The sequence below is a fragment of the Mercenaria mercenaria genome, chromosome 3, assembly GCF_021730395.1.
Source record: "Mercenaria mercenaria strain notata chromosome 3, MADL_Memer_1, whole genome shotgun sequence".
Classification (NCBI taxonomy): Eukaryota; Metazoa; Mollusca; class Bivalvia; order Venerida; family Veneridae; genus Mercenaria; species Mercenaria mercenaria.
Genome location: NC_069363.1, coordinates 19602136 through 19663083, shown reverse-complemented (window position 1 = coordinate 19663083; position 60948 = coordinate 19602136). Strand labels below are relative to the sequence as shown.

Sequence of the window (60948 nt, the reverse complement as noted above, 5' to 3'; positions counted from 1 at the left end):
ATCTAATATTTTCTAAGACCAAAAGGGGCCACAATTCTTGCAAAAAGCAGGATGGAGTTATGTTTCTTGCTGTACAGAGTCAGCTTTTGATGGTGAACAAGTGTTGCAAGTTTCAAAGCAATAGCTTTAATAGTTGGAGAAAAGTTGACCTAAACATAAAACTTAACCAAGAAATCTGATATTTTCTAAGTCCAAAAGGGGCCATTATTCTTGCAAAAAGCAGGATGGCATTATGTTTCTTGCTGTACAGAGTCAGCTAATGATGGTGAACAAGTGTTGCAAGTTTCAAAGCAATAGCTTTAATAGTTTAGGAGAAAAGTTGACCTAAACATAAAACTTAACCAAGAAATCTTTTTCTAAGTCCAAAAGGGGCCATAATTCTTGCAAAAAGCAGGATGGAGTTACATTTCTTGCTGTACAGAGTTAGCTAATGATGGTGAACAAGTGTTGCAAGTTTTAAAGCAATAGCTTTGGTAGCTTAGTAGAAAAGCTGACCTAAACATAAAACATAACCAGGTGACGCCGACGTCAATCAAGTGATGACAATAACTCACTATTTTTTTTCCAAAAATCAGATGAGCTAAAAATGAGATGATAGTATTGTCTATATAAAGAAAATAACTGCACCACTAAAACAAATATTGCTTTAATGATTGCACATTTCATACCAGAATTACAACCATTACAGTCGCAAATATTTTCTAGAATTCCAACAACTGAAATCTAAAGTCTTCAAGTAAATACGTGAAACAAGTGCACCCACTACTTGTACAGTAGGTTCTCATCCATGTGCCATTTGCATGCAACAATCTATCATTTCCAGACATCAGAGGTAGAACATTATGTTTTGTATAGATCCAACTAGGATTAGACAATCAATTCAAGAAAAGAGAGGCATTTGAGTGGTTTGAGTGACAGCTAACAGGGTTAGAATGTAGTTAAATATTTAACATATAGAATACTGAAAAGTCTAAGTTCAGACATTGACTGTAAATTGAAATTGTTTATAATGAGACCTTTGATTGAAAAAGAGTATTAGCCTATTCGACAAAAAATAACTTTGAGACAATGATCTTCATATCAAACTGGTGGTATACTACATGAGGTCCAACCAAAGTGATCATTTGTACCCAGTTTTATATCTATTAATCACTTAGTTTAAGAAGGGGGGGAAGGTTAAATATCCTTTAATGTTAAAAGATTGTGAACATTTTGTGAGATAGAGCATGGACATGGAATAGGACTGGATGAATTCATGACGGATGGACATAGGAAAAATGTTGTTTCTATATCCGCTCCAGTACAGCAGTGGGGTACTGAAGATGGAAACAATTTTCAGTGATAAGTAAATTGCAGCTAGAAAGTGAAATGAAACTTGCAATACTGTTTTAATGTTGTCATGTCAACAGAATGGTCACACTTTGTTTACAGCTCATAAACTTAACAAGAGCTCGTAGAACACGAAATGCCCCCCTTGAGGCATTCAGTAATTGTACAAGGAACAGAAATTATTTGGTCACTGTACACAAAAGTTCTACTGTTCTGGGTCAATAAGACCTTGACCTTTGACCTATTGACCTCAAAATTAATAGGATCATCTGCTGGTCATGATCAACCTATCTATTAAGTTCAATGATCCTAGCATTCTCAAATTATCTTCAGGAAATGGTTTAACTGTTCCGGGTCATGACAAACTTCTCTATCAACTTTCATGATCCTAGACCCTAGAGATTCGGAAACCGTTTAACTGTTGGGTCACTGTGACCTTGATCTTTGACCTACTGACCTCAAAATCAATAGGGATCATTAGCTGATCATGATCAACCTCACTATCAAGTTTCGTGATCCTAGGCCCAAGCGTTCTCAAGTTATCAACTGGAAATGGTTTAACTGTTCCGGGTCACTGTGACCTTGACCTTCGACCTACTATCTCAAAATCAATAGGTGTCATCTGCTGGTTATGACCAACCTCCCTATCAACTTTCATGACCCTAGGTCCAAGCATTCTTGAGTTATCATCTGGAAACCGTTTAACTGTTCCGGGTCTTTGTGACCTTGACCTTTGACCTACTGACCTCAAAGTCAATAGGGGTCATCTACTGGTCATGACCAACCTCTCTATCAATTTTCATGATCCTAGGCCCAAGCGTTCTTGAGTTATAATCCGGAAACTGTTCAACTGTTCCTGGTGACTGTGACCTTGACCTTTGACATATGCTAATGTTACAGATTCCTTACACTAATGCAACAGCTTCCTTACACTAATGTAATAGCTTCCTTACACTAATGTAACAGCATCCTTATCCACACACTTATGTAAAAGTTTCCTTACTCTAATGTAACAGCTTTCTTACACTTTTGTAAAAGTTTCCTTATACTAATGTAACAGCTGCCTTATGCTTATGTTACAGCTTCCTTACATTTACATTACAGCTGCCTTATGCTTATGTTACAGCTTCCTTACACTTATGTTACAGCTTCCTTACACTTAATATGTTACAGCTGCCTTATGTTTATGTTACAGCTTCCTTACACTTATATCACAGCTGCCATACACTTAATATGTTACAACTACCTTATGTTATGTTACAGCTTCCTTACACTTATGTTATGGTTTTCCTTACAATAATATAACAGTTTCCTTACAATAATGAAACAGCTTCCTTACACTAATGTTACAGTTTCAAGGAAATCTTTTAACTTCTTTCAAAATTCATAAAAAAAATTTGTTTGTCTCCATTCTATATGTCCAGTCTAGTATCACATTTATTTAATATTCAGTACATTTGCACATAAAACACTTCATCATACAGTCATTGTTCATATATCATACAGAAGTCAATGTATATCACAGTTTACATTCGTATCACAGGATAGTCGGTAGGCTGCCTAGGAACATACGCTGATGTAATGTCTAAACATCGTCCAATCACCTGCAAGCATAATATAAACCTTCTTACAAGTTGGTCATTCCTGTATAAATGGCTCTCTATAATAGATAGGATTTCAAGGGACTGCAAGTTGTTACAGAATTCAAAAAAAAAACTTTTTTAAATAAAGAATTACAAAATTTGACTCTTTGTGTATCAAACGGCTGAAACATTAATTTCATGAAGGCATTTACTGCAGCAAGGGCAGTATAGAATATGTAAACAAGAGCACCCTCTATAGGTGCCATCGCTCGTCTGCAAGTGCTGGACAGTATGTAAGAAAATAGTTACAGTTCAGAATTTCTAAGTACAAGAATGGCCACAATTCTGACAAAATGCAGGTTAGAGTTATGGTTCTTGGCCAGCATAGTCACCTAATGATGATAAACAAGTGTGCAAAGTTTCAAAGCTGTAGCTCTTATAGCTTTTGAGAAAAGGTAGACCTAAACAAACATTTTAACCAAGAAACTCAAATTTTCTAAGTACAAAAAAGCCATAATTTTGACAAAATGCATAACAGAGCTATGATTTTTGGCCTAAGTAGTCACCTAATGATGATAAACAAGTATGCAATGTTTCAAAGTTGTAGCTCTTATAGTCTTTGAGAAAAGATGCGCATAAACAAAAAGTTTAACAAACGCCGACGATCAAGTGACAACAATACCTCGTAGATTTTTTGCAAAAATCAGACGAGCTAAAATCAGACAGTTTTGAAATTCTAACACTATATAAAAGAAATTTAATACTTCTGGTAATTCTGTTTAAAGGACAGATAATTATTGTTACAAGGTATAGACCTGTCTGGTATGCTGCGGGAGAATAATTCCATCATCTAGCACTCTGGAACTGATGTAGAAGGCAGATGTTTCTAGAGAATACTTCTGTGACAGTTTCTTCTCCATTTCTGCCTTCTCTGCTGCATCCACATCATTACCCTGAAACTTTTCCTGAAAGGTCAATAAAAACTGAAATCACTAAATTCAGTGGAGTTAATGAATACATTGTGGTTTTGTAGTTACCATACCCAGATTGAAACTACATGACCACAATTTATTCCTAATATTACATTTTAGCTTAATATTTCTTTCACAGTGATTTATTTGATGAAGTAGTCCACAATGTTTGATAAACTGGAAGAAATGGTAAAGCATCATTTATCAGGATAATGTTGAATAAAGCGGACTCATACAGAAATGAAAATCGTTTTGTGAATTAATGGCAGCCAGTGAGTAAATTTATTGAAACTGAAACTGAATAATTTGATTAAACACCTATAGTTCATTTCAAAGTCAAACATAGTTAGTTGGAACAGAAACGTTACTATTTTTCTAAAAATTAAGTTTGATATTAAAATTTGACATGTTAAATACTTCCAAGTAATGTCTTTAAATCAGAGAGTAATGTGCAATTTCTTTAACCATGGACAAATATCTCAAAAACAAGTACACAGATCTGTACATTTTACATTAGGCCATATGTTTACTTAAGATAATGAGAAGTATAAAGTATCATTTTTCCAACTAAGAGTTTTGTTTGACACCTGATGGCAACAGTACTGACACCACTGCCCTGACAAGTAGAAAACCTCTCACTATTCTTTAAATAAAATGAAAGACTTACCTGAATTATAGTCTGTACAAGCTGTGTATTTTCCATCATTCCTATTACAGCATTAGGCCAGGTAAACATGAAGTTGGGACTACAAGAACGACCACACTGAAAATTTTTTTTAATAAATCTGGTAATCTTTCTTCAGGCAATTTCAACTTATGGTGACCCTTTGATTGCTTACATTTTCTACAGACATTTCAAATTCATAACTGAGTTACTTAAATGTTTCCCTAATTTCAAACACTTTCTAATTTAAGTTTTTTTTAGTTATAGTGGTATTTTTTCTGCTATACTGACAGGTAATAAGTGTTCGTATGTACACTATCTTATAGAAATGCTCCTAGTAAAATTCTTCAAATATTTGGCATTTAGACTGTGACAGGTGACTGCCACTCCTCACTTTTAGCTCATCACCTTCTGACAGCTAGAGCTTCACTCAGCAATGACAGTGAATATATACACTAGGACATGTAAGACTCTTTTTCCACCAATACAGTTTTTAACTGTACATGTAGAGTTTTCTTTATAAGCATATGGCGTTAATACTGTGAAAACATTTAATTTCATGGGCATGAAATTCCATGGTTTTGACAAAGCTGTTACAATGTATTTCATGGGGATATAAATTCATGGATTTAAATTTCTGAAGAGAAAGTGAATGGGAATTTGCTTTTTTTTCATTTTTTCATTTGGATATAATTTCATGGACTGGTGCAACCATGAAAATGAATGATTTCCCAGTATGTAATGTATACTTACCATAAGGAAATTGGTTGGGCCTATACTGTTTCCGATCACAATGGAGATCTTTGGAACCTTGGCACAGCTTACAGCTGCCATCATCTTAGCATGATCCCTTACAAAATTACCACCTGTTAAACCTAGAAACAGAATGTAAAACAATATATTCATGATACAATATATGACACAGCTGGTTTGTTGGGTGATAAACAAACTGTGACTCATTCTGAAATTTTCTGTTTTACATACCACACAGCTGAATACAGTGGTTTATGCCTTAATGCTCCATATTCATATATAATTTGAGAAGCATCTATTTAGCATACATGCCATATCTCCCACCGGGAGACTTTTTCTCCCGTATTTTCAGTATATCTCCCAGTCTCCCGCCAGGACATGAAAACCTCCCGTAAAAAAAATAAATTCAGAAAAAAGTCTTCTGTTGAAAAATCGATCTCGGACCCAATGTAGACCTTTAGAAAAGACTTGAAATTCAATATCGAGTAGCCTGGAAATACTCTTCAAACAGAATTTTGATAGTTGTCTATAATCTCTAGCTTGTTTATCGAGAGATGCACGCCTGAGGCATTAATTATCTTTCCACACTGTCACCATCTGCAAACAATTAACCATTTAATCTTACCCATAGGCAATTGTAAACATGTGCATTCGAGATTTTAAACTGATTCAATAACATCAAAGTCGCTGATCCATAGTTTTCAAAACAATATGTAAACCAGTCTTAAAATTCGTAATTTTATCATTTTACCGCCACCTGCCAAAGTGTACTTTCGTTTTCGCTGACCTCAATATTTATCGAGCTATCAGAAAATGAGACAGGTTAGTGCTAACACCGAGTTCATGCTCCTCAATTTAAATACTTTCACGACATGCAAAAAATCAACCACGATTTAACAAAATTGGTGAGTTAACGTCAGACTACACAAAGTTTCGGTAAACATAAATTCGGATAAGTGAATTTTATGAAATAAATTGCAATTCATACTGCCTAAAGAATTGACTGCCATTCCTTTGTGATATTGTCATGTTGCAATAATTATCGTGAGAAGAATTCCCAGTTTAAATACATGTAGTTTTAATCAAAATATGGACAATCCAGCAATAGAACGACTTTCATTTTTGTTTTAACAACTTCATTTCTGAAAAGAAATGACTGCCCTTAAAAGACTGTTTTGACATGATATCTCCGCAATCTTTTGAGTATTGTATGCTTAAACATGTCAAAAAGATCGCTCTCTCCAGATGCAGAAGCATATTTTTTTACACATAAAGCAAAAACAAAGTTCCTGGTTCAATCTTCATGAAATTCTGAATTTCCTTGGATTAATTAAAGTGCTGTAAGTATAATAATGCATTCTTTACACAACTGTTGGCTCCACTCATCAATTCAATATAGAAAACTCGATGATTTTTTCATAAAAACGGCTATTTATCGCGTAAAAATGAGCGAATAAAAGTCTCCCTTATTTTTATCCAAATCTCCCTTAAAAAAAGCCCTGTTGAGGCAAATCTCCCTTATTGACCGACTGAAAATATGGCATGTATGATTTAGATTATACAAGAAGTCTGAGTGTGCCTTAATCGCTCACTTGAAACAGAAAATTATTAATTTTCTATTCTTTACCATATCCTAATATCACAGTGAATATTCTTAAGCTGAAGTTAAAAAAAAGAAAATGCAAGGTTCTCTTTCATGTAATTCAAAAGAAGGACATGGGCTTAACAATATCAAGGATGGCCCTTTCCAGGTGATTGCACACATCATTTACAAAAAACATGGACAAAATGGAATAATTGAAAAAAAAAAACTTTTAAAATATGACACCCAATTTTCAAAAAGAACAGGAATTTCTAGAACTATTTTTTCTGATGATAAAGATCAAAATTCACTGGATGTAACAATCTGGGACTGTATTTTTATTGGAAGACAAATTTCAATTGAACATGGTCAGGTCTTTTTGGCTGTTCTATTTGGATGTTGAAAAGATCAGTATCCTGACATACATTTTGATTCTTTGGTACTCGAGTGGAGCAAATCACTCAATTTTTTTAGCAAGCTACTTCATAAAATGTAAATATGAGAAGTGAATGTTATTTTTTGAGCATTTATAAGAGTATAAACCACACTGGGACTTCTTGTAATTCATCCAGCCAGCACGATTCATGTATTTGCAAGAAGTTCCAATGGGGTTTATACCCACATAAATGCATGAAAAATTGGATTTAATTTTCAAATATATGTCACAGAACATTGTAGCAAGTTAGACAATATTAAGCATTTCAAATTTCATAGTTACTTCGGTGGCCCCTAAAAGGAGCCATGCAATATCACTGAACAATCATGACAGTTCTTGCCAGGATACTACATGCCAAATGTGGTGTCATTCTGGCCAATAGTTTCAGAGATGTTTTTGTAAAAATGCTGACGAAGATGGAAGGGCCATTGATACATACAACTCGTCTTGAACAAAAGTTAAGTGAGCTAAAAAAAATCTTACTGAAAATACTGCTTCTATCAAGATGGATTATTCCTTTTTCTGACTCATAATGATCAAACTTTTCATGTAAATCAAATAAGCTTTGCAACAAAAATAATTAAATGGCACTTACACTAGTAGCTACACTAAAACATGACATACCATATGTATTAGATGAAGACTGTGAGACAGTATTATGTAAGAACACGAGTGGAATGTGACGTTCTGAACACATCTGTACAAAGTGAGCTCCCTTTGCTGCTGCCGTGTCGGTCATCTCTCCGTTGTTTCCAACGACACCAACCAGATTCCTGCAAAACATATCATCACTAACTGTATATTCTAACATAGCTTAACTTTTATTGTCAGTTCAACAAAGATTAGGATAAAAAGATAACTAGTTAGAACATCAAGAAAATCTGTAATATATCAATGAAACTGATCTTGATGCACAAGAATTAACAAGAGCTGTCACTATTGGTGAGAAATGTCCCCAAAAGCGCGTCCAAGAATGCTAGTTGTCTGTGCAAAAAAATCACACATCATTTCATGAAATTGACCTTGACCCAAGAGACCCGGGTCATATGCATGACACACCTTCTCAATATGGTTAACATTTGTGTCAAACTATTTTCAAATCCCTTAATAAATGGCAGATATATTGACCAGACAAGAAACACCTTTGACTTCTAAGTATGACCTTGACCTTGGAGCTAGGGGTCTGGGTCTTGCGCATGACACATCACCTTAATATAGAGAACATTTATGCCATGTAATTTCATTATTCCTTCATCAATGGCAGAGCTATGGACCAGATAAGAAAAAGACCATGTCAACCTTTAACCTCTAAGTGTGGCCTTGACCTTACAGTTAGGGGTCTGGATCTTGCACATGACACGTTATGGGGAACATTTATGCCAAGTAATTTTAAAATCCCTTCATCAATGGCAGAGTAAGAGACCAGACATGAAACAAACCCTGTTATCCTTTGACTTCTAAGTTTGACGTTGACCTTGGATCTAGGGGTATGGATCTTGCACATGACATGTTGTCTCTTGAAAACTCCAACAGTGGCTGCATGGTTGATAAACTAAGCACTTCCATAAAGTTTCACTGTAACTGCTTGCATTGTCTGAAATACAGCATGTGTTTCCTTAAACTGACCACTTACTTCATCCTATCTGTTGACTTAGAAATGTAATTAAATCAAACAAGATGCTTACCCTTGAATGTGTGCAAAGCCTGCCACAATCGTTGTACCAAATTGCACCTTGAATTCATTGAATCTACTTCCATCTACAATTCTTGACAAAACCTAGAATAAAGTAAGAGTTGTTTGTAAACACATATGCCCTCCAAGATGGCATGTCTGATGTAACCTGGTAGGTAATTTTGTGAGCTGTCACCTTGACCTATATAACATTAAAGGTCATTTACTGACAACAGACAATCATCCTATGAAGTTTAACAAATGGAGTCTAAAGCGTTCTTCAGTTACTGATTAAAACCACTTTCAGTCTCAATGTCACTCTGACCTTGACCTTTAACTTACTGATTCCAAACAGACTGAAACTGAAAGAAAGAGACCACAGTTTAGTATATATCAATGCAATCTGATCCTGTTGCAATTTCAACTGAAAAATGTACAAACTTTACTGAATTCTGAAAAGAATGCCCAAAAGCAATTTGTAAGCTCTGTTACTAGTTTGAAAAGAAATCATTTACCACTTTATTCTGTAACAAGAGTGCAACAACCATAAATTGAATGAAGACATAAAAATAAACATTGAGAAATACAACCACTGCTATGTAACCTTTAAAACAGCATCATGTCCCTTTTACATAGCTCCCTGCCATTTTGAACCCTAGAAATAAAACTATAAAGATTTATGAAAATCTTCAAAACAATTAACACATTATGGAGCAGACAAAAACTTAAGCTGTTTGACCTCTGACCTCCTAGTCTGACCTTGTGACATAGATTGTGCACTCTGCACATTGTCGTCTTGAACAGGTAACCATAAACAACTGATGCTAGTTTTATGAAAATCTTCCAAGGGTTTTAAGACATGATGTTAAACTATTTGACCTTTGACTTCCATGAATGACCTTGACCTTGGACCTACTGACTAGGGTTATGCACTCTGCACATTGTCTTGATGAAATCCCCACATACCATACTTTATATTTGGGGGTATAATGGCAAAACAATATACCTGCTCTTCATCAAGGAGAGAAATAACAAGTATAAAACAAGAGCACCGCCTTGCGGTCGCTGACGCTCATCTGATTTTTTTTGTATAATAGAAATATTGTCCTACCCATGATTTTCTAAGTCTAAAAAGGGCCATCATTCTTGCAAAAAGCAGGATAGAGTTATGTTTCTTGATGTACAGTGTCCACTTATGATGGTGAAAAACTGTTGCAAGTTTTAAAGCAATAGCTTTGATAGTTTATGAGAAAAGTTGAGTTAAACATAATATTCAACCAAGAAAATGATTTTTCTAAGTCCAAAAGGGGCAATAATTATTGCAAAAAGCAGGATGGAGTTATGTTTCTTGATGTACAGGGTCAGCTTAGGATGGTGAACAAGTGTTGCAAGTTTCAAAGCAATAGCTTTGATAGTTTAAGAGAAAAAGTTTACCTAAACATAAAACTTAACCAAGAAATCTGATATTTTCTAAGTCTAAAAGGGGCCATAAATCTTGCAAAAAGCAGGATGGAGTTATGTTTCTTGCTGTACAGGGTCAGCCTATGATGGTGAACAAGTGTTGCAAGTTTTAAAGCAATAGCTTTCATAGTTTAGGATAAAAGCTGACCTAAACATAAAACTTAACCAAGAAAACTGATTTTCTAAGTCCAAAAGGGGCAATAATTCTTGCAAAAAGCAAGATGGAGTTATGTTTCTTGATGTACAGGGTCTGCTTATGATGGTGAACAAGTATTCCAAGTTTCAAAGCAATAGCTTTGATAGTTTAGGAGAAAAGTTGACCTAAACATAAAACTTAACCAAGAAATCTGATATTTTCTAAGTACAAAAGGGGCCATAAATCTTGCAAAAAGCAAAATGGAGTTATGTTTCTTGCTATACAGGGTCAGCTTATGATGGTGAACAAGTATTCCAAGTTTCAAAGCAATAGCTTTGATAGTTTAGGAGAAAAGCTGACCTAAACATAAAACTTAACCAGGCAACGCCGACGCCGACAACCGCTCAAGTGATGACAATAACTCAATAACTTTTTTTTCAAAAAATCAGATGAGCTAACTAGAGATGCTTTTGAGAAAAGCGCATGTCTCCCACAACTGCCCCTATGAAAAATGTAAGTTTCTCTAGATGTTTTAGACGAGTCGATTCAATTAGATGGTCTGGATGAGTGGATCCAATAAGTAATTCAAGGGCCATAAATCAAGTGCCTAGGCGGATTTGGCTAGTTATCGAACTTGGGTAAGGCCTTATGGCCAAACACATTTTGTTCACGTTTGGTGAAGATTGGATGAGAAGTGTTCGACTTAGAGAGCGGACAAGAGTAAACAGACGGATTTTTTCGGTAATTCAAGGGCCGTAACTCTAAAATGTCTGGACCGATTTGGCTAGTTATCGAACTTGGCCGAGGTCTCATGGTCAAACACAATTTGGTCAAGTTTGGTGAAGATCGGATGAGGATTGTGTGACTAACAGTGCGGACATGAGTAAAAAGGCCAATTTTTTGATAATTCAAGGGCCGTAACTCCAAAATGCCTGGATCGACTTGGCTAATTATCAAACTTGGCCTAGGTCTCATGTCACACACATTTTGTTTAAGTTTGGTGAAGATTGGATGAGAAATATTCGAATTAGAGTGCGGACAAGAGTAAAAAGACCGATTTTTGGTAATTCAAGGGCCATAACTCCAAGACGCCTGGACCGATTTGGCTAGTTATTGAACTTGGCTGAGGTCTTATGGTCAAACACATTTTGTTTAAGTTTGGTGAAAATCGGATGAGAATTGTTCGACTTAGAGTGCGGACAAGCTTTGTGACACACACACACACACACACACACACACACACACACACACACACACACACACACACACACACACACACACACACACACACAGACTGGAGTAAATCAATATGTCTCCCACACCACTGTGTGGTGGGAGACATAATTAATGTTTCCAGTATAAATTTAATACAAGACATAGCAAGTCCAGTATACAAGTTAAATGTTATTTGTTTTTAATAAAGTTATCTAAAACATAGATAAACTTGGGAATTTTCTTGATCTGACATTTATAAAACAAGAGGACCATGATGGTCCTGAATCACTCACCTCTTCCCACATGACCCAGTTTTGAGTATGATGTCGTTTTTTTCTATTATTTGTGACCTAGTTTTTGAGCTCATGTGACCCAGTTTTGAACTTGACCTAGATATTATCAAGATAAAAATTCTGACCAATTTTCATGAAGATCCATTGAAAAATATGGTCTCTAGAGAGGTCACAAGGTTTTTCTATTATTTGACCTATTGACCAAGTTTTCGAAGGTACGTGACCCTGTTTTGAACTTTACCTAGATATCATCAAGGTGAACATTCTCACTAATTTTCATGAAGATCTCATGAAAAATATGGCCTCTAGAGAGGTCACAAGGTTTTTCTATTTTTATACCTACTGGCCTAGTTTTTGACCGCACATAATCCAGTTTCGAACTTCGCCTAGATATCATCAAGATGAACATTCAGACCAATTTTCATACAGATCCCATGAAAAATATGGCCTCTAGAGAGGTCAAAAGATTTTAATAATTTTAGACCTACTGACCTAGTTTTTGATCTCAGTTGACCCAGTTTCAAACTTGACCTAGATATCATCAACATGAACAATCAGACCAATTTTCATACAGATCCCATGAAAAATATGGACTCTAGAGAGGTCAAAAGTTTTTTTTATCATTTGACCTACTGACCTAGTTTTTTAAGGCACATGACCGAGTTTCAAACTTGACCTAGATATCATCAAGGTGAACATTCTGACCAATTTTTATAGAGATCCACTCACAAGTATGGCCTCTGGAGAGGTCAAAAGGTTTTTCTATTTTTAGACCTACTGACCTAGTTTTTGACCGCACATGACCCTGTTTCGAACTTGACCTAGATATCATCAAGATGAACATTCAGACCAATTTTCATACAGATCCCATGAAAAATATGGCCTTTAGAGAGGTCACAAGGTTTTTCTATTATTTGACCTACTCACCTGGTTTTTGAAGGAACGTGAACCACTTTCGAACTTGACCTAGATATCATCAAGATGAACATTCAGACCAACTTTCATACAGATCCCATGAAAAATATGGCCTCTAGAGAGGTCACAAGGTTTTTCTATTATTTGACCTACTGACCTACTTTTTGATGGCATGTGACCCACTTTCGAACTTGACCTAGATATCATCAAGGTGAACATTCTGAACAATTTTCATGAAGATCTCATGAAATATATGGCCTCTAGAGAGGTCACAAGGTTTTTCTATTTTTAGACCTACTGACCTAGTTTTTGACCACACGTGACCCAGTTTCGAACTTGACCTAGATATCATCAAGATGAACATTCAGACCAATTTTCATACAGATCCCATGAAAAATATGGCCTTTAGAGAGGTCACAAGGTTTTTCTATTATTTGACCTACTGACCTAGTTTTTGAAGGCACATGACCTTGTTTCGAACTTGACCTAGATATCATCAATGTGAACATTCTGACCAATTTTCATGAGGATCTTGTGAAATATATGGCCTCTAGAGAGGTCACAAGGTTTTTCTATTTTTAGACCTACTGACCTAGTTTTTGATGGCACGTGACCCAGTTTCGAACTTGACCTAGATATCATCAAGCTGAACATTCTGACCAATTTTCATGAAGATCTTGTGAAATATATGGCCTCTAGAGAGGTCACAAGGTTTTTCTATTTTTAGACCTACTGACCTAGTTTTTGATGGCACGTGACCCAGTTTCGAACTTGACCTAGATATCATCAAGATGAACATTCTGACCAACTTTCATAAAGATCCCATGAAAAATGTGACCTCTAGAGTGGTCACAAGCAAAAGTTTACGGACGGACGGACGCACGCACGAACGGACGACGGACGACGCGCGATCACAAAAGCTCACCTTGTCACTTTGTGACAGGTGAGCTAAAAAAATAGACAAAAACATTTGTAGATAAAATGAGGGCTAGCAAACCTTTCTGACATCCATTGTTTCTTGCTGTTTAGCAGGTATAAGGCCCTGGATGTGTTCAGGGTCAAATAAGGGTTCCTCTGGACTCCTAGTAGGCCCAGGATGGTCTGGAAGGTTCAAGGTCTCGATTAAATCACGACCAGTTTGAAACCCTTCATATTCATCTGCAGCATAATAGTCGGTGCATCCACTCACACTGTAAAGATAAGTTGTATAAATACTAATGCAGTAGTCAGTGAATCAACTCACACCGTAAAGATAAGTTGTACAAATACTAATGCAGTAGTCAGTGGATCCACTCACACTGTAAAGATAAGTTGTACAAATACTAATGCAGTAGTCAGTGGATCACTCACACTGTAAAGATAAGTTGTACAAATACTTACACAGTAGTCAGTGGATCCACTCATAAGCTGTAAAGATAAGTTGTACAAATACTAATGCAGTAGTCAGTGGATCTACTCACAATGTAAACAGGGTTTTCCCTGATGCACAAAATCCTGCGTTTTGACACATTTTTGCCTGAAATTACCCCCAAAAATCATTACTTTGCGCCATCAATGGCGCAGTTGTAATCAATTTTTTTTTCGTATCTAAAAATAGAGTCTTATTTTAGCAAACCAATCAAAAGTAGCTAATTGGTCAGCTGACCGGCATTAGTCAATAACATTTGGATTTTATCACTGCTAATACTTGTGCGAAATATTGCAAACACACAAATATGTCGCAGAATTCTTCAGCGGTGAATCGGATTCGAACGTTTAATCCTTTTGTGAAAGAATGCACCGATTTTATGTGTGAAAGTTACTTGAAAATGAAACATTTACTTTTATCAAAATAATCATTATTTGTATATACAAAAAACATCAATTTATGAATTCGAAACTGTTTTTTCAAACTGTTTGGTTCTATAATTCTCGCCTTTATGTTTACGTTGTGAAATCGTACTTCCTACGATGATCAGTCTAAATCGTTCTAAAGAATTAACTTTTTGGCAGCTGCAAGACAATTCAAACTCTTAAAGAGAAAAAAAGTAAAATAACAATCTAAGTGTGTCAACCTTACAGTACCTGCTCTAAGACAAGACTAAAATTTTACATGTGAAATGTCAGATCAAATCAGACTAGACTAGTATAATAATAATCACAGGATCTTCCTAACAAACCAGTTATATAGATAAAGTATACAACATTACATATGCACTACTTTAAGTACTATGTCACCCTGAAATTTTAAACGACCCCTAAATTCTAACCTTAGGGGGACATATGTCCCTCATTTTGAAAAGTCTAGGGAAAACCATGTGTAAAGATAAGTTGAACAAATACTAATGCAGTAGTCAGTGGATCCACTCACACTGTAAAGATAAGTTATACAAATACTAATGCAGTAGCCAGTGGATATATTCACAATGTAAAGATAAGTTGTACAAATATTAATGCAGTAGTCAGTTGAAATATTCACAATGTAAAGACAAGTTGTACAAATACTAATGCAGTAGTCCGTTGATCTTCACAATGTAAAGATAAGTTGTACAAATACTAATGCAGTAGTCAGTGGATCCACTCATAAGTTGTAAAGATAAGTTGTACAAATATTAATGCAGTAGTCAGTGGATCCACTCATAAGTTGTAAAGATAAGTTGTACAAATACTAATGCAGTAGCCAGTGGATCTATTTACAATGTAAAGATAAGTTGTACAAATACTAATGCAGTAGTCAGTTGATCTACTCACACTGTAAAGATAAGTTGTACAAATACTAATGCAGTAGTCAGTGGATCTACTCGCACTGTAAAGATAAGTTATACAAATACTAATGCAGTAGTCAGTGGATCACTCACACTGTAAAAATAAGTTATACAAATACTAATGCAGTAGTCAGTGGATCACTCACACTGTAAAAGTAAGTTATACAAATACTAATGCAGTAGTCAGTGGATCCACTCACACTGTAAAAATAAGTTATACAAATACTAATGCAGTAGTCAGTGGATCACTCACACTGTAAAAATAAGTTATACAAATACTAATGCAGTAGTCAGTGGATCCACTCACACTGTAAAAATAAGTTATACAAATACTAATGCAGTAGTCAGTGGATCACTCACACTGTAAAAATAAGTTATACAAATACTAATGCAGTAGTCAGTGGATCCACTCACACTGTAAAAATAAGTTATACAAATACTAATGCAGTAGTCAGTGGATCCACTCACAATGTAAAGATAAGATGTACAAATAGTCAGTGATCAACTCACAATGTAAAGATAAGTTGTACAAATACTAATGCAGTAGTCAGTGGATCTACTCACACTGTAAAGATAACTTGTACAAATACTAATGCAGTAGTCAGTGGATCCACTCACAATGTAAAGATAAGTTGTACAAATAGTCAGTGAATCAACTCACAATGTTAAGATAAGTTGTACAAATACTAATGCAGTAGTCAGTGAATCAACTCACAATGTAAATATAACTTGCACAAATACTAATGCAGTAGTCAGTGGATCACTCACATTGTAAAGATAAGTTGTACAAATATTAATGCAGTAGTCAGTGGATCACTCACAATGTAAAGATAAGTTGTACAAAGAGTGAATCAACTCACAATGTTAAGATAAGTTGTACAAATACTAATGCAGCAGTCAGTGAATCAACTCACAATGTAAATATAACTTGTACAAATTCTAATGCAGTAGGCAGTGGAGCACTCACATTGTAAAGATAACTTGTACAAATACTAATGCAGTAGTCAGTGGATCTACTCACAATGTAAATATAAGTTGTACAAATACTAATGCAGTAGTCAGTGGATCAACTCCCAATGTAAAGATAAGTTTTGCAAATACTAATGCAGTAGTCAGCGGATCCACTCACACTGTAAAGATAACTAATACAAGTTGTTAGTGAATCAACTAACACTCTAAAGTTAAGTAGAACTAGATGTGTGTCCTTGGGACTCAGGTACCCACTTTCTGTCACTGTACACGGTTTCATGACTCAAGGTCAAATACTTTTTTAAGTTAACAGCAACAAAAACTTTCAAGTACATAATGATTGTGTATTTATAACTAAGTCAAGGACCGCAACTCTGGTCTAGCTGAGTGAAATTCCAAACCGAACACCAGATGCACAAAACATTGCTATATAACAATCCTCTGATGTTTTATGACTCCAGGTCAAATACTTTTTGAGATATATGTGACACAAACTTGAATGCCTTTTATTCATATTTTTGACTTAATCAAGTGTCATAAATCTGGTCTAACTGATAGAAATCCCAAACAAACCCAAGGTGCACAACTTCACATGCTTAATAATAATCCTAATACATTTCATGAACCTAGGTCAAATACCTTTTAGATACGTGTGACACAACATACCATTTTTTCGGCGATTGCTGTATTAAGAACGAATTCATGACCATGCCACGTGATTTCAGTTTGCAAATCAGACTACTCGATAACGCATTAAGGATAATTTATCAAAATGAACGATTTATGCAACACTCTGCCTGATTGGATGAGAATGTCTATTTGTTTCACTCTGCTGATTGTGCTATGCTGGGTGAAATGTAGACAAAGTATTTATGCTAAATGACGCTGTTCACTGTGAGTTTTAAAGCTAAGTTTCGCTCAGTATATTTAGCAAGAATATTGATATATCTAAACAAGAGTGCAAGAATGTCACAATATACGCCCGTCACAGCAAATTTCTTTACTCTAGCACCTGTATTTGCAAATGGAATTTTAATTTTGTGGTTGTTTAGTAATAACTAAGTGTTTTGTTTTCTAAGTCCACAAAAAAACTCCTTACCAGGTAGAGATACCTTAAAATACACCTAAAATTGGAAAGTAACATCTATGTTGTACCACAGAAAAGTGGTCTTGGTTTTTCCCTACAGTCAATTATAAAAAAGTTACAATATAAGTTATTTATAGTAACAACTAAGGGAAGTTAATCTTAAAAAAAAAATCCAAAAAAAAAAAAAAAAAAAAAAAAAAATTGTAAGTCCTCACAAAAATCTTTACCAGGTAGAGACTGGTCAAAATACACCTCAAAATTGGATGTAGCATGCATGTTGTACTACAGAAAAGTGGTCTCGATTTTTCCCTACGACTAGTAATGAAAAAGTTACAATTAAGCTATTTATAGTAACAACAAAGGGAAGTAATTCTAAAGAAGGGAACTGCGCATGACACTTCGTCTCATGATGGTGTATAATTGTGTCAAGTAACATCAAAATCCCTCCATGCATGAAGAAGAAATGCTTCGGACAAAGTCATTCTTGTATCTGACCTTTGGCCTCTAAGTGTGACCTTGACCTTAGACCTAGGGACTGGTTCTTGCGCATGACACTACGTCTCGTGGTGGTATACATTTGTGCCAAGTTATATCAAAATCCCTCTAAGCATGAAGAAGAAATGCTCCGACAAGGTTTTCATTCTTGTATCCTTTGACCTCTAAGTGTGACCTTGACCTTAGACCTAGAGACCTGGTTCTTGCGCATGACACTCCGCCTCATGGTGGTGAACATTTGTGCCAAGTTATATCAAAATCCCTCTATGCATGAAGAAGAAATGCTCCGGACAAAGTTTTCATTCTTGTATCCTTTGACCTCCAAGTGTGACCTTGACCTTAGACCTAGGGACCTGGTTCTTGCGCATGACACTCCTTCTCATGATGATGAACAATTGTGCCAACTTTCATCAAAATCCCTCTATGGATGAAGAAGATATGCTCCGGACAAAGTCATTCTTGAATTTGACCTTTGACCTCTAAGTGTGACCTTGACCTTAGACCTAGGAACCTGGTTCTTGCGCATGACACTCCGTCTCATGATGGTGAACAACAGTGCCAAGTTTCATCAAAATCCCTTCATGCATGTAGAAGATATGCTCCGGACAAGGTCTGTGGACGCCGCCCGCCCGCCCGCCCGCCAACCCGCCCGCCCGCCAGGGGCGTTCCCATAATACGTCCCGTTTTTCAAACGGGCGTATAAAAATGATAAGTAAGTTTAATAAATATGATAAAATCTGTTCAAATACCAACATATATCAATTTACAGAAAGAGCTGAATACGGTCTGCGTATCACATGAATAAAGGTGTGATTAGAGTCTTCTATGTATAGAGAAGTGCCTTCCAGACCACTGCTGTAATTATCTGTCGTAGAATAAACGAAACAAAATTTAAAGAAAACCATTTGAATTGTTGTTAAGTGTGGTGTTTGGTTTTGCTATTTGCAAAATGTTAGATAGATGATAGAATGACACGATTTGTAAACCTCATATACTTCTTGTCTTACTACAATTAGCCGACAATCTTTTTTTAAAGACTGTTCTTGTTTTTCACTCTCCTGATTGTGCAACGCTAAGTGAAATGTCAGACAAGGAGTGTTTAATGACGCTGTTTACAGTTTTAAAGCTACGCTTCGCTCAGTATATTTAGCAAGAATATTGATATATCTAAAATGATAAGTAAGTTTAATAAATGTAATAGAAACCTGTTCAAATACCAATATGTATCAATTTACAGGGAGAGCTGAATACGGTCTGCGTATCACATGAATGAGGGTGTGATTAGCCGATCGATTAATGTCTTCTAGGTATAGAAGTGACTTCAAGACCACTGCTGTAATTATTTGACATAGAAAAAAAAACCGAAACAATATTGCACCGTTACGAGACCTTTGTGAAAAATTAAAAGAGAACCGTTTAAATTGTTTAAGAGTTGTGTTTAGTTTTGCTATTTTCAAAATGTTAGATAGATGATAGAATAATACAAATGATATGAAAACCTCATAAACTTCTTGTCTTAATACAATTCGCCGACCATCTTTTTTAAAGATATTTCTTGTTGCACATGTTTTTGACTAAGTTAAGGGCCATAACTCTGGTTTGGCTGAGTGAAATCTCTAAAAATAAAAAAAAAACAGGTGCACAGGTTTACATGTGAATAACATGCTTGTAATGTTTCATAATCCTAGGTCAAATATTTCTTGAGATATATGCGACACAAACCTTTAGGTCTTTTTTATGCATGTTTTTGACAAAGTCAAGGGTTATAATTCTAGTCTGACTAGGTGAAATCTCAAACAAAACCCCAGGTTCATAACTTTACATACTGAATGATAATCACTTGAGGTTTGATAACTTTGGGTCAAATACTTTTTGAGATATACACGACACAAATTCTGACAGCAGTTGGGTGGACAGACAGATGGACAAAGACAACTCTTAAGGACCTGCTTAAATTAGGATGTGGCTTATATTAGAATTTAAATAATCCAAAACAAAACTAACACTAACATTTCTATTTATATCTATTTGTTAGACATGTTTCAGTTCAATGCCTTCATCAGTAACAACACAAATCAGAAGCTTATATCAGAAGAAACTCTTTTACTGACAACAAATACTGAAACTTGCAAATTTCATCATTTGTTCATTTTTTTTTTTCCAAAGAAGTTCATACTCTGGCATATGTACCAACCATGTGAATAGACAGTACTTGACTGTTTTTTGATAATTTGATTTAACAGAATAATGTTTGAATATCTCATCTAAGTAACATTTTATCACATTCACAATGATGCATGCAAATAAAAATTACTCAATACTCTTTTGTGCAAAAAATATCCAATGAACGTTTTTTTGCTTGTGCTATCATAATCTAATGGATATATTGTTTCAGTTAATACATAATGGCAGCATCAAATAGCTTAGCAAAAATATGTTATAACTGGCTATTTGCAATGCTATTGACAAATGTTCTGCTAATGAAACCCTTTTGTTAATCCCATTAAGGTTTTTTTTCTGTACAATATGTGCTACTGTTTCATCAAACAATAGTTGTCACCAGTTACATTTCAATTACATAGCCACATCTAGGTGTCTCTTCTATTACAAATATAACTCGATTCAGTGCACTACATTCCAGTTCAGGTACTGTAAAAAAAATTACACCATCTGACAAAATCTTAAATGAAAGATGTTTGCTAAATGCAGAGGATATCTGATGGTGCTTTTCACTGTTGGTTTTCTATGTTTAGAGTACACTGAAGCAGGTACATATAGTGACCTGCAGAGACTGCATGACCACCTCTCTCCATACATGGATACAAATATAAGACCAGTGCTAAACCAATCCCACACTGTACTAGTGGACTTACAGCCATATCTCATAGCTGTACATGGATTAGAGGAGAAAGCCCAGGTTCTTAGTTCAACTTTAGGCATAAGACTGGCATGGAAATATGAGACATTAACCTGGAACTCTTCTCAGTTTGGAGGTACCAAAAGCATTGAACTATCGTCAAATAGCATATGGACACCTGATATCACGTATAATAATGCATTCAGAGAAAAAATTGAGTTAACTAAAAGAGCAAGTGTGAAAGTGACAATTGCAGAAAGTGGTCAGGCAGACTGGCACACAGGAGCCAACCTGGAAACAAGCTGCAGTGTTGACATCAGAAAGTATCCATTCGATACACAGACTTGCAAAATTGTTCTCGGTAAAATGATATATCATGACTATCAGCAGACAGTAACATCTGTGGGAAACAAAATTTATACAAGCACAACAGAAGAAAATAATGAATGGATTATTGTTGACACAAACATCATATACATGGTACAGGAACGTACTCACAACAGTGTGACTTTCATAGAACTGGTCATTGTTTTAGAAAGGAGGAACTTATTTTATGTTTTAAACTTCATAATACCAGTCATCATGCTATCTATGATGACCATTTTCAGTTTCAAATTGCCGTCAACCAGTGGTGAAAGAATAGGTTACGGTATTTCCTTACTCCTGACTTACATGGTTTTGTTGAATACGATCAGCGATTCAGTACCAAAGGTGTCGAAGTCAGTATCATACCTTCAGCTTTATATCATCATACAATTTGCACTGGCTTTCATAATCTCCATTCTGTCAATACTTTCTGTCAGAATGACGGATAGCAACTATGAATTCAAGATTCCAAAATTTGTGTACTCTATGTATAATTTGTTTCAAAATTATGAAGAATGTAAGAGGAAAACTAAGCAAGCTAAAACTCGTAATAAAATAAACACACATGAGAACGTTGAAGACAAGAGCAAAGAGAGACGTGCAACAGATCAAATCTTGCATCAAGGTACTGGTGAAGAACTTGATATTGCACGTATTCCTACAGAAATGTTGGGGAAAACAGCAAATATGGATGATATGAAAGTAGTTCAGTTCCTGGACAGTTTGGGTTTCTGGGTCTTTATGAGCATGTTTGTTATTTCAACAATTACATGTTTATTATCAATGGTACTGTAATGTTGAAAACATGAAGGGAGAAACTAAAGACAGGAGAACAGATGATGTAACAACGGCTAGGAATTCTGAACAAGAGGACCATGATGGTCCTGAATCGCTCACCTCTTCCCACGTTGTTTTTTCTATTATTTGACATAGTGACCTAGTTTTTGAGCTCATGTGACCCAGTTTTGAAACTGACCTAGATATTATCAAGATAAAAATTCTGACCAATTTTCATGAAGATCCATTGAAAAATATGGTCTCTAGAGAGGTCACAAGGTTTTTCTATTATTTGACCTGTTGACCTAGTTTTCGAAGGTACGTGACCCTGTTTTGAACTTTACCTAGATATCATCAAGGTGAACATTCTCACTAATTTTCATGAAGATCTCATGAAAAATATGGCCTCTAGAGAGGTCACAAGGTTTTTCTATTTTTATACCTACTGGTCTAGTTTTTGACCGCAGGTGACCCAGTTTCGAAACTGACCTAGATATCATCAAGATGAACATTCAGATCAATTTTCATGAAGATCCATTGAAAAATATGGCCTCTAGAGGGGTCAAAAGATTTTAATAATTTTAGACCTACTGACCTAGTTTTTGACCGCAGTTGACCCAGTTTCAAACTTGACCTAGATATCATCAAGATGAACATTCAGACCAACTTTCATACAGATCCCATGAAAAGTATGGCCTCTAGAGAGGTCGCAAGGTTTTTTTTATTATTTGACCTACTGACCTAGTTTTTTAGGGCAAGTGACCCAGTTTCAAACTTGACCTAGATATCATCAAGGTGAACATTTTGACCAATTTTTATGGAGATCCATTCATAAGTATGGCCTCTAGAAAGGTAACAAGGTTTTTCTATTTTTAGACCTACTGACCTAGTTTTTGACCGCACATGACCCTGTTTCGAACTTGATCTAGATATCATCAAGATGAACATTCAGACCAATTTTCATACAGATCCCATGAAAAATATGGCCTTTAGAGAGGTCACAAGGTTTTTCTATTATTTGACCTACTGACCTAGTTTTTGATGGCACGTGACCCGCTTTCGAACTTGACCTAGATATCATCAAGATGAACATTCTGACCAATTTTCATGAAGATCTCATGAAATATATGGCCTCTAGAGAGGTCACAAGGTTTTTCTATTTTTAGACCTACTGACCTAGTTTTTGATTGCACGTGACCCAGTTTCGAACCTGACTTAGACATCATCAAGATCAACATTCTGACCAACTTTCATACAGATCCCATGAAAAATACGGCCTTTAGAGAGGTCACAAGGTTTTTCTATTATTTGACCTACTGACCTAGTTTTAGAAGGCACGTGACCCAGTTTCGAACTTGACCTAGATATCATCAAGGTGAACATTCTGACCAATTCTCATGAAGATCTTTTGAAATAAATGGCCTTTAGAGAGGTCACAAGGTTTTTCTATTTTTAGACCTACTGACCTAGTTTTTTACTGCACATGACCCAGTTTCGAATTTGACCTAGATATCATCAAGGTGAACATTCTGACCAATTTTCATGAAGATCTTGTGAAATATATGGCCTCTAGAGAGGTCACAAGGTTTTTCTATTTTTATACCTACTGACCTAGTTTTTGATGGCACATGACCCAGTTTCGAACTTGACCTAGATATCATCAAGATGAACATTCTGACCAATTTTCATGAAGATCTTGTGAAATATATGGCCTCTAGAGAGGTCACAAGGTTTTTCTATTTTTAGACCTACTGACCTGGTTTTTGAAGGCACGTGACCCAGTTTCAAACTTGACCTAGATATCATCAAGGTGAACATTCTTACCAATTTTCATGAAGATCTTTTGAAATATATGGCCTCTAGAGAGGTCACAAGGTTTTTCTATTTTTAGATCTACTGACCTAGTTTTTGATGGCACGTGACCCAGTTTCGAACTTGACCTAGATATCATCAAGATGAACATTCTGACCAAATTTCATAAAGATCCCATGAAAAATGTGACCTCTAGAGTGGTCACAAGCAAAAGTTTACGGACGCATGCACGCACAGACTGATGGACGGACGACGGACGACGGACACCGCGCGATCACAAAAGCTCACCTTGTCACTTTGTGACAGGTGAGCTAAAAAGTGTACAATTGTTATAGCTGACAACCTTGACATCATCAGCCAGCTTGAGGAAAGAATCAAAGACAAATAATAAGTTCTAAGGGCCATTTTAAAACAAACATATTCATCAAACATGTATGCAGATTTATCATTCTTAATTAGACTTGTTGAACATTTACAGGTTGTTGAATTCATGGTTTGTCTTGATAAAAATACCATAAGGAGTAGTTCCCAACTTCAAATCTTCTAAAAGCCTGCTACTGTTTCTGGTATGGTAGGCATCAGGATAATTACGGTCGATAAAAAATACTAAGGTGGACACAAATAGTCCAGACAAACTTCCAGTTTCAGTCATATTATGAGAGAACAGTCAGTATGACTAGAATACTACTTTGTCAGAAACATTTGAGCTCACTCACATTCACATATAACCTCAGAACTGAAGTCTCTCAGTGACATCTGGATGTATCAGTTTTTTATTTTCTATGATAATTCTTAAAAGCTTGTAGCGTTTTTAACATTTTATGTATGATAGGAAATATTATTACATGACTCATTATAAAATTGGCAGTTCTCAGTTGAAATAAAGTGTAAACTTTAAAAAATTATGAAAAATCATTTTTAATGTAAAGTAATAAACACTTAATGAATGGCTTGCTGGTAAATAAGTAAGTCATTTTTTTTTTTTTTTTTTTTTTTTTTTTTATTATTATGATAACTTGTACACATATTGGTACATCGTTATATACAAACAAAATTGTAAATGAAATTCGTATAAGTCAGTGAACTAAACACATAAGTAAGAAAATATATACAGATATGGTATTATTATTTTGTAAATATTATGGAATCGCCAAGTTAAGACAGATAAATTGAATGAAATGTGTGTGTATACATTTCTATGAATTTTATCCACTCGATAGAAAACATTATTAACTTTAAGTGGAGAATGAAGCGGTTTTTAATTGGAAATACCTAAATACTATGGATTAAATATTAACTTTAAGTAAGGAATGAAACATTTAAATCATTAATAATAAAAGTATGGATTACTACATTAAGGTAGTCGTTACTAGGGGAGGCAACCCATGCATGAATCTTATACTATTTCCTTTATTAAAGTAATGAAAAAGTATTTAACCGTTTCAACATGGTTTCAAAGGGAAGGCCTTTAAACTTTTAAAGCGTCCTGTAAACGCAACGCACGTCGTATGAATAGTTGGTTGATCAATACGAGAAAATGATTACCGCATTAAATAAGTAAGTTCGTTTCTTGCAATATTTGCCTTAACTAAGAATTGACAAAGATTCTTTAAAGTTTTTTTATTCTTGGATTGAAGTAGTTGCGTAAATTTAAACATACTCGGGCGGATATAACAGTAACGCTTGTTGAATTGTACTCGCAAATATTCTAACGCTTTGCACACAATCACAAAGTGATACCTGTCTTCTATCTCGTTTGAATCACAGAGCAAATTAAGTAAGTACATTTTTATTATTTTGACGTGTGCATGATCAGTAACACCATAATACACAATTATACATTGTATATACAACATGATAGCACCCGACCCAATGAGCCTATAAGTCACCAAATCAAATATTTATTATGTACAAAAAGCCATAAATAAATGTATTCCGAGTTTTTATTTACAAAATAATACAGCTTTTTTATGTATGATGTATGATAAAAAATGGTATATATTTATGATAATTAGTGATGTTCCGGTTGTCGCCGATGTTCGATTAATCATCGCCAAAGTTTCAAAGTCGGCGACATCGATTCTGACCAAAACGAATCGATTCTAGTCGCTAATTTTGTTAAAAAAATTAAAATCCCGCTTTCAGGACTTTTTCAGTTACTTCTCGCTGTTTAGCTTAAATACTTTTGCTCTTTTATAATCTTTGGGCTAGTATTTCAAAATATCTGTTCTTTAAAATGGAGAATGCTGTCAGGCCAGCTGTCATGATCGTAACAATAATAAAACTTGTGTTGCCCTGGCAGTAAAATATCAGACGCCTTGAAATATTTTGGGTTCTGCATGAAGCCTGAATGCCGGGTGTTGGCTCCTTTTAAGGAAAACTTTGATATTACTAGCTTAAGAGCTGTTTGCAAAATATGCTTTAAAGCATACATTAACGAAGGTACCCCACCCACAGTTTTTCTAATTGGAAATAATTTTCAGATTTTATTTGACAAGTTTTTACTATTCCTTCAATACAAAATAGTGGATTTACTTAAAAAAAGATGATAAACTAATTCCAGACCTGCCAGCAATGTCCCCAGCATATATTCTATGTCAAATTTGGCAGTGCATCTAGCATGACTTGAATCCCAGGCCTTGAGTCATAGAGAAAAGATGAATTCTAGTTATTTTTGCATTTGGTCCAATAGTTCCTCCCATATCGCAGTTTGGACTTATTTGTTCGAACCTTTGAACAGCCGGTTAAGCTATCGGTTGGTAAACTTTTAAGGCTCTATGTCGACATTTTAGAAGAATTTGAAAAACAAATCTTTGAGTTAAGGACTGCCTTTATAGTGAAATAAAAAAATGCCATCAAGACAAATATTTTGAATCAAGATCTAACCAACAGATAGGTTAACAGCCGGTTAAAGATTCGAACATCTGGGCCATAATTGCCCAACAGTTGCTAAAGGCTGTACAGTACAGCAGCTGTGTCATAGAATTCTTCATATTAAAAAGTAATAAAAGTAGTCATACAATAATCTGAAAGTCTTGAGAAAGGTTTTCTGTTACTACCATATTGCCACATTACAAGTCTGTATTGATCTTTCGGTTCCGATTCTTTTGATTAATCGAATCAGAGAGAGATCAGAATCGGACCAATTAATCGATTCTGCTTCAGCTGTCCAATTCTCATCACTAACGATAATACTGTGACTTATGTATAAGATGAAATATAGTGTTCTTTAGTGGTACTACACATATATATTGTGTTTATCTATAAGTGTGTACAATTTTAAACCTAATATATAGAACTATTAAAACACATAAACCTATTAATTCTATGTTTACAATAACTATATGAAGTAACTGTTCATGTTTTAAAATACAAATCTTCTATTTTATATACCTTTAATATGTATATATTGAAATTTTAGATTTCTGTTGTCAAAAGCCTGGGTACCAATCAGTTGAAAATAACACAGCTTTTACACTGCTCTCACCCTTATTTGAAACTTACAGTAATATTTTATATCTGTTAACTAACATTTCTCTTAAACCCAAGTTTTAGAACTCAGTCAACCTCCAGCTGTCATATGGTGCATTTTTACTAACAACCAAAAAATACTGTATGATCAAACCTTGACCGAAAAGTGGCTAACACATTTCATTTTGAACCCACATAGTAGATTACTATTTCCATATTCAGAGAAACTGACAAGAGGCAGTAAATTTCTATCTTAATACCATGTGCCCCTAAACCCCAGGTAACCAGGTTCTTTGCCACCTGCAACGAACAGCAGTTGCACCTAGATTCTCTGCCAAGATGACACCCTTTGGCTGCATGTATAATGGAGGTTCACCCAGGTAGTCTAGATGGTCCCTATTCTCTGTATACAGTTTACCTACATAAAGTGTACATACCTGCAGTGTAAAGTGGCTCCACCTAGATCCTCTGCCGAGATGATCTCCCCTGTGGCTGCCTGTACTAGTGGAGGACCACCCAGGTAGATGGTCCCTATTCTGTGTATAATGACAGCCTCGTCAGCCATAGTTGGAACATAAGCTCCACCAGCGGTGCAGTTACCACATACAACAGCTATCTATAAACATAGCAGTATAAAAATGTTATCTCACCTTTCTGGTGTCTATGATTCATATATATGTTAAGTTAGGAAGATACGAAAGAGCTTCAGATTAAATTCTCTTATTAAGCTTTTGCATAATGTGCCATTTTAATACCTAATAAATATATCATTTTCTTTTATAAATATGGTTTTCTTTTTTATATTTTCTGCTGAGGAACTCAAAAACCACTAGAGCTGCTTTTGAGAAAAGCGCATGTCTCCCACAACTGCCTAATCATCTAAATAGTAAGTCAGTTTTTATATACTGTTTACTCACTACAAATATACCTTTGAAGAGTAAAAAGGCTGATTCTGGGTAATTCAAGGGCCATAATTCTGAAGTGCCTTGGGCGATTTGGCTAGTTAATGAACTTAGCCGAGGAGTTATGGCCAAAAACATTTGGTTCAAGTCTGGCGAAGATCAGATGAGAAATGTTCAAGTTAGAGCGCGGACAAGAGTAAAAAGGCTGATTTTCGGTAATTCAAGCGCCATAATTCCGAAGTGCCTGGGCCGATTTGGCTAGTTATCGAACTTAGCTGAGGACTTATGGTCAAACACATTTTGTTCAAGTTTGGTGAAGATCGGATAAGTAAATCAATCTGTCTCCCATACCACTGTGTGGTGGGAGACATAATAAGGAGAAGACATTAAAATATTACACAAGAGAGCTATAGTAACCTTAAGTTGCTAACCTGACCTTAACTTTATGACCTAGAACAGCTGTATTAAGTATAACAAGAGGGTTATGATGACCCTGGATTGCTCACCTTAGTAATATGAGCTACAGGTTTCAAATGTCAAACTGCTGCTAAAATATTAAGAAAGTAGGTCAGTAGGTCACATTCATGGTCACTGAAAGTCAGTTTTAAGATCGGTGTGCAAAACTGTACAAGTCATTCAATTTTAAGACTGTATCTTAAACAAGAGGGTCATGATGACCCTGGATTGCTCACCAGAGTAATATGAGCTACATGTTTCAAATGTCAAACTGATGATTTTTAGAAATGTTTTGGAAGATTTTCCGATGTACAATCAAGTAACCCCTAGGGCGGGGCCAATTTTATCCTGGGGGTCATGATTTGAACAAATTTTGTAGAAGTCTACTAGGCAATGCTACATGTCAAATATCTAAGATCTAGGCCTTCTGGTTTATTTTAGAAATTTTTTGAAGATTTTCCTATGTAAAATCATGTGACCCCTGGGGCGGGGTCAATTTTGACCCCAGGGGGTCATGATTTGAACAAAGTTTGTAGAGGTCCACTAGGCAATGCTATATGTGAAATATCTAAGCTCTAGCCCTTCTGGTTTATTTTTAGAAAATTTTTGAAGATTTTCCTATGTAAAATCAAGTGACCCCTGGGGCGGGGTCAATTTTGACCCCGGGGGCCATGATTCGAACAAATTTTGTAGAGGTCCATTAGGCAATGCTGCATGTGAAATATCTAAGCTCTATGCCTTCTGGTTTATTTTTAGAAAATTTGAAGATTTTTCTATGTACAATCAAGTAACCCCATGGGGCGGGGTCAATTTGACCCCAGGGGTCATGATTTGAACAAATTTTGTAGAAGTCTACTAGGCAATGCTACATGTGAAATATCTAAGATATAGGCCTTCTGGTTTATTTTCAGAAAATTTTTGAAGGTTTTCCTATGTAAAATCAAGTGACCCCTGGGGCGGGGGTCATGATTTGAATAAATTTTGTAGAGGTCCATTAGGCAATGCTACATGTGAAATATCTAAGCTGTAGGCCTTCTGGTTGATTTTTTAGAAAATTTTTGACGATTTTCATATGTAAAATCAAGTGACCCCTGGGGCGGGGGTCAATTTTGACCCCAGGGGTCATGATTTGAACAAATTTTGTAGAGGTCCACTAGGCAATGCTACATGTGAAATATCGAAGCTCTAGGCCTTCTGGTTTATTTTAAGAAAATTTTTGAAGATTTTCCTATGTAAAATCAAGTGACCCCTGGGGCGGGGTCAATTTTTGACCCCAGGGTCATCATTTGAACAACTTTAGTAGAGGTCCACTAGGCAATGCTACATGTGAAATATCTAAGCTCTAGGGCTTCTGGTTTTTGAGAAGAAGATTTTTTAAGATTTTCCTATGTAAAATCAAGTGACCCCTGGGGTGGGGTCAATTTTGACCCCGGGGTCATGATTTGAACAAATTTGGTAGAGGTCCACTAGGCAATGCTTCACACCAAATATCTAAGCTCTAGGGCTTCTGGTTTTTGAGAAGAAGATTTTTTAAGTTTTTCCTTTCGGTTGCCATGGCAACCAGAGTTCTGCATGGAATTCAATTCTTTGAACAATTTTTGTAGAGCTACACCCAAGGAACATTCCTGTGAAGTTTGGATGAAATTGGCTTAGTGGTTTATGAGGAGATGTTGTTTAAAGGAAAGTGTGGACGGACGATGGACGGACGGACGCCGGACGGATGCGTGGCGGTGAGCAATCACAATAGCTCACCCCGAACACTGTGTGCTCAGGTGAGCTAAAAAACAACAAGAAAGTAGGTCAGTAGGTCACATTCATGATCACTGAAAGTTAGTTTTAAGATGTGTGCAAAACTGTACATGTCATCCAAATTTCAAGGACGTATCTTAAAAAACAAGAAAGTAGGTAAGTAGGTCACACATTCATGGTAACTGAAAGTCAGTTTTAAGATCGTTGTGCAAAACTGTACATGTCATCCAAATTTCAAGGCTGTATCTTAAAAAACAAGAAAGTAGGTAAGTAGGTCACATTCATGGTCACTGAAAGTCGGTTTTAAGATACCTGTGCAAAACTGTACATGTCATCCAAATTTCAAGGCTGTATCTTAAAAAAACAAGAAAGTAGGTCAAGGTCACAGTCGGGTGACCCTTAATCACTTTGGGTCATCAGGTAATTACAATTGAACAGTCTAGGCAATGATACATACAAAATATCAGAGGCCTAGGCCTTGAACTTTCAGACATGCTGATTTTTAAAGTTTTTTCCTATAAGTCTACGTAAAACTTTGGGCCCTAAGGGCAGAGTCTCTTTTCACTCCAGGGCCATAATTTGAGTAATTTTGATAGTAGGCAATGCAACATACCAAATATCAAAAGCCTACGCCTTGCAGTTTCAGGCAAGAAGATTTTCAAAGCTTTTTCCAGGCAAGAAGATTTTTAACGTTGTTTCCTCTTTAAGTCTATGTAAAAGTTGGGACCCCTTGGGCATTGTGTGTGTGTGTTCGGGTTTAACGTCTTTTTCAACAATTTTTCAGTCATATAAGCGATGGTGTCTACTTGTAGCATTGAGCATAATGCCAAACTTTATAGTGCTGCCTCACTGGAATATCACGCTGTAGACACGTGACATGATACCCCACCCAGTCACTTTATACTGACACCGGGCTGACCAATCCTAGCACTTCCCTCTTAATGCTGAGCACCAAGCGAGGAAGCTATTAGTACCATTTTTTACGTTTTTGGTATGACGCGGCCGGGGATCGAACCCACGACCTCCCGCATTCGAAACGGACGCTCTACCACTAGGCTACCGAGGCGGTTGACCCCCTGGGCAGGGCCTCTTTTCAACTCAGGGGCATAATTTGAATAATCTTGGTAGAGGACCACTAGGCAATGCAACATACCAAATATCAAAAGCCTAGGCCTTGCAGTTTCAGACAAGATCTTTAAAGTTTCTTCCTATATAAGTCTATGTAAAACTAGGGACCCCCACGGCAGGGCCTCTTTTCACCCCAGGGTAATAATTTGAACAATCTTGGTAGAGGACCACTAGATGATGCTACGTACCAAATATCAAAGGCCTTAGGCCCTGTGGTTTAAGACAAGAAGTTTTTCAAAGTTTTTCCTTTCGGTTGCCATGGAAACCAGTTCTGCATGGATTTCAACTCTTTGGGCAATTTTGAAAGGGGGCCACCCAAGGATCATTCCTGTGAAGTTTGGTGTAAATCTGCACAGTGGTTTTGAAGATTTTTTTAGAAATTGTTGACACACGGCACACAACAGACGAAGGGCGATCACAAAAGCTCACCTTGTCACAACGTTGAAAAGGGGCCATAATTCAGTCAAAATGCTTGATAGAGTTGCCTCCTCCTTTTTACAGACTGGGGTCATGATGGTAAACAAGTATGCAAAATATGAAAGCAATATCTCAATGGACTTTGAAAATATTTGGGGTAGTGCGCAAACTTTAACATTTATTCTAAGTCAAAAAGGGGCCATAATTCAGTCAAAATGCTCGATAGAGTTGTCTCCTCCTTTTTACAGACTGGGGTCATGATGGTAAACAAGTATGCAAAATATGAAAGCAATATCTCAATGGACTCTGAAAATATTTGGGGTGGTATGCAAACTTTAACATTTATTTTAAGTCGAAAAGGGGCCATAATTCAGTCAAAATGCTTGATAGAGTTGCCTCCTCCTTTTTACAGACTGGGGTCATGATGGTTAACAAGTATGCAAAATATGAAAGCAATATCTCAATGGACTTTGAAAATATTTGGGGTGGTACGCAAACTTTAACATCTATTCTAAGTCGAAAAGGGGCCATAATTCAGTCAAAATGCTTGACAGAGTTGCCTCCTCCTTTTTACAGACTGGGGTCATGATGGTTAACAAGTATGCAAAATATGAAAGCAATATCTCAATGGACTTTGAAAATATTTGGGGTGGTACGCAAACTTTAACATTTGTGACACTAATGCTCACGCCGACGCCAGGGCGAGTAGGATAGCTCCCCTATTCTTCGAATAGTTGAGCTAAAAATAGATCAAGTGGCCCCATCTGAACAAATTTTGAGAGAGGACATTTCAAAGATGCTACAGACCAAGTTTAATGTAGATCCCCAAAGCAGTTCAGTAATTATCATTAAAAGGTATTTCTACTTTTAGCTCTAGCGGCCCAAGTGCCCACATAGGAAGAAATTTAACAGAGGACTTTATAAGCATTTTACAGACCAAGTTTGATGTGTTAACTAGCTTTTCCTTTGATTTGACCTGGTGACCTAGTTTTTGACCCTACATGACCCAGATTCGAACTTGACCTAAAGATTATCAAGGTTAACATTCTGGCCAAGTTTCATGAACATACAGTCATAAATATGGCCTCTAGAGTGTTAACAAGCTTTTCCTTTGATTTGACCTGGTGACCTAGATCTAAAGATCATCAACATTAACATTCTGACCAAGTTTCATTAAGATGAGGTCATAAATGTGGCTTACACAGTGATAGCTAGCTTTTCTTTTGATTTGACCTGGTGACCTAGTTTTTGACCCCATCTGACCCAGATTTAAAGTTGGCCTAAAGATCATCAAGATTAACATTCCAACCAAGTTTCATAAAGATATGGTCATAAATGTGGCCTCTAAAGTGCTAACTAACTTTTCCTTTGATTTGACCCGGTGGCCTAGTTTTTGACCCCACATGACCCAGATTTGAACTTGACCTAAAGATCATCAAGATTATCATTCTGACTAAATTTCATGAAAATAAAGTCATAAATGTGGCCTCTAGAGTGTTAACAAGCTTTTTCTTTGATTTGACAAAGTGACCTAGTTTTTGACCCCACCTGACCCAGATTTGATCTTGATTTAAAGATCATCAAGATTAACATTCTGACCAAGTTTTATTAAAATATGGTCATAAATGTGACCTCAAGAGTGTTAACTAGCTTTTCCTTTGATTTGACCTGGTGACCTAGTTTTTGAATCTACATGACCCAGATTCAAACTGGACCTAAAGATTATCAAGATTAACATTCTGGCCAAGTTTCAAGAAGATATAGTCATAAATGTGGCCTCTACAGTGTTAACAAGCTTTTCCTTTGATTTGACCTGGTGACCTAGTTTTTGACCCCAGATAACCCAATATCGAACTCGTCCAAAATTTGATTGAGGGTAACATTCTGACCAAGCTTCATTAAGATTGGGCCAAAATTGTTACCTCTAGAGTGTTAACAAGCTTTTCCTTTGGTTTGACCTGGTGACCTAGTTTTTTTAACCCAGATGACCCAATATCGAACTTGTCCAAGATTTGATTGAGGGTAACATTCTGACCAAGTTTCATTAAGATTGGGCCAAAATTGTGACCTCTAGAATGTTAACAAGCTTTTCCTTTGATTTGACCTGGTGACCTAGTTTTTGACCCCAGATGACCCAATATCGAACTCGTCCAAGATTTTATTGAGGGTAACATTCTGACCAAGTTTCATTAAGATTGGGCCAAAATTGTGACCTCTAGAGTGTTAACAGTCAAATTGTTGACGACGACGGACACAGGGCAATCACAAAAGCTCACCTGAGCACGAAGCTAAAAAAGTGACCACGCCCTCTGGCAGTCTTGTTTTTTGATAAATCAGAATAATTTTAATGAACTTGGTAGAAGATTATACCAGGGATCATCCTACAGGGTGATTCGGGTGATATCGTTGCTGTAAAGTCGGCCACTTCTCCTAATTATTGCCTCCAGGAAAAATCAAAATCGCCGAGTTTTCAGATTACTAAAGTTGTAAAACTTGATGCGCACACAGCATTATACACTAGTCTGTAAATTATCTTAAAGGTTTTTCCATTTTAAGCTTTAGTGGCCCCTTAAAAGGATCAAGATGAACCATTTGAACAAACTTGGGAGAGGACCTTGCCAGGGTGCTACAGACCAATTTTGTTGTAGTTATGACTAGCAGTTTCTTAAAAGAGATGTATATGTAAATTGAAGATGATGGATGCTGGACCATTCACCTATACTAATACCTAACCCTAAACCTTTGGTTCAGGTGAGCTAAAACATAATGTACAGTATTCTTCTGTGGTTTTAACAAGGATTACCGGCCTTTCATATGATGCCTATCATTTTATGGGACTGTTATATAAATTATTTATATTGACAAATACTTAATATTAGACAGTCTCAATACAAAATGTTACCTGTGGTATACCCATTGATCCCATGACAGCTTCATTGTAGAATGTCCTGCCCCCTGGTAGGAATATTTCTGACTAAAAACAAAAAATGAATAACTTTCAAATATAGCAATATAGAGAGAAAAGTTCAGAACTGAAGCGTTATCTTTTTAAGATATAAGATTTTATTTTGATATCAGTTTTCATTGATATTAACAAGTATGATAGTTAAAATTCAGGAAAGCTGTGATAATAAACCTACATCTCTATTGTGATAGATCTATCTTCAGTTTTATACTGTCCACCTCTCTACTGACTATATGTACTGTAAAAGCAGTATTTTTGCAAGGGTTTAATTTTCGCTATATTCATGATGTCCCTCACCTTGCAAAAATTAATCCTTGCATAAATATGAACCATTAGTGTAATGCAAATCAAGCAATTCCCATCGTTACACAAACCTTCACCAACGTATTAAATGGAAAAGACCATATTTACAAAAGTTTAGTGTTTCCGTTATAACTAAAGGATAATATAATTATATGCCGAACAGAATGTTTAATTTAGAATGATATGAAACTTTAGTGTTTGAAGAGTGTTTAATTACAAACATTGACATCTCTGCCCCTGGATATAGATTCCATGTATAGCTGTGTTTGTTACAGGTACAAGGTCGTCAACGTTTATAGGTAATGAGACGTGTAAACACACCCATACACTTAATAGTGATCAATCTTTGCGGTAGACAGTCTTAAGGTAATGCTTTATGATGAGTAACTTTTATGTACACCTGACTTACTAAAAGCCGAAACAAGCAGATTAACTTTTTTACAATTTCACGAATATAAGACCTCGCCAACATACTAAATTTGTAATTCATAAAATTCTGACCCTGCGAAAATATGTGCTTTTACAGTAACTCTCTACTGTTAGAGATCTATCTAAAGTTGTATACTGACTACCTCTCTATTGTAATAGATCTATTTTGTCTTATACTGTCTGTACCTTTCTATTGTGATAGATGTATCTCAAGTTCTTTACTGTCTATATCTCTACTGTGATTGATGTTTGCATGTAAGCTTATTTATAGTCACCATTGATAACCCATATGAGAGACTCCTCCAGAAGGCTGTTAGTACCATTAGTGGGAGATAGTGCAAGACGCTCCAATTCCAGAAGCTTTCCTGGTTATTTAGTGTGCCAGGTGTAAACACCCATAAATGGGACTTTTATCCCAGTGTTAGTAATTTTTAGTTGGAAGAGCAGGGGCTGGAACTCACTCTCTACTGTAAGAGATCTTTCTACATCTCTGTGGTGACAAATCTGTCTTAAGTTTTATACTGTGTACCTCTCTATTTTGACAGATCTATCTGAAGTTTTATTCTGACTACCTGAAGTTTTATACTGTCTACCTCTCTTTTGTGGTAGATCTGTCAGAAGTTTAGAACTATCTACATCTCCACTGTAACAGATCTATCTGAAGTTTTATACTGTCCACCTCTCTACTGTAACAGATCTATCTGAAGTTTTATACTGTCTACCTCTCTACTGTGACAGATCTATCTGAAGTTTTATACTGTCCACCTCTCTACTGTAACAGATCTATCTGAAGTTTTATACTGTCCACCTCTCTACTGTAACATATCTATCTGAAGTTTTATACTGTCCACCTCTCTACTGTGACAGATCTAAGTTTTATACTGTCCACCTCTCTAATGTGACAGATCTATCTGAAGTTTTATACTGTCCACCTCTCTACTGTGACATATCTATCTGAAGTTTTATACTGTCCACCTCTCTACTGTGACACATCTAAGTTTTATACTGTCCACCTCTCTACTGTGACAGATCTATCTGAAGTTTTATACTGTTCACCGTCTACTGTGACAGATCTATCTGAAGTTTTATACTGTCTACCTCTCTACTGTAACAGATCTATCTGAAGTTTTATACTGTCCACCTCTCTACTGTAACAGATCTATCTGAAGTTTTATACTGTCCACCTCTCTACCGTGACAGATCTATCTGAAGTTTTATACTGTCCACCTCTCTACTGTAACAAATCTATCTGAAGTTTTATACTGTCCACCTCTCTACTGTGACAGATCTATCTGAAGTTTTATACTGTCCACCTCTCTATTGTGACAGATCTATCTGAAGTTTTATACTGTCCACCTCTTTACTGTAACATATCCATCTGAAGTTTTATACTGTCCACCTCTCTACTGTGACATATCTAAGTTTTATACTGTCCACCTCTCTAATGTGACAGATCTATCTGAAGTTTTATACTGTTCACCGTCTACTGTGACAGACCTATCTGAAGTTTTATACTGTCCACCTCTCTACTGTAACAGATCTATCTGAAGTTTTATACTGTCTACCTTGTTACTGTAACACGTCTATCTGAAGTTTTATACTGTCCACCTCTCTACTGTGACAGATCTATCTGAAGTTTTATACTGTCCACCTCTCTACTGTGACAGATCTATCTGAAGTTTTATACTGTCCACCTCTCTACTGTGACAGATCTATCTGAAGTTTTATACTGTCCACCTCTCTACTGTGACAGATCTATCTGAAGTTTTATACTGTCCACCTCTCTACTGTGACAGATCTAAGTTTTATACTGTCCACCTCTCTAATGTGACAGATCTATCTGAAGTTTTATACTGTCCACCTCTCTACTGTAACAGATATATCTGAAGTGTTATACTGTCTACCTCTCTACTGTGACAGATCTATCTGAAGTTTAATACTATCTACTGTAACAGATCTATCTGAAGTTTTATACTGTCTACCTCTCTTTTGTAGTAGATCTGTCTGAAGTTTAGTACTATCCACCTCTCTACTGTGACAGATCTATCTGAAGTTTTATACTGTCCACCTCTCTTTTGTGGTAGATCTGTCTGACGTTTAGTACTATCTACCTCTCTACTGTAACAGATCTCTCTGAAGTTTTATACTGTCCACCTCTCTACTGTGACAGACCTATCTGAAGTTTTATACTGTCCACCTCTCTAATGTGACAGATCTATCTGAAGTTTTATACTGTCCACCTCTCTACTGTAACAGATCTATCTGAAGTGTTATACTGTCTACCTCTCTACTGTGACAGATCTATCTGAAGTTTTATACTATCTACTGTAACAGATCTATCTGAAGTTTTATACTGTCTACCTCTCTTTTGTAGTAGATCTGTCTGAAGTTTAGTACTATCCACCTCTCTACTGTGACAGATCTATCTGAAGTTTTATACTGTCCACCTCTCTACTGTGACAGATCTATCTGAAGTTTTATACTGTCCATCTCTCTACTGTGACAGATCTAAGTTTTACACTGTCCACTTCTCTAATGTGACATATCTATCTGAAGTTTTATACTGTTCACCGTCTACTGTGACAGATCTACCTCTCTACTGTGACAGATCTATCTGAAGTTTTATACTGTCCACCTCTCTACTGTAACACATCTATCTGAAGTTTTATACTGTCCACCTCTCTACTGTGACAGATCTATCTGAAATTTTATACTGTTCACCTCTCTACTGTGACAGATCTATCTGAAGTTTTATACTGTCCACCTCTCTACTGTGACAGATCTATCTGAAGTTTTATACTGTCCACCTCTCTACTGTGACAGATCTATCTGAAGTTTTATACTGTTCACCGCCTACTGTGACAGATCTACCTCCCTATTGTAACATATCTATCTGAAGTTTTATACTGTCCACCTCTCTACTGTAACAGATCTATCTGAAGTTTTATACTGTCCAGCTCTCTAATGTGACAGATCTATCTGAAGTTTTATTCTGTCCACCTCTCTACTGTGACAGATCTATCTGAAGTTTTATACTGTCCACCTCTCTACTGTGACAGATCTATCTGAAATTTTATACCGTCCATCTCTCTACTGTGACAAGTTTTATACTGTCCACCTCTCTACTATGACAGATCTATCTGAAGTTTTATACTGTCTACCTCTTTACTGTGAGAGACCTATCTAAAGTTTTGTACTGTCTACATTTCTACTGTAACAAATCTATCTGAAGTTTTATACTGTAGAGAACTCTATCTGAAGCATTATCTACATCTCTGCTGTAACAGATCTATCTGAAGTTTTATACTGACTACCTCTCCCTTTTGAGAACTCTATCTGAAGCATTATCTACATCTCTATTGTGATACATCTATGTTGTTGCATAGTCTCTACCTCTCTATTGTAACACATCTATCTTTAGTTTTATACTGTCTACATCTCTACTGTAACAGATCTATCTGAAGTTTTATACTGACTACCTCTCCCTTTTTAGAACTCTATCTTTAGTTTTATACTGTCTACCTCTCTAGTGTGATATAATCTTACTTGGAGTGGCAGAAAGGCTCCTCCTGAATCTACAGCATAAATACATGGTATTCTGTTCTGCTGGGCTATCTCCTGAAGTCGCAACTGTTTCTTCAGTGTCACGGGATATACAGTACCACCTTTAACTGTGCCATCATTGGCTATAATCATACAGTACTTCCCATGTACCTTACCTATCCCTGAAATACATAAACAACTCTGACAACAAACAGTATTTCCCATATACTCCGCCTATCCCTGAAATACATACATCATTGATGAAACTTTGTTTGTACAGCCTTACACAATTACATGCTAGTTAATCTCATTTACAGTGTCTCATTCACATGTTTTAGGCAAAACATTTTTTGAAGTCTTGAACATCAATTAAACGCAGCCCTGAAATAGTCCAAGAAATCCGTTCCTAAAAAAGGGTCGAATTGTGCACTTTTTGTGAAAAGCATGAAACTTGGAATGGTAGTAGAAAAATATATTACTCTTAATTTAAGAGTGGGAAGCAGCGTCTTAAATCCAAAATGGCCACCAAAATCCAAGATGGCCGCCATAATTCAAAATTTTATGAAAAAATTAAGGAAATCATTAAACAGCTATGTAAAACATGCAATAAGCATGCACATGGGAATTAGTAGAATATCATAATATAATACCTGGAATAAGTCTATCATTTTGTATTGACAAAATCCAAAATGGCTGCAAAAATAAAAGATGGCTGCCAAAAAATACAAAGCATTGTTTACTTTAGGTGGAAGTAATGCATTGTTAACAGTAATACTTAATTGAAATGCTCTCTAGTATACAGACAAATAAACAAAACATGTTTTCTACCATATTTCAAGAACAAAGTAAATAAAAATGCCATTTTATTGAATAAATACTAACAGAACTTTTTATTGAAGTATACTACTAACAGAAATTTGTTACTGAAGTATACAAGAAATACTGTTTATGCTGTATGGATTCAAAATAAAATTTAAATTGTTATATATCAACTATTTGATTTGATATTTAAAACAGATTTTTAAAAAGTTTCTTCCTTTTGTTTAAATGCACCAATTATTAACAAAAGTTGTTCCCCTTTGTTTAAATTTAGCCATTTATAATATATGTCAACAACATTAATACTGACACATGTTCCCGCAATTCAAAATAACAAATATAATTTCTGTTCCAAGTAAATCTATCAAAGATATATCAACTGTTTATCTATACGTTTTAATACCCCGACTGTATAATTTTCACATCAGTCTAACATGCAGTGCACATAGTTCCATGCATTTCAGTATATGTTAACCTACTATAGCTCATGTATTTATCTGTATATATTCAATCCTTCATGTATGCTACTAACATATAGCACTCTACCCATTTTCGTTGGATAACTACAAACTGTAGCCTTAACTAGTGTTCATTTTTCACTTTCAGCATGAAACAATAGTAGTAGTAGACCTAGTTTTTAGCTCCACTATTCATAGAATAGTAGAGCTATTGGACTCGCCAATGCGTCGGCGTCTGCCTCCCGATTTGGTTAAGGTTTTGTATGTAAGCTGGTATCTCAGTAACCACATGTGGGAATGGATTGAAACTTCACACACTTATTCACTGTGATAAACTGACTTGTATTGCACAGGTTCCATAACTCTATTTTGCTTTTTTTACAAAATTATGCCCCTTTTTCGACTTAGAAATTTTTTGGTTAGGTTTTGTATGTAAGCTGGTAACTCAGTAACCACTTGTGGGAATGGATTGAAACTTCACACACTTATTCACTGTGATAAACTGACCTAAATTGCACAGGTTCCATAACTCTATTTTGCTTTTTTACAAAATTATGCCCCTTTTTCAACTTAGAAATTTTGGTTAAGGTTTTGTATGTAAGCTGGTATCTCGTACTTACTAATGGGAATGGATTGAAACTTCACATACTTGTTCACTGTCATGATCTGACATGCACTAAGCAAGTCCCATAACTCTACTCTTTTTTTCAAAATTATGCCCCTTTTTCGACAACAGTTTTTGGTTAAATTTTTGTATGTAATCTGATATCTCAGTATCCGCTAATTCGAATGGATTGAAACTTCGCACTCTTGTTCACTGTCATGATCTAACATGCACTGTGAAGGTCCCATAACTCTACTTTGCATTTTTTTCAAAATTATGCCCCTTTTTCGACTTAGCAGTTTTTGGTTAAGTTTTTGTGTGTAAGCTGGTATCTCAGTATCTACAAATTGGAAAGGATTGAAACTTCACACACTTGTTCACTGTCATGATATGACATGCAGTACAGAGGTTCATTACCTCTGTTTTGCATTTTACAAAATTATGCCCCTTTTTCAACTTCTGTATTCATTCATTTGACAAGACTGTTGAATAGTCGAGCGTTGCTGTCCTCCGACAGCTCTTGTTGGTGGAGGTTATTACTGCATGTTCTTGCTATAGATTATTGCATTGTTGGACAAATAACATACGGTACTTAATATGCTTATAAACTACAAACTTGTCAAATGATACCTCAAACACAGATAAGGAGGGTATGAAATCAATTGGCATCTACTTGTATCATATGCCAAGAAAACTACAAGAGAACCCCTACAATGCCCTGCTAACTTTAGCCCTACTCTCCAGGCTTTGGAAAGGAGTATACCTCATTTTTTGATAATATCTACAAATTCATAGAACCAGGGGTTTGTCTTCCATTACTTTTAAAACTGGAAAGTTTGAAAAGGGAAACATCCATAGCTGATACTTTGACAAAGAACAAAGATAAATGGCATAAGACATGCAGAGTAAAGTTCAGAGACCGAGAGCTTGATACGGCAACTAAGCGGCTGCATCAGTATACAGTGATGCAACACCTATGAAAGTTACACGGAAGAGCACTGCAAATGCAACTCTTCTTGATAATAACACATGTTTTATTTGAAATAAATGAGATGGGTCAACCTTGCATAAAGTATTTACATTTCGCAGTTCACTCAACAAGACTGAAAACTAGACTCATGGCACATTTTAAAGACATGCATGCATATATTGAAGGCCGAGAAGTTTTTTGGCATTTAATGATGATGTAGGATTTGCCTTGAAAGAAATCGAGGAATATATTGATTATGACAATGATTCAGTCATAATATGTAAAGCAGCAAACACTGTTCGAAGTGTGTGTATAATTGCAATCAACGTGAATCACCGAGACTGACAGACCGAGATCATGAAGCTTATCCACAAAACCACGCTTTCTGGTCTCTGCATGTACAATAAGTCCTACATATATTGGTAGAGATGGTTCGCGTTGCTTGCAATTATACACACTCTTTGTTGTGTCTCTGCGACGAGTAGATGTGCTGTTAAATATCATAAGTTGTGCTCTAGACATGGCGGATTGAAACTCATCAACTTTCGATGTCCTAGTCTTAATATTTGAACCCCCTAAGATCATCTCTACAATAGTCTGTAGGAATTTTGGTATATCCTTCTGTTGGCAAGTTTCTTGCAATGTTCCATTAAAAGCACAGTTTTTACCACTGAACATATCCCGGCGAACAATGTTTGCTGCTTTACATGATATGACTGCATCATTGTCATTAATCAATATATTCCTCGATTTTCTGATATATCAATACTTAGTTGGCTTGAAGGCAAACTTAAAATGCACCGAGCTGTGTAAATGTAGTGGTGACTGCGAACAATAAATATCAAGGTCTGTTTGGTAGAATTGAAATGACACTTGAAATATTGTAAAACATCAGTATGTATCCACTAAACGATGTTGTTTTTGTAGTTTTGTTTTAACATACATACATAATATGAATGCATATAAAACATTCGATGGTCAGAACTGGTCCAATGAACTTTGATATATGCATTTTTTGGAAATGATAACTTTTCTGTAATATGTAAAACTACATCTAACTTTTAAGGTGGCCATTTTGGATTTTGTTTTCCTTACTAATTGATTTTATTAACAAATGTTAATGTTATTTCAGGAGTGTACACTATATGTTTTTTCAGGAAGTGAACACTTATGCATGAATAATGTAAATTCATAAATATTCACACAAAAGTAAACCCCAATGGTTGCTTGATTCACTTATGAAACATGATTTTATGGCAGCCATCTGGATTTGTCAGCCATATTGGACTTTTTTTTAATTTGTCATTCTTATTGGAAGCTGAGTATGATTGTATACAATTATTTGCCAAGTTTCAAGATAACTACATAAAATGCTCAATTGTAGTGTGTTTTTGTTTCGTAAACATAATATTTTGGCCGCCATTTTGGATTTTGGCAGCCATATTGGATTTTATTTTTGCTTTTACATCATGCTTATTTGATATTTGATATAATTATATAATAATATGCCAAAATATGTTATTTTAATGCTATCTTAACAGTCGTCTCAGTATTTTCCTATAGAACTGTAAGTTTTGGCGGCCATCTTGGATTTTGGCAGCCATTTTGATTTTCACAGCCCGCTTCCCACTCTTAAATAAAATGAAATATATTCATCAGCTATCATGCCAAGTTTCATGCTTTTCACACGATGTGCACAATTATTTTACGAATTTCTCGGACTAAAACGAAAAATACTAGAAATTAAGTCAACTCCCTGTGACCTTAACATTTGAGCCCTGAAACCAATAGGGATCTTCCTCTAGTGGAACTTAATAATTGCATCAAGTTTGAAAGCCGTAGCTTGATAAATTATGATTTAGGAGTCTGTAAACCTCTTTTAGTCTCTGAGTCTTTATGACTTTGATCCTCCTCAAGTGGTGCTCCATCCTCCTGTAAAGTTTAAAAGCTGTAGCTACTATATTTTCTGACTAAGAGTTCAAAAAAAAGAATGTTGATGGTTGGACTATAAGATTCTTTCATTGGTTGTAGGTGCAGATGGGAATTTCCAGCCTCGAGGGTAACTGTTTAGGTGGTAACATGGTTCCTACCGAGTTACCGCCTAAACAGTTACCCGAGAGCCGGATATTCCCATCTGCACCTACAACCAGTGACAGAATCTTTTTCTTGCATACCGATATTAAGAAATGATAATAAAAATAAAATCAATCGAACGGCTTTCTTTTTAGAACTATTTCTTATAGCAGCGTATTTAAACAAAGCGTGGGAAACCAACGTCCGTAAACAGGAAAGACGTCATGACGTTTCAAAGACAAATAACAATGTTTAGTTCCAGTTTTATTTTATCAGTTGCAGCGTAATGTTATGATTTTTTGATAAAATAACTTGTTTTGAATCGAGAAATATACATCAGGAACAAAGAGGAACTGTCAAGGTATTGGATTTTTATTCCGTTTTTGAAATAAAATAAATTACTACATAAATCTTCCACATATATGTGTAGTTCGTAATACGTCATTTAAAGCACGAGAGTCATCTTACACCCCGGGGTGTAAGATGGATTTTTCCAGCACCGGTAAAAATACCGGAAATCCCCATCTGGTATGCAAGAAATCGCCCTTCCATAATATGTCCATCTTTTCAAAACGAGCGCAGAAAAACCATTGAAAGACACTAAATCCAAACACACACTAGTGAATTCTAAAACTATTCCAATACATCAAAACAATACAAACAATACATGTACATACATACATATACAGTTTTCAAAAAAAGTAACTAATGGATTTATAGTATCTGCACAGATACAGTAACTGTAGATTTTATTCACAGTTTTATCATCATAACGCAGAGAAATTAAGAATTAGTTATGTAGTTAAATCTAAAATATGTTCATTCTAAATCATTTACGAACATTTAGATAATTCTGTCATGTGTTAGTGTAATATTCTTAATACTGATTTATCCATACTTGTAGTTGATTATCACTTAAAGAAGTCACTGATTTTTGTTTGTTCTGCCAGTTTCAATTCTATAATCCATAAAAAACAGTCCTCAGCACATATACAGCAGGGACAGAAAGGGAAAATGATAGTTGCAATAGATTTTGTTTGTTTGTTTTGTATTTAATGCTGTTTTTCAACAGTATTTCAGTTATACAATGGCGGGCAGTTAACCTTACCAGTGTTCCTGGATTCTGTACCAGTACTAACCTGTTACTGGCAAGTAACTGCCTCTTTCCCCACATCAATCAGAGGATGAATGATATCAGACACAATGTCTTTTATCAAATTGTCATGGAGAACATACGCCCCACCCAGGGATCAAACTCACAACCCAACGATCAGTAGGTCTGCTCTCTCCCTACTGAGCTAAGCGGGTTGGTGCAATAAAGTAAAACAAAAAATCCTTGTCTGTCTTACTATGACTATGAACTTTACCATGAGGGTAACTAATTTAAAACAAGAGGACCATGATGGTCCTGAATCGCTCACCTCTTCCCACATGACCCAGTTTTGAGTATGACGTCGTTTTTTCTATTATTTAACATAGTAACCTAGTTTCTCAGCTCATGTGACCCAGTTTTGAACTTGACCTAGATATTATCAAGATAAAAATTCTGACCAATTTTCATGAAGATCCATTGAAAAATATGGTCTCTAGAGAGGTCACAATGTTTTTCTATTATTTTACCTATTGACCTAGTTTTCGAAGGTACGTGACCCTGTTTTGAACTCTACCTAGATATCATCAAGGTGAACATTCTCACTAATTTTCATGAAGATCTCATGAAAAATATGGCCTCTAGAGAGGTCACAAGGTTTTTCTATTTTTATATCTTCTGGCCTAGCTTTGACCGCACGTGACCCAGTTTCGAAACTAACCTAGATATCATCAAGGTGAACATTCAGATCAATTTTCATGAAGATCCATTGAAAAATATGGCCTCTAGAGAGGTCATAAGATTTTAATAATTTTAGACCTACTGACCTAGTTTTTGACCGCAGTTGACCCAGTTTCAAACTTGACCTAAATATCATCAAGATGAACATTCAGACCAACTTTCATACAGATCCCATGAAAAGTATGGCCTCTAGATAGGTCAAAAGTTTTTTTTATTATTTGACCTACTGTCCTAGTTTTTTAAGGCACGTGACCCAGTTTCAAACTTGACCTAGATATCATCAAGGTGAACATTCTGACCAATTTTTATGGAGATCCATTCACAAGTATGGCCTATAGAGAGGTCACAAGGTTTTTCTATTTTTAGACCTACTGACCTAGTTTGGACCGCACATGACCCTGTTTCGAACTTGACCTAGACATCATCAGGATGATAATTCAAACCAATTTTCATACAGATCCCATGAAAAATATGGCCTTTAGAGAGGTCACAAGGTTTTTCTATTATTTGACCTACTGACCTAGTTTTTGATGGCACGTGACCCACTTTCGAACTTGACTTAGATATCATCAAGATGAACATTCAGACCAACTTTCATACAGATCCCATGAAAAATATTGCCTCTAGAGAGGTCACAAGGTTTTTCTATTATTTGACCTACTGACCTAGATTTTGACAGCACGCAACCCACTTTCGAACTTGACCTAGATATCATCAAGGTGAACATTCTGACCAATTTTCATGAAGATCTCATGAAATATATGGCCTCTAGAGAGGTCACAAGGTTTTTCTATTTTTAGACCTACTGACCTAGTTTTTGACCGCACGTGACCCAGTTTCAAACCTGACCTAGATATCATAAAGATGAACATTCAGAATAAATTTCATACAGATCCCATGAAAAATATGGCCTCTAGACAGGTCACAAGGTTTTTCTATTATTTGACCTACTGACCTAGTTTTTGATGGCACGTGACCCAGTTTCGAATTCGACCTAGATATCATCAAGGTGAACGTTCTGACCAATTTTTATGAAGTTCTTGTGAAATATAGTGCCTCTAGAGAGGTCACAAGGTTTTTCTATTTTTAGACCTACTGACCTAGTTTTTGACCGCACATGACCCAGTTTTGAACTTGACCTAGATATCATCAAGATGAACATTTAGAATAACGTTCATACAGATCCCATGAAAAATATGGCCTCTAGAGAGGTCACAAGGTTTTTCTATTATTTGACCTACTGACCTAGTTTTTGACCGCACGTGACCCACTTTCAAACTTGACCTAGATATCATCAAGATGAACATTCAGACCAATTTTCATACAGATCCCATGAAAAATATTGCCTTTAGAGAGGTCACAAGGTTTTTTAATTATTTGACCTACTGACCTAGATTTTGACAACCCACTTTCGAACTTGACCTAGATATCATCAAGGTGAACGTTCTGACCAATTTTCATGAAAATCTTGTGAAATATATGGCCTCTAGAGAGGTCACAAGGTTTTTCTATTTTTAGACCTACTGACCTAGTTTTTGATGACACATGACCCAGTTTCGAACTTGACCTTGATATCATCAAAATGAACATTCTGACCAACTTTCATGAAGATCTTGTGAAACATGGCCTCTAGAGAGGTCACAAGGTTTTTCTATTTTTAGACCTACTGACCTAGTTTTTGACCGCACGTGACCCAGTTTCAAACTTGATCTAGATATCATCAAGATGAACATTCTGAACAACTTTCATAAAGATCCCATGAAAAATGTGACCTCTAGAGTGGTCACAAGCAAAAGTTTACGGACGCACGGACGGACGACGGACACCGCGCGATCGCAAAAGCTCACCTTGTCACTTTGTGACAGGTGAGCTAAAAAGAAGAATCAAAACACCATGTTCAACCATTACTTTGAGAAACCAGACCAGTAACGGATAATCTTGGATCAAATCGAGCGGTTTTGATGATTTTTGGGTAAGAATATTGATTCTTTCTGTTATTTATCAATTATTGTCAAGGACGACATACAAAGCAAGATGTGCTATCAACATTGTGGAATCCTCATTGCTATTCATTTTCCAGCAAAACTAAGTAATTTTCTCAATTAAAACTTTCTAAAACAATTCGAAACTAGAAGATGCTTTTTTAAAAAAGCGCATGTCTCACCCAATGCAAAGTCGTATAGGCAAGAAGTCAATAGGGGTCAGGAGCGAAAGTCAAAGAGACACTGATGGTTGGCTGCAATAGGGATCATCTACTTGGCATGTCCAGTCATCCCGCTAAGTTTCAACACTCTTGGCCTAGTGGTTCTCAAGTCACTGTTCAGGCTCCTATGACCTTGACCTTTGATCAAGTGACCCCAAAATAAATAGGGGTCATCTACTCTGCATGTCTAATCATCCTATTAAGTTTCAACATTCTAGGTCAAGTGGTTCTCAAGTTATTTTCCGGAAATGATTTTACATGACCAGGCCCCTGTGACCTTGACCTTTAATAGTCTGACCAAAAAATCAATAGGGGTCATCTACTCTGCATGTTCAATCATCCTTTGAAGTTTCAACATCCTGGGTCAAGTGGTTCTCAAGTTATTGATCGGAAATTGTTTTCCATGTTCAGGGTCCTGTGACCTTGACCTTTAACAGAGTGACCCCAAAATCTATAGGGGTCATCTGCTCTGCATGTTCAATCATCCTATGAAGTTTCAACATTCTGGATCAAGAGGTTCTCATGTTATTGATCGGAAATGGTTATCACTGTTCAGGCCCCTGTGACCTTGACCTTTAATGGAGTGACCCCAAAAACAATAGGGGTCATTTACTCTGCATGATCAATCATCCTATGAAGTTTTAACATTCTGGGTCAAGTGGTTCTCAAGTTACTGACCGGAAACGGTTTTCCATGTTCAGGCCCCTGTGACCTTGACCTTTAATACAGTGACCCCAAAATTATTTGGGGTCATTTACTCTGCATGTCCAATTATCCTATGAAGTTTTAACATTCTGGGTCAAAAGGTTCTCAAGTTATTGATTGGAAACGGTTTTCCATGTTTAGGCCCCTGTGACCTTGACCTTTAACAGAGGGACCCCAAAATTGATAGGGGTCATCTACTCTGCATGACCAATCATCCTATTAATTTTTCAACATTCTGGGTCAAGTGGTTCTCAAGTTACTGACCGGAAATGGTTTTCAATGTTCAGGCCCCTGTGACCTTGACCTTTAACAGAATGACCCCAAAATCAATAGTGGTCATCTACTTTGTATGTACAATCATCCTATGAAGTTTCAACATTCTGGGTCAAGTGGTATGTTATTGATCGGAAATGGTTTTCAATGTTCAGGCCTCTGTGACCTTGACCTTTAATGGAGTGACCCCAAAAACAATAGGGATCATCTACTCTACATGAACAATCATCCTATGAAGTTTCAACATTCCGGGTCAAGTGGTTCTCTAGTTATTGATCAGAAATGGTTTTCAATGTTCAGGCCCCTGTGACCTTGACCTTTGAAGGAGTCACCCCAAAAACAATAGGGTTTGTCTACTCAAGCAGCCCTACAACCCTATGAAGTTTGAAGGTTCTAGATCAAATGGTTCTCCAGTTATTGATCGGAAATGAAGTGTGACAGACGGATGGATGGGCAGGGCAAAAACAATATGTCTCCCCCAGAGGGAGGGAGACATAAATAGCAGATAATGATGTGGCTGAAAAAGCAACATCATCCCAGTATTTGCAGTACATTCCCTTGAAAAATACAATCTTACCACTTCCATGATATCCCTGAAATGTTCCTGTAATGTGTTTGTGTCTCACATGATGAATTAGATTTCTTGGAAGACTGATATTATATGGCAATTCATGAACTAACTGATTGTTAATGTAGGAGCTAAAGGATCAGCAATTGCACAATACAGTAATGAAGGAGCACTAGATTTTTCTTCTGTGTCTGTTTTATCCAATTTTCAAGGGAAATGTACCTTTATTCACTTAATTTATCTATTAAAACAGTGATAAGTATTGCCTCCAGTGAACATTCCCATCTAAAAAGTACTGTGCTGCTGAGACCTTTTAGCTTTTCATTCCAGCAAAGAGATGTTTCTTCATCTTGCCAAAATCCCGTTTAAAGACGGTTTCTCAAAGAAATAACGGACAACGTGAAATACCCACCTATCTCTGCTTACTTACACAGTATGTCATACTGATATAAAGATATTTCAAATAACAGGGATCCCAATTTTCATTAAAATAGGTTCTGTAGCTGAATATTCAAACTCAAACTCTTAATGCAAACGTAGAATTCTTTCCTATTTACAGACCAACAAGGCAGTCTGAAAGACAGCTATATCCCCCGCCACTGTTATGGATAGTGGAAGGGTTGATGGTATTGGGCAGAAGCATTGACGTTGTTAAGTATATTTTATAGTCTATGTATGATGACATCAATGAACTTGAAAATCATTGAAGGTGTTTTGGTGATACAGAGTGGACACAAAATGGAAGGCTCAAACATTTTACCTTTCAAAAGTTGTGACCTTGACCTTGAGCTGACATGATGACCTGATTTTTTGCAATCGTCTTGTAGGTGTCATTTGTCCAATTTCATGAAAAACCCTTAAAAGGGTTTAAAGATACAGACAACACAAACCTTTGACCTTGAGTTGTGACCTTGCCCTTTGAGCCAACAGACTGGTCATAATTTCTGCACGCTTTGCATTCAATCATCACAGTGACAAATTTGAAGTTTCAATCAATTCCATTAAGGGTCTGAGCCCTGCATGTCATAAGTCAACGAGTAGAATGGTTAAACCCTTTTCCCACAAGTGATTACTGAAAACCCAGTTTACATAAAAAGGCAAAATAAAAATCCCAAGTAAAAAAAGGGGTAATTTTGAAAAATGAAAAATTAGAGCTAGGGATCTGGCCTGCAGTCGTCATCACGGAACAATGTTGAAGTTTAAACTTTTTTCCCATCACAAAATATGAGACCCGCTTTTACAAAACCAAACTTAAAATTTTTTAATATTCGAAAAAGAGGCAATTTTGAAAACATGAAGAACAGATTTATAAAAAACCTGTGGCACTGCAATTTTTTTATCACAGGAAAAAATTTGTGTGCTTTTTCAATCTTTTTTCCCATTTAGGATGGTGAGGCCAAGCTTACTCACATACAAAAAACAAAAATTGGGAAAAGAACCCAATGAAAGGGTTAAATCAATACTCCATCTATTTTTCAAACTTTGTGCTAAAGTGAAAAAATCCTCTTACTCTTACAATAAATAACCAAAACCTTCAAAAAGTATCTTTTTTAAAATATTAAATAAATTATATAAAACTTTACCCCTAGAAACCAGCTTAGGACATTCCATTTCCATAGCTGTCCGCAATGGGGGAAAACTTAAAAACTCTCATAATCATCGGCAAATTTTTACCCTGTCCTCGCAAATTGCTTCCTGTGTTGTTTCAATGTCTTCTATGCTTTTCACCCCCACCAAAACGAGACTTCCCCAAAATCTCCGCATTTTTTTTGGTTCAAACTTTTGGATTTTCCGTTTTTTAAGAGTCCTCGCTTGAGTGTCACTTTTCCCATCAAGACAGGAAAGGGTTTTGCCCCTCCTTTCAATTTGTTGTTGTTTTTTATCTATGAAAAGGTTTCTGAAAATTTGGGGTTTTACATACTTCTGGTTTCCCAGGGTTTCCCACCACAGAAACAAAACATTTCCTTTATGGCTTTTGTCTTTTCAGTAAACACTTAGGGAAATTGAACGGGAAAATGTACAAAAAGACGTCACTGAAAATTTGTTTGGGAAAATAAAGGGTTTTTAACACTTTTAAATAGGGATAAGATATAACAAAGTGTAGAGTGACAGCCTTAGGGTGAGGGGTCCGGGTTAAACTCCCAAAAGGGTTTTAATTTTAAATTTTTGCGTCTGTTAAGCAAAATTATTTAAAGGGCTGACAATTCCTGATGTTTTACATTTTTGGGAACAGTAAAAGGCCATGGTTTAAAAAATTCTGTGAAATAAAATAAAAACCCCCCATACAAAAAAATATCCAACTATATGTCCCTTCATTTTTTCCCCTTACAGCCAAAGAAGAGTTACATTTCCCTTGATCACCAATTTTCTTTTATATGAAAATTTTACGCTCAAACTATCCTTTTTGGGTAAAAAATTGACAAAATTTTTTTTTTTTTGAGAAATATACGGGGCATTTGCATATTTTTCAAGCTTTTATACTTTATAAAAATGTTTTTAAAAAAAAAATCAGGTACTTTTTTCAAAGGTGACCCCAAATTAAATCCCAAAGTAGGTGTATACATGTATTTATCTTTGTTTTTGTTTTTTAAATTTAAAGTTTTTCTTTTACACTGTCATAGCAAGCTGACTTCGGGGTTTAGCTATTATGGGTCATGTATATAAGATTTGTGTATTGTTGTGGCATTCAAGGTTAACTTTTACACGCATCACTCCCCACCCCCCCCATCCCCCCCCAAATGGTTTAAAAAGTATGCATAATATTTTTTTTTCTATTGGAGTCTCCCTCAGACTGTGTTAGCCAAGTTTACTAAACGTTGTGAAGTAGACTTTAAAGAGAAACTTCAAAATTTTAAAGAGGTTTATTAGAACAAATGTTTTTGTAACGTGTATTGATTTATTTTTTTTTATGTAAATTAAAATTTTGTTTATCTGTTTCAGATTAGACTTTTTATCATTTGTCTATTTTTTTCTTAAATATTATGATTCTTTGAACGCATGTTTTGGAGAGTCAGGAAAAATGACAAACGTTTGGCGGTTTTAACTTCGATTTTAAAATGCCACGTTAATGTTGAGTGGTCGCGCAAGCAGTGGGTCAGCATACAGGACATTCCCAGTTTTTTTATCCTGATGTTACAAGTCAGAGACACAATTTCACTTTTACAAGTGTTTTTTTCTTCATTTTCAGTATCGTTATGTGTGAAGAAATTTTCTGATGCATTTGTAAATCTGTTGTTTTCCACCCCCTAAAACGGTTTTTCCTTTTTGTTTTTCCTTTTGGGAGGATATAAAACCAAAAAAGTTAGTACGATGAATTATTTTGTTTGCTAAATAAATAAAAGAAAAAAAAACCCAGGATTTTTTCTGAAAGCATGAAAAATGCCATTCAAGGAGACCTCGCTTAAATAAAATGTCAACAAAAAAGGCAATTTTATAAAATTACATTGTGTTGCAAACCCCATTTATTGGGTCACATGGTGACTTACAATAGGCTTGTAGGTCTCATTAAGCGATCTTTTTCTTATCTAAATAAAGAAAAAATTTTATTTTAAGCAACACACTAACAAGACACATTTTGGAACACTATGTACCCTATTAAGATAACTGAAAATGTTCAAAGTGGAATTACTAAGTTATTGCCAGAACTGACAACCTTTGTTATGAAGATCAATTAAGAGATGAAATTGTCCAAATTATTATACAGAAGAAACTGTGTGGGTTTAATAAAAGTTTTTCAGACAACTTAATTTCATAATACTATAAGGATGGTTTGTTTGAATAAGGATCCAAATTTGTCCCCATCCCCTCCGGGGTTGGTCCCCCATGTGGACGCTGAACTTTTCCCCCCCCAAGCCTCAGTTAAAAATGGTAAAAGGGACTTTTTTTCCCCAGCGCTTTATATGAAACGACATTTGCCCCTTAAATTTTTTTGCCCCCAAATAATTGTTTGAAATTTAGGGGTTAATTATTGTTTTCATAAAATATCTTTGTTTTGCTAATTTTTTTAAATAAGTAAAAATTTTAAAATCAAAAAATCTGGATTTTGATCATTGCACAAACTAAGCTGCTTTTGAGAAAAGCGAGTCTCCCAAAAATGCCAAATCATTGAATAGTTATCATGTTCTGAGTAACCTGCACCAATAATGTACCGGGCATCATGATCTGTTAAGTGTTTTTCGGTAATTAAGGGCCTAATTCTGAATGCCGGGCCCGTTTTTGGCAGTTATCAAATTGCCGGGGACTTATAAAAATATTTTGTTCAAGTTTGGTAAGTTTGGGATGGAAATGTTCGACTTAGAGGCGGAAAAGTGGTACGGAGCGTTTTTCGAAAATTCAATGGCCAAATTCGAATCCTGGGCGTTTTGGTGTTATCAAAATTTGGGCTGAACTGTTTGGCAAACCATTTTGTTAAAGTTTGGGTGAAGATCGGATGAGAATGTTCACTTAGAGGCAGACAAAGTGTACAAAAGGATTTTCGGTTTTAAAGGGGCCATAATTCTGAACTCCCGGGGGCGATTTGGCTCAATATCAAATTGGGCCATTGACTTTTGGGTAAAACATTTTGTCAAATTTGGGAATAAATGAGAACATTCAATTGAGCGGGGGACAAGATTTGTGAAAAACAGACAGACACACACACAGACAGCTAAATAAAATTATCTCCTCACCACATGTGGGGGGAGAAAAATTTAAGTAGATTGGGCTGTAGGACATGTGTCACCCACCCCGTTACTGTCACGTTTCATGACTCTTTTTTAAAAGTGAAACTTTTTTTAAAGATAAATGAACATAAATTTTTAAAACATTTATGTGTATTTTTCCAAAGTGAAGGCCTACCCGGGCATGTTTTTAAAAAATCCCAAACAGAACCCCAGGTCACAACTTCACATGCTATAAATAATCATCAAATGTTTTATGATTTAAAGTAAAATCTTTTAAAAATGCTGCAAAAAACTTTTAGACCTTTTATGTGTTTTTCTATTGTAAAGGGGCCATAATCGGGTTCCTTTATGTAAACCCAAATTGAAATACCAGGTGACAATCCAATGCTGAAAAATCCATGGGTTCGATAACTCGGTTTTAAAAAACTTCTTTAGTTTGCACAACACAAATTTGGACAGACTATGGAAGGTAGGTAGACAGAAGACAAGGACAAACCTAAGTGGCCCCCCTCCCCAACCCTTTAAAAAACTTTGGGGTTTTGTGTGGTGGGGGGGGGGGGGGGGAGGGGGGCGAGCACAAAAATTTAAAAAATGTTGTAGTAAGCCTTTGTTATCAAAAAAACTATTCCCTTACCTTTACGTTTGAATTTCAAAATATATTTTTCAATTTTTTATCAAAATTTTGAATAATTAAATTTATTTGACTGAAAAATGCTTTAAAGAAAATTTTGAAACAAAAAAAGAGGACTATGATGGTCCTGAATCGTCACCTCTTCCCACATGACCCGTTTTAGAGTAGACCATTTTTCATTATTTGACAAGTGCCCTATTTTTTTAGTCAGTGCCCCATTTTAAATTTCCCTGATATTAAAGATAAAAATTCGACCATTTTCATGCCAGAAAAAAGGTCTCGAGAGGTCAAAAAGGTTTTTCTATTATTTGACCTTTTGCCCTAGTTTTCGAAGGCACGTGACCCTTTTGAATTTTTATAGATATCTCAAGTAAAATTTCTCACAATTTTTCAGAAGTCTCATAAAAAATATGCTTAGAAGGCACAGGTTTTTCTATTTTTATATTACTGGCCTAGTTTTTGACCGACTGATTAGTTTCAAAATGACCTAGATATCTAAAGGTGAACATTCAGATAAATTTTCATAAGACCCTTTAAAAAATTTGGCCCTAGAGAGGTAAAAGATTTTTCAAATTTTAGACTTCCCCTATTTTTTGACCGCTTTTGACCCAGTTTCAAACTTGCCCTAGATATCTAAGTGAACATTCAACCAACTTTCAAACAGACCCCATGAAAAGTTGGGCCCTAGGGGGACAGGTTTTTTTTTTTTTGATCTACTGCCTTTTTTTAAGGGCATAACCCACTTAAAATTGGGACCTAGTACTCAAGATGAAATTTTCTGCCCAATTTCATGAAGACCCGTTCAAGGGTAGGGCCTAGAGGGGTCACAAGGTTTTCTATTTCAAGACCTATGCCCTAGTTTTTTGATACGTTGCCCCAGTTTCAAACTTACCTTACATCATCAAGAAAAAAACATTAACCAATTTCTACAGATCCCATGAAAAAATGGCCTTAGAGAGGTCCAATTTTTTTTCATTTTTGACCTACTGACCTATTTTTTGTTGGCACGGACCCATTTCAAACTTGACCAATTCAAAGATGAACATTCTGACCAATTTTTATGGAATCCATTCAAGTAGGGCCCTAAAAGGATCACAAGGTTTTCTATTTTTAGCCCACGCCCTATTTTTGCCGCACATGACCTTTTTAAAAATTGACCTAGTATCATCAGATAACTTCAGCCCAACTTTCATACGACCCCATAAAAAATATGGCCTTTAAAGGGGTCCAAGGGGGGTTTTTTTTTTGCATACTGACCTAGTTTTTGACCGATGGACCCATTTTGAAACTTGCCCTAGAACTAAAATGACATTCAGCCAACTTTCATTCAATCCATAAAAAATAGGGCCTTTAAGGGGGTTTTTTCTATTATTTGACCTTTACTGACCTTTTTTTTGTTGGGCAGTGACCCATTTTAAATTTTGGCCCTAGATTCATCAAGGGAACGTTCTGACCAATTTTCAGAAGATCTTGTAAAACTGGGGGTTTAAAAGAGGTCACAAGGTTTTTCTTTTTTTAGACCTATGACTATTTTTTTAAAGGGCACTGACCCAGTTTCGAATTGATTTAGATATCATAAAGGTGAACATTCTGCCAATTTTCATGAAGACCTTGAAAAATTTTTTGGCCTCTGGGAAAGGTCACAGGTTTTTTTTTTTTAGACTTGCCCTATTTTTTAAAGGCACGGACCCAGTTTCGAATTGACCTAGATTCTAAGAGAACACTCTACCAATTTCTAAAGATCCCAAAAAAAATTGTTTGAGGGGTACAAAAAAAGTTTCGGACCACGCACGGACGGGGAGCTGCGCGATCAAAAAAAGCTCCCTTGTCCTTTGGGGCGGGTGAGCTAAAAAAACCAGTTATATTACTAAAAATCAAAAACTAAAATGAGAGGGGGGGGCATATGCCCATTAAAAAAAAAAAGTAGTGGGGAAAATTTTCCATCATTTAAGGGAAAACAATTTCGAAGTCCAATTTTCGGGGGGTCGGGGACGGGCAATTTTTCCAAATGTTCTCTTTTGGGTTAATTTTTGTGACCCCAAACCAGATTTAAGAATAAAAAGTTAAAAAAACCCCGAAGCTTGCAAGATAGGACAATCTCAAACTTTGGAAAAGGTGTACTATGGACCCATATCTAAACCTACTTAAGTTTCCCTCAAAAGTTTGGACAACCAAAAAAAAAAAAAAAAAAACATTTTTCCCTTATTGACAATAGACATCAAATCAAATCTTTATTAGTATTAGTACATCTAAATGCTCATTCAAAGTGGCATTTTTTCCTTTAGGCTTTAAAAAAAAATGTTTGTTTCTGGTAACATGTTAAAAACTAGATGCCCACAGGTAACATGCGAGCCCCCCCTCTGACCATAACTGTGACCTTTACCTTTGAATGTCAGTCTCATGAGTTAAAATTTATGCAAAAAAAAAAAGATTCCCCAAAAACATGTATAAAAAAGAGACATGACCCTTTTACCTCCAAAATTGACCCTTTACCTTTGAGACGGAACCTGGGGTTTTCACTTGACACTCCGCCACTGAGGGTTTAAAATTTATGCCAAAAAATAACGGTTTTTTTTTGGCCAATTTGGGTCAAAAATTGGGGCCCCCAAACCCCTGGGAAAAAGGTATGTTTTTTTTTTCCCCCAAATTTTAAAGCTAAAATTCCCAAAATTAATTTTTTTTACCTTTTTCCCCAAATTTTTAAACAAGACTTACCCATGAAACCTTTAAACACAAGACAAATTTTCTTAATGCATAAGATAAAATTTTTTGACGTTTATGCCAACAGTTTCTTCTTCTGGAATATGATATGGGGACGGAAGTGGCATTATCTTAGTTTTCCTGTCTTCCAATCGAAGGGGATGTCAAGGTTTTTCTGCCATTATCCCCAAAAATTACCCATACAGTTTAAAACTCTTTCAGTGAAATCTCGGAAACCTTTGTTGCATTTTTTTTTGAAAACAAGGTTTGCCCCGAAATTATTTCCTGCTTTGGGTTTTTTTAATCAAGAACTAATTAAAATTACATTTCCCCTGTGAAAGGCTAATCTAGGGTTGTTTTTCCCGAGAGAAAGATGTCATTTTTTACATGTAAAGCCTTGTTGATTCAGAGTTTTAGATAATTTAAACATATTTTTTATAAAAATTCAAATAAAACTGTAAACTTTTTCCTGAAAATATTTTTGATTATGCATGTTCTTCACCATTTAAAAAAAAAATGTGTGTAAAAAATGTTTTAAACCCAGGGGGTTTTTTTTTTGCTTTTTATCTTAAAGTTTGGAGTAAGAGTGTTTGCCAAAATGATTTAAATTGTTTTTGCCTTTTTAAAATTCAATGTTCAACGAGGCATTAAATATTAATAACCCATGTTTACAAAAATAGGGGGGAAATGTAATAGCTTTCAAAATGGTCAAATTTTTCCTTAAGAGCGCGACATTGTTGTTCCGCAAAATCAAATACCCCCGAGACCAGAGTAAAGCGAATTTTCAGCAAAAAAACAACTTCCTAAAGTCCACATTGTCTGACATTTCACACCGAATATAATCAATCAATTTAAATGAGCAAACCTTTTCCATACTAAATTAACTAACACCGAAATCATAGACTGATGCAGAACACCAGCTATCCAGCTAAAGAATATTCTACTGAACCTACACCATGTACACAGCATATATCCGTGTACCCCTACATATCTGGGACTATTACACTTCAAACTTTAGTAAAAAAAGTTTTAAAACGACATTTATTTAGAATGACGTTGCTAAATCAATCAAATTAAAAATTTATTTTTTTTAGTTTTTAACGGGGTGGGATTTTTATTTCATCAGAATTTAATAATTGACAAAATAAAGTTTACTTTCTGAAAACCCCTTTTTTCAACAACCCAATGGTCTTTAATAAAACCCCAAAAATTAGGTTATAATAAAACCCCGTCCGACCGGCCCAAACAACGGAAAAAGCCATTCCAGTACGGAAAAACCCCCGAAAACTTACGGACGGAAGGCTTATAAATTAGGGTAAATTTTAGGGGCGGTTTAAAACAATGCAAAATGACTATTTTACTTTTCTAGGAAAGATTTTAAATGAGTTTAAAATGTATGTTTAAAAGGGATTCACTTTAAATAAACAAATACCTAAAATAATGGGCTGACTGAACCGGGAAAGGGCCCTTTCCGGATATTTGATCGGAAACGGAAAGGGCCCGCCCTATGTTTTTATTGAAATTTATTTTCATTATGAATAATAAAAGAAAATAAATTACAAAAAAAGTTTCAATTTGTTATTTTTTAAATGAAAAAAACAGTATTAATATCGAATTTTAAATGAATTTTTGATAAAAACGATCATGAAAAACCCCGTGTCGGAAAAAGGGCTTAACATGATGGGAAAAGGGCCCGCTATTTTTTTTTGGAATAATTTTATTATTTTTTTTAATTTCATTTAAAAAATAAAAAAGAAAATTTTTTAAGTAAAAAATTATCAATATTCATTTTTTTAAAAATTATGGACAAAAAAGGGTCTGACATAAACCCCGTGATCGGGAAAAGGATAAAATGATCGGAAAGGGCCTGCTATAGTTTATTTTTGGAAAATTTTTTATTTTTTTCTTATATTTCATTTTTTTAAACAAAAGAGAAGAAAATACGAAAAAAAATATATGAAATTTTTTTATTTTTAGATGAATTATAGGCAAAATCGCGCCATACATAAAAGCGCGCTGATCGGAAAGACTTAACTGATCGGAAAAGGGGCCCGTTATATGTTTATTATTTGGGAAATTATTTATTTTTTCTTCATATTTCATTAATCAAATCAAAAAAAAAAGAACTTAAAAAAAAAATAATTTTTTTTATTTTAAATGAAATTTTTGACAATATATCGTCATACAAAAAAGAAATGTATTTTGTATATGTTTTAACTCCCCTGTAAATTGCCCTAGAGAGATGATAACTACATCTACATTACATTACATCTTTCACCAACCCTCGATTTCCCACTATCACTGGGCGGCGCGTCAGAGAAACGTTGTTAAAGAACTGATATGTTTCAATGTTAAAAAATAAAAGCTAAAAAAACAGTTGCTACAGTTAAAAGGGGGCAGAGGGGAACAGAATTAATTCTGACCCCGCCACCTCCTCTAAGATATGGCTGGGGGAGATTTAAAAAGAGTTTGGGAGGGAGTTCCAATCGGATGGGCCTAGGGAAGTGGGTTAGAAAAAAAACTGAGGTGAGACAGGGGGGTTAAGTATTTAGGTTTTATTTGGAAAAGGAGTTTTGGCGACGAACTGTCGGGCCTTATTTTATAAAAAAATTCAATGAATTGGAACCCTTTTTATTGAGGTATTCCATTTTAAAGGTTTTCGCTTTGTGTAAAACTACTGGTGTAACGTAGTCATAATACGTACCTGCAGCTGACCTTTGGGCATTTTATTTCGGGGGTTTTTTGCCCGGATGCCAGACGCTTTAACTAAACAAATTTGAGGGGGGAATAGGGGTTATAGGCACATTTTTTACCTTTTTATTATCAGTTTTGACATTTCGTTGTATGAAGCGAAAGGGAAGGTGTTTGGAAGTGATACTGTCATTGTTTGGACCCGTTTGATCTTTGGAAAAAGGTTATGCCTAAATATTTTTGCTGCCAATTTTAACTTATGTTTGAAGTTTTAGGGGGGA

General features: G+C 35.7%; 1 protein-coding gene across 1 annotated transcript; it reads right to left on the bottom strand.

Moving 5' to 3' along the window:
* Window positions 1–1009: 1009 nt before the first annotated feature.
* On the bottom strand, window positions 1010–39720 carry LOC123525330 (uncharacterized). Its single transcript, XM_053537951.1, has 10 exons — window positions 39484–39720; window positions 35143–35214; window positions 28026–28204; window positions 14008–14200; window positions 9004–9095; window positions 7943–8091; window positions 5301–5422; window positions 4551–4646; window positions 3728–3877; window positions 1010–2933 (listed from the first exon to the last, which is right to left on the bottom strand). The coding sequence occupies exons 1-10, from the start codon at window positions 39703–39705 to the stop codon at window positions 2856–2858; spliced, it is 1353 nt and encodes a 450-aa protein (XP_053393926.1). The 5' UTR covers window positions 39706–39720; the 3' UTR covers window positions 1010–2855.
* Window positions 39721–60948: the final 21228 nt, after the last annotated feature.

Coding starts and splice junctions, on each gene's coding strand:
- LOC123525330 (XM_053537951.1), bottom strand. CDS start 39,705: ATGGGAAATACTGTTTGTTGTCAGAGTTGTTTATGTATTTCAGGGATA. Junction 9,096..14,007: donor AAACAATGGATGTCAGAAAG/GTTTGCTAGCCC, acceptor ACTTTATTCTAG/GTTTTGTCAAGAATTGTAGA. Junction 3,878..4,550: donor TTGTACAGACTATAATTCAG/GTAAGTCTTTCA, acceptor TTGACCTTTCAG/GAAAAGTTTCAGGGTAATGA.